This window comes from Helianthus annuus, chromosome 6 (assembly GCF_002127325.2).
Source record: "Helianthus annuus cultivar XRQ/B chromosome 6, HanXRQr2.0-SUNRISE, whole genome shotgun sequence".
Taxonomy (NCBI): Eukaryota; Viridiplantae; Streptophyta; class Magnoliopsida; order Asterales; family Asteraceae; genus Helianthus; species Helianthus annuus.
Window position 1 is genome coordinate 7,830,132 of NC_035438.2, and position 72,089 is coordinate 7,902,220.

Sequence of the window (72,089 nt, forward strand, 5' to 3'; positions counted from 1 at the left end):
CGGTCCAGTCTCTCAAGGACCTCCTGCTGGCGCTCTGGTGGGATAAGCTGCTGCTGCGGCGGTTGGTACAATGGTTGAGGAGGTGGTGGCTGCTGGTACACATATGGAGGGTACCCGGTAGTCCAAGGACCACCATAGGGCCCTTCAGGGTGTCGAGCGTTGTAATCCCAAGCCTCCTGATATGGGTCCACGTTGGCATAGTTAAAGCTGTTGTGGCCCGGCATTTCAAACGGGTTGTATGCCGCGGAACCGGCATAAGCAGGGATTGGGTTGTCAAAACCCGGCGGAGTTGACCTCTGGAATGGGGTTTGATGGACCCCCCCCCCCATTTGTGGTTCTTCCTCTTCCTCCTGAAGTGGCGGATAATGGCTGCCACTTGATGGTTGGGGTGTGCTGATGCGGACACCCCCTCGCACGGACATCCGTGCGTTTGACCTCCTCCGCCTCGGTGGCTCCAGAGGCGGCTGCTGTTCCACTGGTGGTGGTGGTGGCGGAGTGACTGCCACAAATCGTTGATCCTCAGAAGGATCCTGCTGCTGCTGTTGCTGATATGGGAACGAGTGCTCAGAGGGCGTGAAGTACCAGTCCCACTGCTTGAACCTCTCCTGGTAACTGTCCGGACCGCGATATGGTGATCCGTGGAAAGATGACCCATCCGAGATTTCGATGGGGTGGTTCGGCGTTCCTGTAGCAGGCTCCATGGGATCAGTATCCTCGTCCATGTCATTTTCCCCAGAGAAGTGGTCTTCCGGTCCGAGTGGGTTAAAACCCACGGGTTCTGGAAAAATGTTGGCCGGGTTGAATCGGCTTTGGAAAACTGGGGTTGGGTCACCAAAGGAGTGGTGAGAGTTGGATCTCTGCAAAGGTATGAAAGAGGGTGGTTGCTCGTTGGGCTCATTTTCCGATTGGGGCCCAAAGGAGTGCTTGTAAGAAGGTGAAAAGCTGAGGGAGACTGACCGCCTCCCGGGTTCGACATAGAGCCTCCATGGCTCTTGTGGACTAGTGCTCATGGTAATGGATGGGGTACGCCGGTGCGAAGGCCCGGCTTCGTGATCGTGACCCGTGACTGGTCCTTTGCCTCGACCGCGAAGAAATCTTGGTGGCATGTTGACCTGCATACATGTTTTAGATAACAACAATAATATAATATAAATATAATAAATATAATATAAATACAACAATAATATAATATAATAATAATAAGACCCAAAAATAAAACAAAACAGAGTTTGTCCTATGTTCTTTGTCTAGACTCGGAACTCGAAGAATGTGCAATTCGTGCACTGAGACTAAACACAAAAGGCTAGTGTTTAATTCACTCAGTGTTGGCTCTGATACCAACCTGTCACACCCCTAATTTCCACGTGTCACCGGTGGGCCCGGTGGGGGATTAACGTGACGTAGTTGATATCATCATAGTCAAACAATACAAATTATAATGCATAGCGGAAGCAAAGATAGATTTATTTCAACTTAAATTATTGTAATATTCGAGTATCACAAAATGTCGAAATAGAAACCACAGGCAGAATCAAATAAAAAGGAAACTTCATTTCAACAGACTTCATGCATCCTAAGCTTGCGAGACTTCTATGGATGCTTAAGGAGTGACCAGCCTATTACGCGTAGTACCTGCACTTAGTCTTTTTGGAAAATACGTCAGTTTACACTGGTAAATACAATTTAACTGACTCATTTTGAAAATGTTTAAAATTGATTTAAATGCTCGTGGCATAAAACTTTTTATAACTTGGGATAATTATTTTTTTTGCTTAAGAATCTTGTAAAAGAATTACATGTTCGTTCTGCGTTCAGTAGCCCGGGTCGTGCCGGGTTAAAGATTAATAGACACACCACTTAATATAATTCCGCCGCGAGACTTCTCTCGTACCGACGATTATACATGTTGTACAGCACTACGGGTGTACGCCTACACCCGAGTGCTAAGGTCGTGGCCATTCTTTGAATGATGCCAAGGATATCCGGGACATGGTCATTAAGCCCCCAAAGGCGTTAAACAAACAAAACAACATTTTTAAACGGGTTAATTTGACTGCACATAACCAAGACCGGTTAAGGTCAATTCCCCGACCAAGCGGTATTTTATATACCGTACCCCAAGCCCGTATAGGGAAAATAAGTTAAACGTATTTACCTGAGCAAGTATAAACCAAATATAACGAGTGCACGTAGCTTTTACTGGGCTCCTAGATCTGGAAATTAAGGTTTTAATAACCTATTAGAATCCTAACGGGTCTTAAGCTTAGACCGGTTAGTTTTATATGAAGATTACGGTTTTAAACGCACAATAAGGCGAAGACCGTTTTAGAATGTGGTTTTGTCCCAACAAGCTTGCACACTTGTTTTATATGGGTAACAGAATCACATTCTGGATTTTGAGACCAAAAAGATATGGTTTGACCCGTTTCGGCTAATATGGCCAAACTAGTCACATAAGCCGATCCGAACGCGTAGAATGCGTAACGAGTAACCATAAGAGTCAAATACAAGTTTCTGAAGTCAATATGCTTAAAATATGTTGTGATATCAGAATGATACCTTCCATTGTGCCCCAAATGATTTTAAACCAAAACCATGCTTCATAAGGGCGTTTTGGTCATTTTATAAGGTGTAAAAGGGTTAAAATGATAACCTGAGTTACAGGTCTGATTAAATTAGTAAATATACTTAATTTACTAAGTTATAACTGTAGGGTATCAAATTTATGTGAAATTTATTATCTTTAACCTTACTATGCACCGTAGGGGCATTTTGGTAATTTCACATGTGCCTAAAAGGTCAATTCTGGATTTCTGAGTTCAAAACATTTGCCTACTGTTTAAAATATAACAATTCACTAATTACATCAGTAGGTTCAACCCCTTAAGCTTAATAAGGTTCTAGTGCACACTTATGCGTTAAAAATGCCTAAAAAGGCGATTTGGAGCCATTTCCGGGTTTTCTGTAAAAAGCTGATATTTTTAATACTCCAGAAGGCTCAAAATAATTTATTTATCATAACAAATCAGTAGAAATTGGTTTGAGGTCAAAAGGATTTGTAAAACTCATTTTATGGCTAAAAAGGGCAAAACCGGCATAAACCGAATTAATCTAAGAATACTAAGTTATGCTCAGCCTAAAAATAAATAAAAATCACCAAAAATCCCAAAATATTATTTTATAACAGTGGGTAAAAAGTTTGGTATATAAATTTGGGTTTTGATAGGCTATACATAATTTACGCCATTTAATTAGTAAAGAAGCTCTTAATTACGCTATTGAGCATAACTCTTAATCTAGACCTCAAACTGACTTTAAATTTTGGGTGCAAGTTTATAAATCAGTAGCTAAGGTGCCTACCCTTTTACATTTTCAAAAATCACGTTTTAGGGTCAAATGGGCATAATGGTCAACATATAACCGATTAACGGAAACATGCATGTGAATAGGATATCTAATGAACCAAGTTGTATAATCTCAGAGAGTTATACTAACATGTAAATAGGTTCAAAAGAAGCTCTAAGGCAATCCTAACCTTGGCTTAAACGGGTCAGAACTGAAAGTCAAAGCAGAAGTCAAACTTTGCGACTTCCGATTCCAAACCGAGCCTAAACTGAAAATTGTCGAGTTGAACATGTTGGAACATGTTCCTATATTAATTACCAAGTTATTTTAATGATTAAACAGGTTGCGTGCATCCTACATTGCTAATTATGTATTAATTCGCAAATAACCTTTCTGTTGACTTTTTATAAGAAGCTTTGACTCGACAATTAACATAGTTAGAGTGGGAATCTGGAAATACCCTTTTAAGGGTTTGTTACCCACATAATTACCTACTTAAAGGTACTTTTAATTCGTGATTTGACAGAGCACATTTTAATTAATCACGAAGTCAAACCTTAATTACGACGGTTTGACTGTTAGCTAATTAACTAAGCTAAAACGAATTAGGAAGGGTTAGGGACACTTACAAGAGTCCTAATTGAGATTAGAGAGCCTAAGGAAGAGTGCTTGCTGTCAAGAGAGCTCCAGGAGTGCACTTGTGAACTTTTGCAAATGAATGCACAAATGGTTACAACATTAGGCTCCTTATATAACAATTTTGATCTCATAGGATGGTGACAAACAAGTCTACACATGATACAAGATCATTACAGGTGCCCCCTATGCATGAAATACCATTGGGGCAGCCCCTGGTATATAAAACAAGCTCTCAAAGTCGGTTAACAGGCCTGAAATGGCAGCTGTCCACGTTTTCTGTAACTGGCAGCCTGATGCGGCCCGCCTGAGGTTTCAGGGGGTTCTAATGCGGGCCGCCTGACCTGTCTGATCAGTCAACAAGTTTCCAAACTTTGCAATTTCAGTCCCTGGTCCTTTGTAACGTGGTTTTAAGTCCTTAAATTGCATTTCCAGCCTTCTAACTTGATTTTTAAGGGCCTTGGGACTTTTACTAACTTGGTTAAGTCCTTGACTAACCTTGTAACCACTCATAAGGCCATAGAATTCAATGTTGACGCTTTTAACCCCTCGAACACGAATTTGATCATAACTTTCTCATACGATAACGAAACTTTATGAAATTTTAACCACATATTCTAGTGAGTATATTTTATCATTACAAAGCTTCGGGTCTGCCAAAAGGTCACTCAGAGGTATACTTTGCACATGTTGACACTTTTAGCCCCTGTAGTTTGTAATGCCTCACTTTCCTTTATGTTTCGCTTCGTATGATCCATGATTTATTCGTTGGAAGGTATAAACATTATGTAGGGCTATTTTAGAATATATTTATCCATTGTTGACACTTTGGACCCTTATATTCACATAGTTTCCCCGTTTGTCAACTTTAGTCCCTCCAAAGTATTCTTTCTCACGTTCAGAGCTTATGACACGTGTTTATACTTTATTGGACACAAATTTTCAAGGTGTTACAATTAGCCATGCGTCAACAATCAAATATAGGAACTTTCTATCACATCAGAAAGTAAAACAAATTAGAACACATATTCTAATCAATAAAGAACTCATAAATTCTATAACCAAATCAAATTCACCAATCTGATCATACAAGAAGGAACCACAAGACTCCAAGAACACTATCAAAAACATATTTGATAAAACAAAAAAGTCACACAATCTTTTAAACTTTAGAACCATGTTATATGACAATCATACACTATGATATACTAATCACACCCAGAAAACAAGTTTAACGGTATTGAAGCCATGAAGATACCACATAATGCAGAACGATTCCGATAAAAAAGAACCACAAGACTGAGAACTACTCACAAAGAGACAAACATGGCAGCCACAACATACAAGGACAATTTTCTACTCAAAGACACTAGCAAGATAACAAGACAATTTACACACACTGGTACAATTTTTCTGATCAACTCAACCAGAATACAACAGACATGAAGATCTTGTAAACCAGAATCAACTAGCACATACTTGAATCAAATCCTTAATAACCACAGAAAGTTACAATTAAGTTTTTTTCATCAACTTTCAAGACAACTCACAAAATACAATAGAGGACAAGAACTCTCTCAGAACTATTTCTGACAAACTAGAGATTCATAAAAGAAAACATAACTCAGAACAAGGTCTGAAAAGACAACGAATCCCACGATTCATACATATACAAAACAAGTGAGATAACACACAACTAGAAAGCATATTCTAATTGAACAATGAACCACACAGTCCATCAACAATACTACAGTTATATCATTTAAACTAAAAATCACACGATTTTTAAGGATATGAGACCAAGACCGAAAGACAATACTTGTGAAGAACTCAAATTCTAATTTGACTTGATTAGAAAAAAACTTTTCACGAAATACTGAATCACAAGAATCATACCAAGACTGATAAACAAGAAGTACACACTTCTATATTAGACAACAATCTCAGCCTAAACAACCATGAAATACAAAATCACATGATTTAATATCTCACACACAAGACAAAGAATAACAAGACAATAAGACATAGCCAAACAAAGTCACAAAATAACATAATTTGCAACCGAAAACATCTCACACGAGATTACATACAAGGCTGTCACATATACAGAATAATCTTGACAATACCATCGGTTAAACATGAACCATACAACTCAAACTAACCAAACAAACAAGATCATAGACACGTAAACATCAAGACTACGAATACAAGACATTAAACAAAATTCAAGACAATGATTGTAACACCCCAAAAATATTAAACTATATATGTGTATGTATTACATGTATAATTAATAATATTGGTAAAAGCGATAGAATTCGCCGACGAAACCAAACGGGTCAAAATAACCAAAGAAATAAACTTTGGCGAAATAAGGCGATGGATGTCACTAGAAAAATTAAACGATTCAATTCGATCCAAATGGGGATTGTTTGGTATTATAAAGCAACGGATGTCGTTAAGTAAACCAAACCGGTTAAAACGACCAAAGTAATGCAACTTTGGTAACATGAAGCGATGGATTTCGCTAAGAAAGTTTAACAGGTCAATAGGATGTCTTGATGTAAACCGAAGGGTTATAGAAATAAATACGTCGAAATGATACCGGATATTTAATTTATACATATTATAGTAATGAGCCGAGAAAGGGTAATGCTGTATATAAGTCATAAACTCAGGTTTGAGTATGACTAAAATATGCCCAAATCTTCAATATAGGAATTGGGTTAAAGTTGTTTAACTAGTTAGAGTTAAACAGGTCGAATTAACTTATCCATATAATTAAGGGCGAAGAAAATGCATAAATAAAGTCCCGTTGTTTTGGATATGTTATAATTGTTGGTAGTATAAAAGTTTTGAATGCTAAAATCAAGTTATGGTTATTAAAACACAAGCGGGTCAAAATAACATGAAAATTTCTATAAGCCGAAGGCTTAAATTAAAGAAATTTGTTCAGCGAATGTAGGATTTTGATTCTATATTATAGAATATCGAATTACGGTAACGTAGGAAGAAATGGGACCTAATTTGGATCAATAATGGACAAGTTATGATCGTTTTTGTAAAGTTAGTTGAGCTGGGAAATATGCAGGTTTTAGAATAAAGTCGCTGGAAAAACTAACGTGTCGCGCTACGCGACAGAAATAAGACAAACCATCGCATCACGCGAGAGTCGTCGCGGCCCACCACGGCTTAGTCCTTCTGTGTCGCGTCCCGTGAGGGTGTAAAAACTCAGAAATGTTGTTGTTGTCGAATTGTTTTGTATGGTGAACTTATTCTAATAAGTTTTAACTATCATAACTAACAAACTTTTGTATGTTTGGCATATAAGTAACCGAAATCAATTTGCGGATGAAGATCAAGCTTGTTAAAGGACCGAACACGCACACATGATGAAGTTTCCGCTGAATTAATTGTGTCTTTTGGGTCAATAAACTTATGTTTCATAAGTATACCCATCTTTGTGATGTTTAACTTATGTAAATATTGGGCAAATGTCTAAGAAAGTCAAGTATGTGTAGTTATGACAATATGGTTTAAATCTTTAGTAGACGATTCATTGAAGGTGTGAACTTTATATAAATGCCATTTAGTCGATGTTTTATTTAAAATAAAATTTAAAGGCATGGTAAATTGTATGAATTGAAAAGTGAATGTAAGGGTCTTACAATGATCCTCAACATATAGATCTCATAGCTAGGCAGACACAGACACCAAGAACAATTTTTACAGAACACTCAACCCACATGGTTCGAGAAATCATCCTACACAAAAAACAATAAGGCATATGGACTATGTGCAGAAGACACTTTGATAGTTCAGAAATAGAAACAATTCACATGATCCAAGACAAAGATTCACACATACCAACACATTAAGAAACAGATAACATGATACCCTAAAGCAATTAAGACCTTCTAATTTTTCTTACCAATCAAAACCAAGCAAAAAAAAAACTAACATGAAGTTATACTTATTCAAAAAACACTCGTTTATCACTTGATTATGAAAGATTAGAACATCTCCACCGCATAAAGATAAGATTGTTACAAGTCCACTCAATTCTAATCAGAAAATACTCAACTCCACCGCATACTCAACATGTATGATTCAGATCACCAAAAAACCAACAACAGATAATAGATCTCACCAACTTGTTCCTGCACACACTCCAAGAAATAATCAAAAAACAAAAAAAACACACAAAAAAGACAATCAAAGAAACAAATCTAAAAAACTTATATCACAGCGGAAACTCCCAAAGAACAAACACAAGAGCTATTACATAGCTCTGATACCATGTCAAATGGTATGAAAAAAACAACAATACAAGCCGATCAACAACTCAGAACAGATAAAGAAGCGACAAAATGGTGACTGAAATTTTATTATTTAACCCAAACCAAAAAAAACCCCAAACCGATACCCTTGATCTTACTTAAAGTAAGATCTGATGAATCAAATGTTTAGATCGACTGATTATTGAATCAGTAGATCTTTAATACAGCAAATAAAAGACATAAATAAGAAAAAATAAAACCGAAATATTGACGATCTCGCAAACGAGATGAAGAACAAGATGTAACAAAGACTGATCGCCACAGACCGGCAATGCAGAGAACGAATGCAAGTAATAGATGTGCCCATGATCAAAGATACGATGCATATATATCTCTTTTACTCGTTTGTACCAGTTGTGAAGAGAATCGCAAATACTTTCTGTGATCAGAACTTTCTTGACCCAAGAACCCATCTCCTTTGAAACCCTAGTCAGTCACGATCTCATATAAGAACATGCTTTTTGACTTCAGTCCTTTAGCTTTCATAGACTTTCATAATCAGCCCTTCATCTTATTTATTTTTCAACAGTTAGAATAAGAAATATACTAAGGTGGTGTTTGTTTTTTGGCCAGAAGCACATCTGGCCACTTATGTCAGCGCCGCGCAGACGCGCGCAGAGGTTTGGAGTCCGCAGCTTGTTTGTTTTCTCGCAGACATTTCATTAGAAAAGGTCTACGAGACCTCTTCTACGAGACCTCTTCACCACACAGACATTCACCCATGTCTTCTTGACACAGACACAAACCTCTTCTTGGCACAGACCTCTTCTTCCACACCACCACCCCCACATCCCTGCCACCACCTCCACCACCACATCCCTGCCACCGCCGCCACCTGATACATCACCACCACCATCATCATCGGAAAGAGACCGTAGAGAGAGAGGGAAAGACCGTAGAGAGAGAGAGACCGTAGAGAGAGAGAGAGAGAAAGAAGAGAGAGAGATCGGTGAGAGAGATACCGTAGAGAGAGAGAGAGAGTGAGAGAGAGAGAGAGAGAGATCGGAGACCATCATCATCGAACAAAACCCCCAAATCGAACCAAAAACCCCAAATCGAACAAAACCCCCAAATTGGAGACGACGAAGGCAGTGGTGGTGGTTGAACGACGAAGGCGGTGGTGGTGGTTGAACGACGAAGGCGGTGGTGGTGGTTGAACGACGAAGGCGGTGGTGGTGGTTGCGACGGGGTGGGTGGTTGTGGTTGTGGTGGTAGATGAAGGCAGACGGGGGTGGGTGGTTGTGGTTGTTCTTGGCGGTAGATGATGGCGGTGGTGTGATGGCGGAGGTGGTGCGGTAGTGGTGGTGCTATGGGCGGTGGTGGTCCGCAGATTGTAGAGAGAGAGAGAGTTGAGGCTGAGAGAAGTGTGTGTGTTTGTAGAAGAAAAAAAAACAAACCCTCTTCTCCTTGCAGACTGCAGATATTTGGTCCACCTCTTCTCCTGCAGATGCCTGCAGATGTGGTCCGCAAACTGCAGACTTTTTCCCGCAGAAAAAACAAACAGCACCTAAGCAATTATCTTCACTAAACAACTGAACTGAAAGAGAACATAAAACTTAGCTTCTTTTTAACAGTTACAAATAACAAAACTAAGTTTTTTTTTAATTTTTACTTTTGTAATTTTACAATAATTTATGGTGCTAAAATCATATAAATATTTTTATAACTTTTGAAGTGGTTTTGGTATTTAATACAAAATAATTTGTGGTGACAAGCGTTTTCGGTAAAACTAAAACCTTTTCTTTTTTTACAATATTAACGAACGATACCATTTTGATCAGATTCTAACTTGGAAATTTTACAAAAAAGAATAACTTACTGATTTGATATGGATTCATAAAAGTTTTAATAACACCCTGTTTTCAAAACCATTTCGAGTATTACCGAAGTCGAAGTTTTAAAACTTACAAACTTCATCAAATTTTCCAAATCATGACCAATGTTAACATCCTAAAATTATGACTTAATAAACGCATGTTGTTTTAGATAAAACCGACATACTCTGTGTTTTAGACCCGGTTAGTCAAATTAGGGTTGCCCGTAAATCTGTGTTCTATGTGCATCGTATTTCACGAGTAGGATTACCTTGGTTCATACATTTCGAGGATTGGTTCCCTTTGCCTATCACCACGTTCAGGTGAGTTTTCGAGGCCCCATTTCAATTTTACTAAATTCGAGAGGAAAAACATGTCTTTCAAGTTGCACATGTAAGCCTGTAAACGAACCGAACGAACACGAACATAGGCATGTTCGTGTTCGTTTATTTAACTTTAACCGAACACGAACACGAACATATAATCGAATACATTTTTTTTGTTCGTGTTCGTTCATCAAAAAATCGGGCATGTTCGTGTTCGTTTATGTTCGTTCGTTTAAAGCCTAAACGAACACAAACGAACATAAAAAAAATTAACTGAACATATTTGAATAAACATAAATTAACATGATTGAAGAAACAAGTCTAATATATTACATTTCATCCGAAAACACATCTAAATAAGTGTTCATAGATATACTAATTAGTTATATTTATATAAGTAGTTAGAAAACCTAATATTTCTATAAATTTAACTCTTTATGTATTTATTAAAATTTAAACGAACGTTCACGAACATAAAACGAACACAAGGTGTGTTCATGTTCGTTCATTTAATTAAACGAACAAATATTTTTTGTTTGTGTTCGTTCGTTTATTAAATAAACGGACATAAACGAACTTCTCGTCGAACAAATTAATGAACAGTTTATGAACGTTCGATTCGTTTACACGCTTATGCACATGTTCATATAGATGTAGATTAAATGAGCTTATCAAAGTAGTTTATTAAGTTCCCATTAACATAATCAGTTAAATTAGCTAAGTCATTGGATTTGTGGGTAGCACTAGCTACTTGGGTTAACACCATCGTTCATAGTTGGTCGCTCCAACTAGACTTGTAGGGTTAATTGAACCCATGATTATTCATTATTTGATGTTTCGTGCTTTGATATCGGTTGGGGCGTTCTGTCTAGTCAAGGTGTGATTGTGACTCTTTGTTATTACATCTTTGTATGTGCTGGAATAAAAAAAATCAACAACCATATATTTGATTTTGATTTCAAATTAAACTATTTTCACGAGTCTCTAAACTATTTTATAGTTTACCATTTTCAAACATGCTTTTCAGGAAATACGACTTGAGGATCATCGTGCTTACATGCTTTTGAAAGAAATTTTTATGTTCTCTACATTTTGTTTTACGTTCTATTGTTTGTTTTGTTAAGACATTGTGTATTAAGTATTTGCAAGAGACTTGAAGCGTGTACTTTATCGTTCAATGCTATGTACAACTGTTGTCTATGTAAGATTAAATATATTATGTTTAATATTTAATCTATAGCCATCTTAATCATTTACATTATAGAGATCAAAATATATTAGAACCTATTATTTAATTAGTTGGTAATTGTTGATGGACCATATTACCCTTAGTAACTAATTAGGTTTCCTCCTGAGTGCTTATATAAGGAGAGTTATGTGGAGGTTTAAGGGTTACTCAGTTACACAATTCACACACCCCCATAAGCCATAACATCATCACGAAACCTCCTCTCCATAACCGATACCCTTTTCGGTTTCTAAGTCCCCATCATCAGTTAGCACCCTAAGGAGGAACCAGATCAAGATGACAGGCATGTCGAACTCTCTCACTGGATTCTCCTCTGCACTATCTGCTGTGACAAGTATGATTTATATTGTATTCCTTCATGAACAAACAGAACTGAACCAACATGTGGTATCAGAGCATATGTTGATTAGTCAGTTCTGTTTTCGTATCCATAATTCTGGGATTGAAACTTGGAAAACGGAATTTTGAAACCTTTAAAACCTTAACAGCCGGTTTCGAGTCATAAGTATCGACTCGAAATCATGATTTTCGGAAAAAGATCAATGATATGTTCATTCGGAATTAACTTGTTTATGTTTAACCGAAATCTGTTTAGAAAGAACTATTAAAAATTCAGGTTTCGGGTTCCAGAATTTATGTCTTATGTTTTAGGGTTCATCATGTTCTTGAGAAAATTCGAAGTATTCTGTTATGATTTGGAATATGTTTCGGATTATTAAGTGTTTTTTCCTGGTTTTGATCTATTTTTGTCCTCTAAATTTTTAGAAAACTGTTAAAAAGATAAAGAGATTGCAATTTCGAAATCTGTTGATAAAATTAGATCAGCTTATAACAGGAAAGCATATCTCTTAATCCCTTAGATTTCGAATTTTCGGTTATGATATCACAATTAACAGCTGTTAGCGAGGTTGCTACTCGAGACCATGAGGTTGCTACTCGCAACCATGAGGTTGCTACTCGCAACCATAACGTCATCACTCGCAACCATGAGGTTGCTACTCGCAACCATAACGTCATCACTCGCAACCATGAGGTTGCTACTCGCAACCATTACGTCATCACTCGAGACCATGAGGTTGCTACTCGCAACCATAACGTGATTAGTCGAGACCGTAGTTGCGACTCGCAACCATAACGTGATTAGTCGAGACCGTAGTTGCGACTCGCAATCTCATTATTTTAAACGTGATTAGTTCGATCCGCGCTAACGGGTAGTTTGCTATTAAATAAATGGTTTTGTAATTTACTTAGTTAATTAATCAGCATCAGATAATGTAATGTTTTACAAAACCAGAATAGCTTAACTTGAATGAGTTTTTGATATATCATTTCTGGCCAAAGCTGACTTGATACATCTACTTATCATTCAAGTATTACGAAAGCTATGCTAAGTGTGCATCATAAGCATGAATGTTTTAATATCTGGCCAAAGCTGATTTAATTCTTTCATAGATGGCATACTTAGCAAGTGCATAACTAAAGTGATTGTTTCAATTTCTGGCCAAAGCTGATTTGTTACAACCACTTTGCACATATGCTTAAATGATTACACTTCTGGCCAAAGCTGTTTTGTTTTCGTTTAAGTAGAATTTTTTAGTTAAGTCTATTATTTTGATGTTAGTAATAGACATTATCACAGCTTCATTATGTAAAATGGTCATTATTTTGCCTGCCTTAGTTTAACGTGCCCATAGATCACATTAGAATTTCTTCCTTAGTATCATAACTTGCTCATCTTATTTCCACTATCAGCACCCAACTGCGGGATTCCACCTTTGACTGGTGATAACTTTGCTGCATGGAAGGATGCTCTCATGCTTACTCTCGGATTGCTTGATTTTGATTATGCTCTAAGAGAGAAAAAGCCAGCGGACCTTACCACTCAAAGTACTGCTGCTGAGCAGTTAACTCATGAAAAGTGGACTAGGTGTAACCGCATGTCTCTCATGTTTATGAAGCAATCCATAAGCAATGCAATCAGGGGAGCTATTCCTGATTCTGAAGATGCTAAAACCTACTTGGAACATGTGGAGGCTCAGTTCAAAGGGACGTCTAAGGCGCACGCTAGTACTCTTATTCTCAAGCTGGTGACAACTAAGTATGATGGGAGGAGCGGCATTCGCGAGCACATCATGATGATGAATGACATGGCCAATAAGCTGAAGGGGCTGGAAATGGAAATCAGTGATAGTTTCCTTGTTCATTTCATCATTACTTCGCTTCCTTCATCCTTTGAAGCATTTAAGATCAACTACAACACTCAGAAGGAAAAATGGACGATGAGTGAGCTGGTCGCCATGTGCGTACAGGAGGAAGAGCGCATGAGGATGGATCGCACTACTGATGTTGCCAATTTCACTACCTCAAATCCTAAGAAAAGGAAGCACAATTATCAGAGGAAGGATGCTTCAAAAGTCCATAAGTCTAATCCTAACCCTAATACAAGTGCACCTTCCAGCTCTAAGAACTCCTTAGGCAGTATCCGCTGCAAGTTCTGTAAAAAGACAGGACACATGCAGAAGGAATGCCCTGACTTTAAGGAGTGGCTGGCTAAGAAAGGTAACGATTATTTTATGATACTTGAGTCCTATAATTTAAGTGTTCCTGCTAATTCTTGGTGGTTTGATTCTGGTTCTATGGTTCATGTTACCAATTCTACTCAGGGATTCCTTTCAATCCGGAAGCTGGAAAGAAACCAAAGAACGCTTAAGGTTGGGGATGACCGAGAATTAGAAGTGAAGGCCATTGGAACATTACAATTAGTTATGAAAACTGGTTTATGTATTAAACTTTATGATACCTTATATGTTCCTGAGGTAACTCGGAACCTTGTATCAGGACCAAAGTTAGACATGGACGGTTTTATTGTTTCCCATGGTCATCGCAAACTCTCTATCCATTATGATTCTGTTCTTTATGGTACTGGTGTTCTGGATGGAGGTCTCTATAGATTAGAACTAGATGATGGCTTTTCCAAATCTTTGTTGTCATATAACATTAATGAATCACTCACAAAGATGGAAGAGAAACGAGACTTAGAGACTTCATCCATGTTGTGGCATCAGCGTTTAGGCCACATTTCAAAAGAGCGATTAAATCGTCTCGTAAAGGATGAAGTCTTACCTCCTCTCGATTTCTCTGATTTTGGAACATGTGTCAAATGTCTTAAAGGTAAAATGACATTAGCGAATAAGAAAGGTGCCACTAGGAGCTCTAATTTATTAGAACTCATTCATACTGACATTAGTGGTCCCTACCAAATCGCTGGCATAACAGGACATACTTCATTTATCACTTTTATTGATGATTATTCTCGTTACATGTACTTGTATCTTATTAAGGAGAAATCTGAATCTCTAACAACTTTTAAAGATTATAAGGCTGAAGTTGAAAAGCAATTAGATCGTCAGATTAAAGTTGTGAGATCAGATAGAGGCGGTGAGTATTATGGAAGACATACTGATGTGGGTCAAGCTCCTGGTCCATTTTATGAGTTTTGTAAGAGCCAGGGGATTGTGAACCAATACACCATGCCTGGTACACCTCAGCAGAACGGTGTCGCTGAAAGAAGAAATCGTACCCTTATGAACATGGTGCGCAGTATGTTAGCCAACACTAACTTACCATTATTCCTCTGGACTGAAGCGTTAAAAGCAGCTGTTCATATACTCAATAGAGTTCCTTCTAAGTCTGTCCCTAAAACTCCTTATGAACTTTGGACAGGAAGGAAACCGAGTCTTAAATATATGAAAGTATGGGGCTGCATTGCTGAAGCAAAACTTTACAATCCTTTCCTAAGGAAACTTAACCCTAAGACAGTTACCTGTTTCTTTATCGGGTATCCTGAGAACTCTAAGGGTTATCGTTTCTATTGTCCTTCCCATGTCACCCGTATTGTTGAAACCAAGCGTGCTGCGTTCCTGGAGAATTTCAAGGTCAGTGGGAGCAGTACCAACCCTTACGAAGAATTGCAAGAAGTACAAGACGCGGGGGGGAGAGACTCGTCGCTTACCATTACTCCGATTACTCCTCTTTTACCCAATGCAATTATTGCACCTGAAGCTACTGCACCAACTCCAAATTCACCTCTACAATCAGAACCCATTATACCTCATGACGAAGGCACATCAAACGCTCAAAACCAAGACAACGCTGAACCCGATAATCTACTCAGGAGGTCATCCAGGCAAAGAAGGCCTCCTAATTGGGATGATTATGTTACCTACCTGACTGAAATGGATCCCGGAAAGCTTAATGATCCTATCTCTTACAATGAAGCCATTAGCAGTGATCAGTCTTCTGAATGGAATAAAGCAATGATTGATGAGCTTGATTCCATGAAGAAAAATGACGTTTGGGATTTGGTAGAATTACCCAACGGAGTCAAACCCGTAGGATGCAAATGGGTGTTCAAAACAAAACTGGATCCGAATGGGAACGTTGAACGCTACAAAGCGAGATTGGTTGCAAAGGGCTACACTCAGAAAGAGGGAATTGATTATCAAGAGACGTTTTCACCTGTCTCTCGTAAAGATTCATTAAGGATCGTCATGGCCCTAGTAGCTCATTTCGATTTAGAGCTGCATCAGATGGACGTTAAAACCGCTTTCCTTAACGGAGATTTGGACGAAGATGTTTACATGAAGCAACCTGAAGGCTTTGAGCCTGAAGGTTAGGAGCATCTAGTCTGTAAGCTGAAGAAATCCATTTACGGGTTAAAACAAGCATCACGTCAGTGGTACCTCAAGTTTGATGAAGTCATGAAGAAGCAAGGTTTTATGAAGAATCAAGTGGATCAATGCACCTACCTCAAGATGAGTGGGAGCAACTTCACTATACTTGTCCTTTACGTTGACGACATTCTATTGGCAAGTAATAGTTTAGACATGTTGCATGAGTCGAAGCGGTTACTCTCGCATAACTTCGACATGAAGGATCTCGGAGATGCATCTTACGTCATTGGCATCGAAATTCACCGAGATAGAAACAAAGGGATCTTAGGATTGTCCCAAAGGGCCTACATAGATCGTGTCCTTACACGGTATAACATGCAACAGTGCAAACCCTCCGTCGCTCCAGTAGTTAAGGGAGATGTTTTCGGCTCGTTTCAGTGTCCGACAACAGAGGTTGAGAAGGAGCAAATGAGCCAGATACCTTATGCATCAGTAGTCGGGAGCTTGATGTATGCTCAAGTCTGTACTCGTCCAGATATCGCTTATATTGCTGGAATGCTAGGCCGTTATCAGACTAATCCTGGCTTAGATCACTGGAAAGCAGCTAAGAAGGTACTTCGATATCTGCAAGGGACGAAAGACTATAAGCTGACTTATAGAAGAAGTGATCATTTGGAAGTGGTGGGCTATTCTGATTCTGACTTTGCCAAATGCAAAGATGACAAGAAATCCACTTCGGGCTATATCTTTATGTTAGCAGGCGGCCCTATCTCTTGGAAGAGTCATAAACAACAGTTGACCACAACTTCCACAATGATGGCAGAATACATTGCTGTCTATAACGCAACCTGTCATGGAATGTTGATTAGAAACCTGGTCACTGGACTCAAAATCGTTAATTCCATTTCTAGACCATTGAAGCTTTACTGTGATAATTCAGCTGCCGTTAGTTTCTCGAACAGTAACAGTTCGACTGGAGCTGGTTTATATCTCGATACGAAATATCTATTTGTACGTGAACGTGTTGAGGAAAATAATCTTTGTATCGAGTATATTAGTACTAAGGATATGCTTGCGGATCCGATGACTAAAGGTCTCCCTCCTAAGGTTTATGAAGAACATGTTCGGAATATAGGATTATGTAAAGACCTTATTTGAGCATATTGTACTAGCTTATGTTTTATGTTTAATGAAATTTCCTCAAGTTTGATTTTGTATGTCTATTAGAATATGTTCAACCGGTATAATGGCATATAGACAAATAAAAGGTTACAAATCAAACAAAGGGCTTACGCGTATTTTGATCATGACGATTAGGTTTTAAATTAAGGCTATAGTATGATTAATGGGGGTCCTGAGTCGCATAATGATTCAACGGCTGTATTTCTCTGCTATAGTACTTGTTTAAGGCTAAAATGAGTGTTAACTCCTGATCAGGCTTATCTAATACTCATAGTAAATGATTACTCGGCTAAGTGGGAGAATGTAAGATTAAATATATTATGTTTAATATTTAATCTATAGCCATCTTAATCATTTACATTATAGAGATCAAAATATATTAGAACCTATTATTTAATTAGTTGGTAATTGTTGATGGACCATATTACCCTTAGTAACTAATTAGGTTTCCTCCTGAGTGCTTATATAAGGAGAGTTATGTGGAGGTTTAAGGGTTACTCAGTTACACAATTCACACACCCCCATAAGCCATAACATCATCACGAAACCTCCTCTCCATAACCGATACCCTTTTCGGTTTCTAAGTCCCCATCATCAGTTAGCACCCTAAGGAGGAACCAGATCAAGATGACAGGCATGTCAAACTCTCTCACTGGATTCTCCTCTGCACTATCTGCTGTGACAGGTATGATTTATATTGTTTTCCTTCATGAACAAACAGAACTGAACCAACAGTCTATAGTTTCTCTTGTTAACTACGTGTTCAATGTGCCACACTTGTTACATCACGTATGTCCGTCTTGGTTTGGTGTGATAGTTTGACACAACACAACACGACACGAATAAATATATGGTTTGGATTAGGGTTGATAATGTCAACCCGCCAACCCGAAACATATTAACCTGTCAACCCAACACGATTAATATCTCTGGACTGAATTTTTGGGGAATGATTATTCGTTCAATTACTATATAGTTTTAAACTATTATTTTATTATATAGTAAGGTTACAAACATTTTTCTTAGTTTATTTATAAGAGTTTTAATTAGACCTATGTTACAATTAATCAATTTTTGGTTTACATAAAGAATTGTGTTAAATTAATGTAAGTCACACTTTGTGAAACTGGTTTGTGAATCGTACACAAACGTTCTACGTATATGCGAGAGACTGACTTGACCGTCAAAGTATGGCTTCTAAGGTTCGAGACTTGGATCCTCTTCCAATAGTTTCAAATATGATTGCATCATGGTCTAAGAGCATTCATAATCAATTCTTCATATCTATCTCTATAATTACACTAAAAATCACCAATTTTTCTCAAAATATTTTTTATGCTTTTATCATTAACTCTTCTCTCTCATCCAGTTACAACCACTTTAAAAAAATATTAAAAATTTATAGATGATGAAAAGTGTTATACCAAATTTAACGATGAACAGTAACATTTTTCGTTTTCTTCACTTACAACCACTCTATACAAGATAAAGAACTCACTCACATAAATACGGAGGATTGAGTGTGAACTCTCTAAGCACACAAACAAAGGATCTACCCAACTGATCAACAATACATAAGACATACAACCACCAATCACTATTTCTAAAGCTAAATTAAACTTGTAATCTTGTTGCTTCATAGTGTTCTACACATACTTGATTTTCATTTAATGTTAGGTCGAAGGTGGAGGCTATTGAAGAAGGTGGGTCAAAATCCAACTAAATCTATTTTAAAAGATTTTGTGGATCTTATTCTCCAAAATCCGGGTAGCGCGGTGTCGAAAAAGATTGTCTATACCATTGTTTTGGCGACTGTTTGGAGGCTGTGGAGTGCTAGGAATGAAAAGGTGTTCAATAACAATTTCATTGCTATTAGCAAGACGGTGAATCTTATAAAGAAGGATTCGTTTCTGTGGATTTATACGAGATCTAAGCTGAAGGCGACGAATTGGGAGGACTGGAAAATTTTTGATGTTTTAAAAATGTTGTAATTCGTTTTTCTCCGTTTCGTTTTTGTTGTTTTCAGCTTCTTGCTAACTCTTTATATTTATATATAAAGTGGTTTGCTGTTAAAAAAAAAATCTAATTGCATTTTGGATCACAAGTCAAACAAACACGAGATGGTTTATACACTAGCCACCTCTAGGCTCTAGCTCTACTACTTCTAGATCATTTTTGATCCTGTCATAAATTTTGACCTTTAATACTACATCCCTACCAATAAACCCTTTGTTTTTATTAACCATTTATTACGAAATAATCACATATAGTCATATATACTTTTGTTTTATTATTATATCTTCACATTCCACAATTTTTATGTATTCATAGTTCGGACTACAAAATAAAATAGGTAGCAATCGAATTCGGTCAATCTCATACTCACCTCAATAAAGTGATTAGAATTTCGAGCTCAATCTTATATCGCTTAATTTACAAGAGCTTGAACCCATCTTATTTTAACTTTATGTCTATGCTCGTGCTTTATAATAATTTTTAAAAAAATTTGAACTCAACTTATAGTATGTATCTAATTAACTTTTACATACAAATATAATTATTTTTATATATCTTTAGTTATTATTAAATATAAAAAAATATATTATTTAATCGTTTGTATCATAATTTTATAAATCCAATTTAAGCTCGAGTTGTTTAATGTCGACTCATTTTGAGATTTTAACAGGTCAATCTTGAATAACAGTAGCCCACGACGTGAAAAATAATTAACATTAATTAATTTTCACATAACATCCTAAACAATTGTTGAACTAAAATATTTTGCTTGGCCATAAAACAACATACTTATACAATAAACAAACAAAAACTAATATTTGTTTGTATTGTGTTTGAAGATGATGTTTGGCAAAACAGTTGTGGTTGTGTGGTACATCAAATAACTTTTTCGATAAATAATTCATGATCAAAGATGCGCAAAGATTCGATCCAAGAAAACCACGTTACAAAAACTACCTTTTAGCTGCTGTTCACCATTTATTTATCAATTTTCCGATCAATAAAAATATAGTCACAGAAAATATAAAACTCTTGTGAATTTACTATTCATATATGATATACCACAATTAATTAAATGCTAAAAAAAACGTAACATATTATCAAATTCTTTTAAATTTACTATTCATAACTAAATTTACTGTTCATAATTTCATATGCCTTAAATACCAAAATAAAAGTAACCACCCGTAACTGAAGAGGTATGACTCGGATTTAATCCATACACCGTAAGGTCACCCTCTATGCACGGTTAATTGAAAAGGTATGACCCGGATTTAATCCATATACCTTAAGGTCACCCTCTATGCACGGGTGACCGGTCATGTACCTGTAATTTCGACGTCTTCGAATGACGGAACGCCTTCATGGGGCCGGGGAGATGCCATCCCCGACGCTTCGTGGTGAAACTGTCGCCAGCACCAACAGCAACTGATCTGGACCTCATCATCCTTGAATAATCTTCCATTCCTCCACCCGAAACACTACCCTTATTCGATTCATCATCATGCAAATCATACTTTCTAGTTTTACTCCTCTTGAAAACCGACCAGAAGTTAATTTTATTCCAGCTAACACTTGGTGTGTTCTTCTTATCTACTTCTACCAACTCTTTCTTCGATTTTGATCTTATCGGGACCGCGAGAAGAGACCTTGATCTCTGAAAGGGAGGCTCGTGGTCGATTAGAGTCGACATGCGTGTGGCTTGTTCTGTAGCGATAGAAGACGAGGAGGAAGACGAGGTGGAAATGGAATGTTGTGGATAACAGGAGCATGGGCGAGTGTTGGAACATTCTGGACAGAGTTTAAGGAGGCGTTCACGGAGACATGTAGGGCAGATACCGGTGGTTGTTGTTCGCCGCTTTGAAGGATGTTTTTGACATTTCCAGATTTGTTGTTCGTCTGTGTAAAACGCCATGTGCGTGTGTGTGTGTGTGTTGTTTGACGGTTACGGTGAATGTGAATGTGAATGTGAATGTGAAAGATTCTGTTTGTAACGGTTTTTGATTGTTTGTGTTTGGGAATGAGGACACTTGTGGATGGGGATGGTTTAGCGGTTATAAGGAAGATGAAAGGGGGCAAACCATGGTTAGGTTAGGTTAAATAAAACTATGGCTAGAAGATTAGGGTTTTAGTGAGACAAAAATGGTCCCTCGGGTTATAAGTTTTTTCATTTTTTTTTGTTACCTACAACTTTCAGTTTGGTTCTTCAAACATGGGTAGAGCCTTTAGAGAAGGAATAGGTTAATGGATGAATGGACATGATTGGTGGTCGTCGTATCATCATGATTTGACATGATTGGTCCGACTTACGGGTGCTCGAAGTGTTCTCGGGTGGTGATGTCGGGTACCCACCACCAGATTGGAAACACTGTTGCCGGTGTACTGGGTAGTGGGGGCTTTCGGGTAGCTCAAGTGGGTGATAGTTACCGAAGCAAGAAATGGAGAGAGAGAATGCAGAGGGTGAGAGTACCCAATCTAGACCGGAACACTGCCGCTAGTGAAAGGGTTTTTTTGGGTAGTTGAGGTGGCACCATTAGATTGGTTGGTGAGAGGGTATCATCGGTGAGCACCGCTCCCACCCTAATGGGATGTTACCTCTTCAATTCCCATGACCATTCACCTGTGTTATAGAAGTCTTATTTTCAATGGTTAATTTAAGTTGTAAGTTGTTATTAATCCTTCTTTTGATAAGTGGATATAATATAGGATGGTAATGGAAGGTTAAAGGATATTCGGAGGACTGTTTTGTAAATCACTAATTCTTGTTACAAGTCAATTATGGAGTGAATGGAGGTCGTTGGGCGTTACATAGGGGGGTTATGCAAAGGTTTTTTGCTTCCAACTTTATACATTATACAATTATAATTACAAGATATTGTATATGTTTAGTATCTCATTGAACATAACGAGATATTGTACGTATTTGCTAACAAAACAAGAGACATCCGTATTTTGTTTTGTGAGGAGAATAAAGTATTTTACAATTTCTTCTCTCATCTCTACATTTGATGGCCAAGTGAACCAACTCGTTTTTCTGTTTTTCGAAACCTGTCACTATTATTTTGTATAGCAAATTCAAATTTTTTTATGTTGTATAGCTCAAATGAAAACCGTTAGATAATGATTTTTAGTTGTAGTTAAATGATTCATAATACACAATCAAGTTGCTTGATGAGGGTTGAAAAAATTAACATTTCCTTTAATGTCAATTATTACCGTCACACATGGTAAGCTAAGAGCATGCGTAGTGGGCATTAAATTATAGGGGCATGAAGGAGCTTAATAACGCCCCCAACGCTGCCTGTGAAGGGGCATAATAACGTTCCCAACGCTGCCCTCTGAGCATTGTAGGGGCATGAAGAGGGAGAAACGTTTCTAGTATAATGCCAAATGAGAATAACAATTTTAACCTTATTAAAATTTTATTATTGTAGTGAAATTGATCAATCCGCCGCATCGCGCAGTTTCCTCTAGGGGTGAGCAAGAAAACCGAAATAACCGAACCGTAACCGAATAACCGAAATAACCGAACCGAAAAAACCGAACCAAAACAAAAACCGGCAGTTCGGTTTTCGGATTTTTAATAACCGAAAATTTCGGTTCGGTTTTCGGATAAACTTTTTCAATAACCGAAAAAACCGAACCGAACCGATGAGTTACAATCCATATATTTTTATATTTAAGTTTATATTGTTTAGGTGTTTAATCCAATGCTAGTAGAAAATGTTAATTTTATTCTTGAATGTTAAGTGTCTATAATAAAAACATTATAACTGAAATGATTTATTATTACCTATAAGATATAACAAAATTTAATAAAAACTTTGAAAAAACATAAAAAAAGATTAGAAGGTTAGGTTTATGTAAACAATATTAATTAAAGAGGTTAAATATAATAATTTAAATGTAAACATATAAAAAGATTGTTATAATATAAATTATACTTTTTATTTTTTGAATCTTACATAATTTTGTTCCAAAAACCGAAATAACCGAAAAACCGAACCGAACCGACGTAAAAACCGAAAAAAACCGAAACCAAACGGTTTTTAAAACCCGAAAACCGACATTTCGGTTTCGGTTTTGATTTTACCCAAAAACCGAACCGAACCGTGCACACCCATAGTTTCCTCTAGTGGTGCACAAATCGGGTTTTCTAAATACCCGGTTCCGGGTATGGAACCGGGTTCGAGTATGATCGGGTTCTACAAAATCGGGTATTGACAATACCCGGGTCTGGTTCTAGGTCCGAGTTTTATATAAAAAATGTATACCTTATATACCCGGGTTCGGGTCGGATTTTCTAATACCCGGGTACTATAATACCCTATTTTCGGGTTCGGGTATGGATCGGGTTTGGTTCGGGTATGCCTCGGGTATTCATTTTTTTTTGGATAAATCATAGAAATATAAAATGCAAAACCTTTTTATTTAATAAAACATAGAAATACATGACACCTAAATAATCATTGAACCGGATCGAATACGATGATGAACACATATAGCTTCGAATAACTTGATCGTCTTCATTTATTGTTCGTCATCAAAGACCTCTTTTATAGGGTATAGAGATACAATGTAAACCAAACAAATGATCACAATACACTTTCTAACGGCTATATAGCCGTTACCAAGGTACAAAACTCCAAAAAACACAAAAAAAACGAAAAAACCTGAACAGGTTATTGGGAAACCCGGACCGGGTATTGAAAAAACCCGGTTCCGGGTTCGGGTTGAAACCGGGTACTCGTAAAACCCGGGTTTTGAAAACGGGTATAAAAAACCCGGTTCCGGGTTCGGGTTTTATAACAGAAATGCATACCTAACCCCTACCCTATGGGTAGGGTCGGGTTCGGGTATAAAAAACTCGGGTTTTATAATACCCGATTCCGGGTTTTATTTTCGGGTCCGGGTCCGGTTTTTTTGTGCACCACTAGTTTCCTCTAGTATATTATATATTAGTTTGTGTTTAACTAAGACCACTCCTTTCATTTGAACTTAAACATGAGCCGGAACTTTCGTCTTATTAGAAAATTCAAGCCCAACTTTATAAGCCCATAGTCAGAGAAACCATAAAGGAAGCAGCAATATAAGTCCACCTACCCGCTTAAACTGGGTCCAGCTTTTGTATAATAGTCCACTAAGAATAAGCTTAATCCTCCTGAATTTTTCTTGACCTAACTCAATGAGCCCAAACTGGAAAGGGAAGATCCACATATGCGATATGTGCTGCTACATCTTTTCTACAACTTTTAGCATGATTAGTGTACATGATACATCTCACCAATACTAAGTTGATACTCGCGGATAAATGTCTAGTTATACGCTTATACTTACAAGATTGTATAGATGCTAATGACGCGAATAGCATGAAACACTAGTTCAATGTTAGGATGCCACTTAACAGTGGCGGATCTAGGATTTACGTCAAGCCGTAACGTTTTATAAATAAGCCGTAACGAAATCGAAAAAACATCGAATTTTTCCAAAATTTACACTACAAACGTCAAATTTTTCCGAGCCAAGCCGTAGCGGAGGTTACCCCCCGGTTAAGGCTAGGTCCGCCCCTGCCACTTAAAATAACAATTATACTCATGACATTGAGATGGCACACGTCGTCATCATGTAGCATATGCGTATACAAATTCACAAAACCACTTGACTTGCTCGTTTATACTCGACGTCAAGAGGGACACTAACATTGGTAGTTTATGGGAACAAATGACACCTATCCTGATTCTAGTTAGGATGCCACTTATAATAACAATTATACACATGACAAATGACATTTTTTTGCAAATAGGAGTTGACTAAAAAGAGTTTCAAGACAAGAACCGGCCGTTTTGATGTCCACTTGTGCCCAAGTTACCGGATCTCGATAAATGATTTTTGCTTTAACCTATTAGTTGACCAAGCTTGCCTAGTGGATATTTTTCTAAAGGACATAATGGTAATGTATGCCATGGGAACCATAGTTATTGCATATTTAAGACTTTAACATGGCATTAATGTTTCATATTTAAACCAAAACATATAGCTGCCCCTATTTTCTTTAATATAAAGTCTAGAACTCCCTAACTTTAGGTATGTTTGAACAAATAAAATGTGCTACCTAAACAAGTCTCCCTAATTTGGAGAGGCTTTCAACAATCAAACCATTTTAAGATGTTACTTCTATATTACAAAATTAAAATTAAAATGTTAATATAGCCAATCTATTTACAACTTTTTTTGGATGTATATGTTAGTAGTAATATCTTTCACACAAATAAATATACATACCATGTGAAGCTCGTAAATTTTAATACCAACATGCAATAAAATAAAGGTATCATTAGAGTTATAAAAACCCTAGAAATACTTGATTATTTTATAGAGTTTATAGAAATGTACTAAATAAATATTTTAAAGTTAATTCACAATGATTACGAGCTTACAATAATATTTTTCAAGTACGAAAATTATTTAATTTTCTTAGGTTGTAATGAAATACCCTCGACAACAATCTGGCAACAAGGCTTTTTGAAGGGGAATCTTAAAAACACCTCACCCTTTGTAATTAACAAGTCGTTCTAAGAATGATCCAACTCACCATACCTTATTGTTTGATAAACTCTAAAACACATTTTTTCTTTAAAAAAAATAATAATTCATAAAATATGTATAATTATTAGACCATTTTAATATTTGTCACAAGTTATTCTTCATTATCGAAATTCAAATACAATGATGCTATCTAACTAATATTCTATGCCATGATTAAAGTATCATATAGTTTAATAATTTGATGGATACTCTTAACATATGCAAGTTGAAACTTCAAAGAGTGATACAACAATATTGCGTACTTTACTAGAAAACCAATAACTGCAAAACCAAAGCAACATTACATTTTATTGTGAAACTAATGAGAATGTATTTAACTATATGTCTATCTCTTTTTTTTTTTTTGAAAGGATAGCTATATGTCTATCTCTAAATGTTAAGAGAGAAAACAAAAACCGATAAAAAATGTATTAGAAAAACTTCCCAACCTAAATTCTTTTTAACTTTTTAAATTCAAAAAGTTTAAAGAAGTTATATTTGTATTAAGCATTAAATTTCTATTATATTTGAAATCATTTTGTGGGTGGCCAGGGGTAATGGGGTGGGTGTGTTTGAGTCAATACTACATCACTAATAAACATAGTTACATTATGATTTATTACACAAATTAATAATTTCCTTAATTCTTTATTTTCTTTAATGAAAAGAGAGTTTGTTTCTAAGAAAAACTAGTATTAAGCTTACGCGTTGCGACAGTGGCGTAAACCGTGTCAAGTAGCACTAATGCTACACCACTGTCAGTGACCAACAACACTGGAAAAACTCGTAAAACACAATAAATAAAAAGGAAAAAAAACTTCGAACGAAAAGCAGTACGTAAAATCGGTGAACCACGCATGCCCCATGTTAATGTTAAGAAATTAGACTGAACCGTAAAAAAAGAAAAGAATAATCAAGTCGATCTAAGACCACGCGCATGGTGACAAACCTGTCAAACAGGGAAAAATAGACGCGTTGTGACGGACATGTCAAACGGGAAAGAATAGACGAAAAAAAACGTTGAACCCCACACACATCTTGCGGCGTGTTCACTCGCAAAATTTAGAACGAAACACAAAATGAAAAACTAATCTAAATTGAAAATAAAAATATGTTAGGGTTAAATTGTAAAAGATGAAAAGTTTTGTATTAAAAATAAAAAGAGTTAAATGTCATTTTAGTTCATGTGGTTTGGGCCAATTTGCCAGTTTAGTTCAAAGGTTTCATTTTTCGTCTGTGTGTCTAAAATGGTTTCACTGTTGCCATTGTAGTCCACTTAGTTAACTCCATCTTTTTTCTGTTAACGAGAAGGGCAATTCGATCATTTAATATGTAATTCTGTTAACTAGAAGAGCAATTCGCTTCGCCTGAGCTTAACCTGGCTCGACTCAGGAACAACCCTACATTTAAACCATCCTAATCTCTTCACTCTAGGGCTGTTCAAATTGCTCGGCGCTCGACGTTCGTTCGATGATCGCTCGGAAAATGCTCAGAATTTGCTCGTTCGATTTAGCTCGATTAAAAAAATGCTCGGTTCGGATCGGTTCGGTTTGTAAACGAACCGAGCATGAGCAAAGGTCCGCTCAGTTCGGTTTGGATCGGTTGACTCGATTTATCTTTTAATATATATATATATATATATATATATATATATACATATTTGTGTTTGTGTGTGTATCATTTTTAATGAAATGACTAGAGACCAACATTAACAATGTTTGGTTCAAGATCCAAATAGAGCCCATTTAAGTAATTAGAATTGAAATTCAATACCAATTATCCATTATCCAGTACTCAAATGTCCATTTGAGTAATTGGGTCAAAATTTCGAATCCTAAAATGTGAAGCGTCGTCGATCAATAATCAAGTCTCAACCCGCTATTTGATTCAGAAGTGCAATACCCTAATCAAAAGCCCCCATTGGCAATCGTTATTCGATTTCTCCATCGCCACTCGCCAAGACGTCAACTCGTCAGAGTTTTGCTTCAATCGATTCATTCAATTTCGAACTTCCGATAGAACAAGGGTATGTTTCAATCGGTCGACGATTTATCTTCCTGCTTAGTTAATCTCGATAGAACTAGTTGAGTGTTTTTTGTATTCCTTGTTATTTGTTAAATTTTTACTTATGTTCTATTGGACGAAACATCAGGGACGAAAACTGCACTTTATTCTAATAACTAGCACTCTCATCGTCACTTTCCTTGTTTATTCTGCGACGCTCGATACTCGCTCGGCGTCCGTTCGAAAAATGCTCGGATCGAAAGACGCTCGCTCGACTTTGGCTCGGTTGAAAAAACGCTCGGTTCGGTTCGGATCGGTTTTTAAACGAACCGAGCACAAACAAAAGTCTGATCAGTTTGGTTCGGCTCAGCTCGTGAACAACCCTACTTCACTCTAGTGTCTCACACATAGAAGTTAAATATATCTATTCACTCATACATTTCTAGATAATCTCAATAACAACAAATAAAAACAAACATAAAATTAATTAAAACCATTTCATTAAACTAAAACGTGATTTTGATATCAAAATAAAATACACTAAAAATAGTTGTTAATGTTAATGTTAATGTTATTAACCTATTCCTGATATTTCTTTAAAAAAAAAAAAAAAAAAAACGGTTCGCACCCGGTTTTCAATCAGGTTTGGGTTTGGAGTTAGCCTCGTAATTCGTTCATTTACATTAATTGTATGAGCGGATAAGAACGACCACCCACCCACCCACTTTCACAACATTTTCTCCTACAAGTACCCTCTCTGTTCTTCGCCGCCTTCACACTCACCACCCCCACCCCATCTTCACGACTCTTTACAATTTATCAAACTGGCGATCGATCACCCAGAAAACACCACTGTCCGCGAAATCAAACCCAAAAACCGCCGGATTATGGTAACTATCATACAACAAACTAATATTATTTCATCATGTTTTTGTTATTTTTGTTGGTGTGTTGGTTTTCAATTTTGTTTGGTTATTGTGTGATAATAATAATAATAATGATAATAATGTAGGGTGCGGGAGGACCTGATGATGAAGAACAAAAGTGGCCGCTGTGGTTGAAGCCTATGCTTAGAGAAAAGTTCTTTGTTCAATGTAAATTACACGCCGATTCGCACAAGTCGGAATGCAATATGTACTGTTTAGATTGCACCAATGGTGCTCTCTGTTCACTCTGTCTCAATCAACACAAGGATCATCGCGCCATTCAGGTCCCTTGATTCCTCCTTTTTAGTTCATCATTTCGTTTTTTCGATTTTAATAGACGCACGCAATTTGGGTTTATCCAGATTTTGAATTAGTTAATATTCGCTACAAGGTAGGTTGATGAGTCCGAGTACTCTACTTTAGACCGACTACTCCCATGCTCCCAATTCTGACGGTTTTGCGACCATTCTTTTAAACATTGAATGTTCACCATTTTCATATTTAATCGACCATTCCTTATTTTTGGATATCTCTGTTTGCTTTTTTTATATAGAAACTTAAAATTAATGAAATTTACAGATACGGAGGTCATCATATCACGACGTGATTAGAGTATCCGAGATTCAGAAATACTTGGACATCAGTTCGGTTCAAACTTACGTTATCAACAGCGCAAAGGTTGTGTTCTTGAACGAACGCCCGCAGCCCAGGCCTGGCAAAGGGGTTACGAAAACCTGCGAAGTTTGCGACCGAAGCCTTCTTGATTCTTTCCGATTCTGCTCACTTGGTTGTCAGGTATATTCAATAATTCATAATGACCACATAATTTAAATAAAAATATATTCAATACTCCATCGTTTCCTTAGTTGACTTTCATTGATGCGTGTAGTTTCACACTTTCACAAATCGTAGTCACTTGCCATATTTTTTTGGCTATTGGAATCACTCTCTATTTTATTATTATTTTCCATGGGGCATTGGCAGCCTCGTGATCTTTCATGGATTTGAGTCCAGTTCCGAACAAGGTTCTAAAAACCGGTTTAAACCGGCCGGTTGAACTGGAAGCCGAAAGCTTGCCCGGCACGAATTATACCAGTAACAGAGGAAACGGTAAAGAAGTTGTACCGCCGATAAATTGGGTTATACCAGTATAACTATATAACTGTACCGGGACAAGGTTAAATTTTGGACTTATAGTCTTTTACGACACTTTTTTAATTATGGATTAACTTTTAGAATATTTTTTATTATGGAACGATGTAGTTTTGGATTATTTTTTTAGTTGAAGTTATATTTTACGAATTTATAAGGTTAATTAGTCAACCCGGTTGAACCGCCTGGTACAACTCGGACCGGTTGAACCATTTCTGAACCTAACCCGGTACGATTTAAAAACCAGTTTTTAAAACATTGGTTTCGGGCAAAAATGCTATGGGTTGAGCAGAGGTTTTACGACAGTGGATCTAGCATTAATTTTTTTTATATATATTGGCGCAGATCGTTGGGACGTCAAAGAATTTCGAGAAGAAAAAACATTTAACCTTGGCTATCTCCGATTCCGAGGATTCATACAGCAGCAACAGCCGCAACAGTCGGAAAAACAACAACATTCGGGTCAACAGCTTCACTCCGTCAACGCCGCCGCCAACCGCAGGCAGCTTCAGGACGGCGAAGAGGAGAAAGGGGATACCTCATAGAGCCCCAATGGGTGGACTTGTTATAGAATATTGAATCAGTCAGTCAACCCCCTCTTCTTTTACTTAATTACACAAAGGTCCCTCATTATACAACACCAGTGCTTTTTACAAAGGCCTGTGTTTGTACAAAGAAGTTAATACTTTGATAGTACATTAGTAATAGTGTTGAAAATTTAAAATAGAAGGGCCACAAAATGTAAAAAAATAAGACAATGTGGCGAATGTGTACAAGTTTATATAGTTTTGCTTGTAGGAAAGTATAGAAATAAATGGGTTATATTTGTCAAGAATGTAATTATGTTTTGTTTGACAATACAAACAATTATGGTTGTGTTTAAATATTTATAGCATGATTGTATGATTAAGTGTACAACTTTTATTGTGATCTTTATGTGTTGATTAAAGTTGCAGGGGCTAAAAGGGAAAGAAAGAGTGAATGTACTGATGGTGATGCATGAGGTACAAGTGTGCTAAAAAGGGGGTGGGGTCATGTGGTGGGAAGAAAAAAAGGGTAAGAGTGGTGGAGGTATCAAGTGGGGAAGGGGTGTCGGGTTGTGATTGGATGAGAGAAAGTGACGTGTCTTTGTTTGATTGATTTAGCAATAGTGGTGATTTATGGACTTCTCGTATCTTAGTCTGTCATCTTCGTTCTCCGCCGTCTGATCTGATCTAATGATTCTAATCAACGTTTTTAAACCCGGGCCGGCCGGTTAGACCGGTTCGGCCGGGATCCGGAAGGTGCAGCGGGTCGGTTCAGCTAGTTAGGCCGTTTTAACATTGACCCAGGGGTCGGGTGGTAGGGCCGGCGGTTCTTCATAGAAGGTCGAGCCGACTCTTTATTTTTTTAACATTTTCACCTTAAGGTCAGGGATACCGCTCCTAGTCAAATCATCAAAATTAGCGCCCTATTTTTGGTTTGTTTTTTTATATGATTTAAAAGAGGCTTTAAACAATTGCAAGAATGTTAAAGGAGGGGGCTTTAAAGCTCCCATATGAGGTGGCGTCTACGTGACGCTGATGTGGCGTGATAAAGCCCCTAGGGCCTTTATACCACACCCTACAGCCTAAACAACAAAACCTAATGTCTCAAACTCTCAAAATCAAAACTCACAGCCTCCGTCTTCTTTACTAAGTACGCACAGGCTCCATCTTCTTTAAACAACAAAACCTAACAACACCTTTGACCCTGTAAGGCGACCGGGTCGACCTCCGGTCTGGTTATGAAAACATTAATTCTATCCGTGTGTTTTTGTTATGGTTTAAATGTTATTAATTAAAGAGTTAATATTCACACGTCTCTTCTCTCTCTATGTATATATACAGGGCCGGCCCAAAGAGGGTGCAGGGTGGGCCACCACTCAGGGCCCAAACCCTCCGTGGGCCCGATTATTTTTAAAAAAAAAGTTATATGTATTAACTGTGTATATCTACACTTTGTTTCAAGTGAATGAACAGATTGGAAACTTGCTTTGGTGGTCTATGTTCCCAAATTAAAACAGCTGGATGGATGATGTATGCTAAAGTTCGATTCCCCTCCCAGGCATTTTTGCCTAATTTATTTTTTTATCTTTCATTTTCTTTCCCATTTAATTTTTTCCCTTTTTTTTTGTTCCCCCTCAAGGCTTTTCAACCTAATTTATTTCATTTCTTTCCATTTAGTTTTTCCCCTTTTTTTCTTTTCGTTTTTCCATTGTTTTTCTATTTCAATTTCTATTTTAATTCTTAGTTTTGTTTTTCATTTTAAAACTGAAATCTTATATTATTATTTACTTTTTTTTATTCTTTTATTTTTTTAAAATAATTATAACTAAACAACTATTTTCGTTTTTCCATTGTTTTTCTATTTTAATTCTTAGTTTTGTTTTTCATTTTAAAACTGAAATCTTATATTATTATTTACTTTTTTTATTCTTTTATTTTTTTTAAAATAATTATAACTAAACAACTATTTAAATTTTTTCTTTCCTTTTATTTTATAATTTAAAACTAATGAAGCAAAGACGCTTTAAAAATATTATAGATATATTTTTTTAGATTTTTTATTTTAGTTTTCATGGCGAATGTATTAAAACAGACAAAGTTTTCATAAAAAAAAGGTGTATTTTAGCGGCCCATTTTTTTCTTTTATTCTTATGTTCTAATTTAAAAATATTATAGATATATTTTTTTTAGATATGTACTAATTTAAATAAATTTATTTTTTCTTTCTAAAATTAAGTTATTAACTTTATATTGTAGGGGCCCGTTTTCTTCCGCTCGCACAGGGCCAAAGTTTTTTTTAGGATTCTCGGAGACGGCCCTGTATATATATAAAGAGAGATAGAATAAGGATGTAAGAATAAGATTTAAGGATGTGAGAATAATGAAAGCTATTAATTATTATGGCATCTCTAGTCGTTTAATCTGTTGTCTGTGACCCATGTGGCCATCGAGAGGAAGAAATCTGTGGGATGAACGCTCACGAATGATGAGTGAGAGGGAGGGAGTGCATTCGTAGGAAAAAAGAAAAAACTTGACACACGTGTGATATGGCTTCCTCCGTGGGCCATCTTATTGGAGATGCTTTGAATTTTAAAGATAAACTATCGACCACTGATAGTCGAACACCTATTCGTTGATTAGATTTTTAAGCAAAAATAATAATTCACATATTAGGGTTTGTGGGGTCTTGACTCGATGGATTGTTCTCATCGCTGGTTGATGTTTGGAACAATCAAGTTGTTACTGTTAGTGGTGTATATCAATATCACAATCATCCTCCAAGAGTATAAAAGGTACTATCAAAGGTGTAAACCCTTCTTGTATTTTTCTAATAATCACAAAATACTATTCTTTTAGCATGGTATATCCACATGAACAAATGACTTATTTATTCGTAGGTGGTGTCTCTACTTTTACTCACTAATATAACTTTTTTCTAACAATAACGTGTTACACTAATGTGACGCCACAACACTGTATTACCTATATACTCATGGGTTAGAATCAAACTTTTTTCTAACAATAAGGTTTATTTAAGCGGCATTGAAACCGTCTCATCGAACTCAACGATGTGAAAATTTTACATGTTTGTTTTTAGATGAAATATCTTGTAGATATTAGACTTTTTGCTTACATCATTATGCCTTTTTTATTTATCATTGTTTCTTTTTTAGATTTGCGTCATTGTATCTTTTTTCTACGACATTGTGTTATATTTTTCGGTATTGTGTTATATTTTGCTCGACATTGTGTTATATTTTATGATCCATTGTGTCTTTGTACACTTCTTATTTTTAGAAGGCTTTGTAGAATAACTTTAGTCATATACTCATATACAGATTATTATCTACCTATGTATTATTACTCTTATATAGATTAGTGTATTAATTGTTACTTGCCTATAAAATGAAATTTTCTAGGTTTTAAACAAACATGCAATCTTAAATTCACGTATTTTATGAGTATATGCGTGAAATTTTTTTCTCAATGCTTTAGTGATTTTATTTTTTCCTTATTCATTCATAAGATACACAATGAAACATTTTGGGCATGTATATATAACTTTACTATACAAAAGATGACATACATATTTACACATTTTAATTTGGGCATGTATGTATAATTTACTATACAAAAGATGACATACATATTTACACATATTTACATGTTTACTGATTGTGCATGTATACCAAAACAAATCGTACCAAAAATGGAAACCAAAAATGAATACTGATAACGGTATCGATTTGGTTTGGTTACTTCAGTTCGGTATAATACCGACACTTGGTAAAAAAAAAAATTGTGTATCCTTAGTTCATGAATAAAAAAGTCATTATTTTGTATACAACTTTGGTTTCATCAACAAATACAAGTGATATCAATAATTTTAAATAAATTACCTAGCAATTTTTTTTAAATAAACATAAACGTAAAATACCAAAAAAAAAGTGAAATAAATATCTAGTCTATGGTGTTGCTAGACAGTCGAAGTGCGTAACTATATTTCGTCGATTGAAAAAAGTTTACTTGATGTGAATACAACTCCACTTTCAGTAACATTTTTTTTATTATTTTTAAATTACCAATAATATTAATAATTTTCTAACAAAAGATATTTAGTAAATATAAATGTAAAATACAAAAACATATATATATATATATATATATTTAGTTTTTATCCTCATAATCACTAAATTATTAAAAATAAACTTAATTATGGTGTAACATTAGACTAAATATTAATGAATAAGTGTCATTTTCAAGCAACGAAACGTGATCATCTCTTTATTAATGTTCAAAAAACTAAATTGTTTTCTTTGATCTTATTAATTGAATGATGATCATTTGAATCCTCAATCAAGTGGTTTGGTACGCTCGTTCAACCAGTTTCACTATTAACTGATCAGTTTAAAAGAAGATGGGTTAAAATACATATAACCGGACATGTTATATAGCAAGCTTTTCATCTGAAAGAATAGGCCAATTAGGTTATGAAAACGGTTCGTTTTAAAAATTATTTAAAATTTTTAAGAATCTTTATTTTTTCATTAGATCAATATCAAAACCTAACATGATAGTAATGACAAGGCATGGTACTCTAGAATTTCATTGTTTTTTTTTAAATTTTATTATGCTAAAGAAATATCCTAATGACCCCCAAAAAATGACAACTAATTCTATGCAACATATCATAAAAATGATAGTGTTTCACCATTAAAGATAAAAGGCAGAAAAAAGGATGTCCATCAATGGAATATATAAATGTGAGTGATTAAAGTTATAAAAATAAAATCACTGTTATTAATTAGAAATATGTGAGCCAAGGAATACGACACTGACGTTACACAAAATTAAGAAAAAAGTCTACATCTATCCAACTCATCTACTATTCTATTATTATTTTTTAGTATTAAGTTCACCCTCATCTACTATTCTATTATTATTTTTTAGTGTTTAATTAAGTTCACCAACGCTCAATGATTATACAATTACCAAAATTAATATGTGGATTAGGATTTTAACTTTATGAATTTCTATTTTATTATGTGGATTAGGATTTTAACAACTTTATAACTTTCTGTTTTATTTAATGACGAGATCATAGATGTTTAACCAATGGTCGTATTATTTATTTTTATATTATATTCATTTAATCTTAAAAAAACAACTTAAAAAATAAAGTCGGATAAAGTGATAGACGTCTATATCAAATCGTATATGTGAGTAAAATCAGGACGCAAAAGTTATAAAAAAAAAAAAAAAAAAAAAGAAACCAAGTATGATAAGCAACACCCAACAAATACGTAGTCTAACATGTTTTAGGGATTTTATGTATTATAAGTGTAACATCATAAGTTCTACACTATCTATATCTATCTATACATATAATAAGCTTCTCGGATAGCACACTGAGAGGAATCACGAACAATTGGTGGATCCTCGATCCTCCTTTCCTTAGCCTCAACCTCAGTAACGGTTGCTAACGTAGCGGGGTGATCCCTCCATAGACACTTCTGGGCCTTCATAGCTGATATGGCGCTAACCTTTGCATCACTCTGTTGCTTTAGAACAAATAACGATTCTCCACACAAAATTTTCTCCTCACAAGGCATGTCTGCGCGATTTCTGAATAACCAATCCACACTAACTACTGCATTGTAACCATCAGGGGTAGTAGAAGGAAGGTCGATGTCGAATACCTGTCCCCCAAGGTCAAGTTTGCATCCTAGCGAACATATAAGGCTTCAATTGACTTGCATCAGCCGACTCCACAACAGGTTCGGTTTCAAGAAGCATCAGGGTTAAACAGAAAAGAGACGAAGACACTAACTACTGCATTGTAACCATCAGGGGTAGTAGAAGGAAGGTCGATGTCGAATACCTGTCCCCCAAGGTCAAGTTTGCATCCTAGCGAACATATAAGGCTTCAATTGACTTGCATCAGCCGACTCCACAACAGGTTCGGTTTCAAGAAGCATCAGGGTTAAACAGAAAAGAGACGAAGCGAATAGCTACCCATCCAAGCTATCGTGTTGCTATTACGCCTGGTATAGCCTATGCCAATGCTAAATGTCCTTCCATGAGCTTCATTTCCAGTGTTGTTTTCGTCACGAGAATTTCCAGTACTGTCGTCGTTCCCTTGGTTGTCGTCACCTTGACTTAACAATGTCAATCCTTGTCGAGGTCACCTTCGTTTCCATACTATAAGCTACGATCACGAGTACCTTGATGTTGCCGCGACTGTTGCCTCTAATATTGTTGCCTGTAACGGCGTCCTGCGTCCTTTCACCAACAAGGTCCATCTTTTCACATTCCGTGCCACGTCCTAAGGCACTACTCATGGTGCGGGCGGTTACACAGTCCGCTCTACAGTCAATCGTCATCGATTTTGTCCCGATTGGTTCGTAAGAGTCGACTCCCATGAGTCGCTGGCTGGGGTTAAGGATTCGATTTGGAGTCAAGTCGCTGTTGTTTGTTGCCGGTAACTAGGGTCGTTCAAATGCTGAAGTCGGTAAGGTACTACGTTTACCCTCTTGTCCATCGTTCTTGCAAGTTGACTGAGTAATACACGGTATGTCGCGAGAGTGTTGCAGAAGTGATCGCACTTCGGGATCTAAGGCGTTAACACGCTAAGTTCCAGCAAACAAAGATAAGTGAGGGAAGTATAGTCCAATCATTTGACGCTGAGCCATCCAACCCAGGGATGTTCGTACTAGCACCTAACATTCTACACTGTTGGCTAGGCGTTCAGATGTGTGATAAGGTGATACTCGATAGCATCGAGATTCGTAAAGATTCAGAAAGGGGTGAAAAGATCATGTTCGAGTAGGAGACAATCACTGCTATGACTCCTATAGACTGCTGAGTTCTAACATAACATCAATTAACAGAGCGGAACCCCTCTCACACTCGTTAAGCCTCACTGGGACTCACATGCACCCCACATCATTATTATGTGTGCACTCATAATAATAAGGAAATTTGCATGCTTATCTCAGTGCCTCTTAACTCGCGCTAAAAGGTTCCCCGAATTCGAGCAATAAGACAGATGACACCACAACATAGACCATGAAAGTTCAAGAAGCGTCGCACTCTTAAAACACGTAACATGGGTTGGTAACATAGAAGTTCATACTGCAGTGCTAAGTGTGCATTCACGTGTGATGCTATTCATAAGCAAACAGTAGATATACTATGCAATAGTAAACGAGGAAACGAACCTTGCAGTCTGGAGCTAACTGTCATGGTCGTATTCACGTATTCAGAACTGTTCGGTTATAGTCTGGTTTTACAAAAACGTTTTAAAACCAAGTTCACTATAACCAGTGGCTCTGATACCAAACTGTCACACCCCCAAATACCACCCATGGAAACCCCGCTAGGCGTGTGACAAACCAATAATGAGCCACTAATCACATTGAACTCATAACAAGATTTCAAATAAAAAGCTTTCGTTCATTTCAAATAAGTGTTACAAAATCATAATTTATAACTCGTTATGTTCAGCGGAAGCATAATATAAAGTTTAACCAAAATCCAAGTGTACGTAATCAACTAGTCTCGTTTCAGGTTTCCATGTATCTCGACCCATGACCACTCCAGCATCCCAGACAGCAAGTTCCCCATCCATACATATCAAATAACCTGCGAGCATGCACACACGTGTATCAGACAACGCTGGTGAGTTCATAGTTTTACGAAAACGTTGGTTACCAAGTATTTAGTTAATCCATTGTATTTAGTTCCGAAAGTAATGTTGATAATACCCCGAATACAAGACGGCTTCTGATTATTTTGCCCTTTCTCCAATGCTCCTATCAAAGCATTGGTCATAACCAGGTCATTAGTTCAACACCCGTCCTACCAGGTACGGGGGGAGGTTGCCAAACCTAAGTAGCGCTACTAACTAATACCATGTTACCTCCCCGGTAACCAAACAACACGGAGGGACTTTAAAGGTGATAGGAAGAGTATATTATCCAACATTCCCGTTTTTACCCAAAAGACTTATCCCTCCCTGGGATACCCACTGACTGTCCCAACCACCGGGACGCATGCTCAAGAGATGAACTCACATATGGTTTGCTCGGTAAGACTAATTACTTGTTTATCTCTATGGATTTCCCAACCCTAGTATAATTCCAAAAGCAGTCAGTTTCGTTTACACGGGAATCACTTAGTCTCACATACAATCCACAAATGGTAAGCACATACAACACATATCATCTCACAATTTATAACAAGTGTTCGGCCCTAGGTACTTCCATATTACACGTACATATAACACATCAACAATTCACATCTCATGAATTTGCATTTAACCATAATTCATATCATTCCGTATTCACTTAATCATTTTACGACAACTTTGATATTCATACGCAAACATGACTCCTAGCCCAAACAAAGCCAGCCCGCGGCCCAGTTACCGTCTAAACCCACCCGGTTGCGCGGCCTGTTTCAATTCAGTGGCCCAATTGTATATCAGGCCCAAACTAAGCTGTGAATGGGCCGTTGATTTAGGCGATTTGGGGCCTAATATAATTTTGTTTAGTGAACCGTCCGTTTGATTCCAAGCCCAATCCCAAAATATGTTTTTAAATAAAGTTGCCCGATGTACCCTACTGACTTTTGTTTTGCAATTGGGTCAAGGCCCAGGTTATATGTTTACATAATTCATAACCTACACTTCTTAGTTTTAATCCGTTTCCAATACCAAATCAATTAGGTTCATTAATGAAACAATATCATCCTATGCCTACTCGAAATCATGCAATGTTTTATTCTTCTAAGATTGAGTAACCGGTTGCCATTTGATTCACTAGACTATCAACTGAGAAACTGATCGAACTCATAATCCTTTGACTTAGCCATTTAATAGCACCCAATTTCTCATCATAAGACCACTTTCATCACATTCAAGTAACCTTAATTATTTAACAACACATGAATGCAATCCCCACAATCATTCGGCACATAAGTTTATACACATATTCCAACCCCACAAACAAGACATCATCACATCCACTATTCACATAACATTAATATCACTGACAACACTTTTAGGATGTGCACATGGTTGATTAGATCAAGACTACCAACAAACACATGGGCCGCCAATTACCAATTTCAAAGTTATTAACTATGACAACCCACTTTCCATCAAATGTATTGGACCCCGAACAAGCTACTGATATGACATAATCGACTACATGGACTTTGTAAATTTAGTGAACACTTCAAGATGCATAAACCTATGTATTATAATATTGTAACACCCCGAAAATGGGTTTGGTGATCAAACCACATTAGCACTAAAAGACGGGTAAAATACCGTTAGTGGTAAAACTTACCCGGTAAATATTAGGATTTAAATAATTAATCCTAATATTAAATAAAAAGTGAATAAAAGCTTTTAAGGAATAAAATGGATAAAAGGCCCGAGTTAACGGGACCTAAAATAAACTTAGTCATAAATATCCGGGAACCCGCTAAGTTAACTAGGAATATTAAACCTAGTTAATAAGTGGGAATATTATTGAAAATAATTAGGTTGTGACCTAATTAATAACTAACCAAACACGAGGGACCAAAGCCGGGTAACTTGAAAATGGAATTATAAACTTAAAAATAAAACACAACACACACACAAGAGTGTGTGTGCGTGCGTGAGATGGAGCAGGAGACAAGCTCCATGGAAGCTAACCCTAGAATCAACAAATTCACCAAATTGAAACTCGAATCAAGATCCAAATCAATGCATGAACGCGTAGAAACGATCACCAAGTCAAGGGGATCGTGAGGTATGTTGAATTTCTAACATTCGTGAAGTTGTAAAAATTTGATAATCATCCTAATCGCGAATTAGGCATGAATTAGAGAAGCTATGGCTAGATTAGTGATGAATACTTGCTTAGGAACGAAACCCTAAGTGAAAGTCATACATATGATGCTATGACTTGAATGATTTGGTGATTACCTACATGTGTGTTAAATGGGTTTATTGACAATATGAAGAACACTTGGATTAGAGTGTTAATTTGACGAATATTGATTGTTTTGAAATAAGTTTTTGATGTAGTCCATGAACACTAGACATAGAGGTTTGATTTTGATGTAAGTCTTGGTAAAGATAACTAGTTATGGACTAGTTAGTAAATAAGTAATATTATGCACATTAGGTGTTTGTTAAAATGCCTGAATGAATGTTGACATAATGTAATTATGAAAGAAACGCGTAATTGGCTAACTCGACTAACTACGTGTAATACGGGATAATATGGGTTCTAAACGTAATGTTGATTGAACTTATTGTGTGTATAATATGATTGAAGTTAGTTGACTATCGAAAGTCAAATAAACCAACATTGAAGTCGAAAAGTAGTTTCGACATACAATTCGTAGGACGAAATAGCCATACTAATGATGACTAATCTAACCGTCTTACGAATCATGATGATAGTTTGACTCTTGACAAGCTAGAAGGAGACTTGGACAAGGAACGGGTCAAACGGTTCGTGTATGGGAAAAAGAGCATAACCGGAGGCAAGGTAAGCGACGCTTACATCCTTTTTGTAGAATATGCATTATTTTGTAAATTACTAATGCAATTAGTGTAATATCCGAATTAAGGGTTCCGACGCTATTGACATGAGTCGGAACAAACAAAAATGATAAAAACCATGTATCATGGTAAAAGAGGCGAAACGGTAGTTTAGTCATGTAATGACTAATAACTAAGAAGTTTTCGTTAAGATTATTTTAAATGCAACTAATAACGAGAAAATGAGTAAGAATGGAAATTTAGTCAAGTATTGGCTAAAGAAAATTAGAGTTAAAAAGGGGCACCCGTGGCGTAAGCCGAATGGGTGAAAACATAAGAAAGGAGTTTAAGAGAAAAAGGGATCTAGTAGCAAAAATCCGAAATGGGTCGGATGAACAAATTGGCAATTAATAACCATGTTTTGCTACTTATGAAAATGCCTAGTCTTATAGGCCAAACGGGTCAAATGGTGTGATAACACCATTTGACAACATAGACTAATATGGTTGTCAAGTCTTATGCTAACAGGACCGATTAGCAAATTGGATAATTCCGTCACTATTGATTGTGTGATAATGAAAACAAGGTATAAAACGGGTCTACTTGTTGATCCGGGCCAGGTACGCATATTCATGTTGTAGTTTAAATTGCTATTTTGGTCGAATAAATGGGAAAGAGAGTCTTTCGTAGTAAAAAGAACAAAATCGACCAAAACGCCCTTGTTGGCTAATTCGAACAAACAACCTTTAAAAGTTGTTTGGAAACGAGTTCTATGATTAGGTAAATACTTAGAATAAGTATAGAAGCTGAAAGATGTATTATTTTTTTAGTCAAATGGCACTATTAGAGTTTTGCCGTAAAATATGGATTCTAGAGGTAAAATTTGGGTTATATAAGATCACCACAAGAAACCCACCTTAATACAGTCGAGGTGGGATATTATAGGGTAAGAAATGTGGTGATGGAATACTAGAAGCAATCGAAAGCGTTTTTAGGCTCGAAAGTGCTTAAATACCCTTAACGGGTCAAAATAAACATTTGGGTAATAACAGGTCCAAGAATGTATGTAAACCGGGATTTCGAACCTTTTATGATAAATAACAATGAATTTATGGAATTTATAAGAAATCGGAGTCAAATAAATATGATTGTTTGACAAATACAAGAATGGGTCAAAATTGGGTAAAAGGGCGATAAGCCGAAGACTTAAAAGTCTGAAATTTTGTTAAACCGAATATGGGATTTTAGCCTCTTAAGGTGAGGAATCAAATTACAATCACGTAGGAAGAAACGGTAGGTCAAACGGACAAGCGGTTTGAAAGATACGAAAGTTTTCGTGTCAAAAAGCGGCAAAATGGAAAGGATGGATGCAGGGGCCACCGTAACTTACGGTGCCACCGTAAGTTACGGTGGAGCTAAAAATGCTACGGTAGGATACCCCTGATTTACGGTAGGGGAAATGAACATTCAGGGGCCACCGTAACTTACGGTGCCACCGTAAGTTACGGTGGAGGCCAGAAATCAATTGTTTGTTGTGTGAATCAAGATTTAAATGTTGGATTTTCTGATTTCCTTGTTATATTGGTTATTTAACTATCAAAACTGACATTTAAGTTAGTTTTGATCACAGGTGAATGTCGAGAGTCCTGGATGACGATCAAGCATCGAGCAAGAACCGAACACACGTTAAACAAAGCTTCCGCAACGTTGTTTTGTCGTTATTCTAAACGGCAAATTAAATCACATTATGTATATCACTTAAATTGTAAAAGTTTTGACAAACCCGTATTTCCGATGTATATGTAATCATTAATTACACTATCATCTTCGCAAATTATGCGTTAAACCTTGATTTATAAGAATGGGTGTTACAAATATTATGTCATCTTACTACTCATGCAACACATAACAATCACATGTTTAATATATATATCGATGCACAACAAAAACAAACAATCAAGAAATAATATAAATCCAAAACTATGAAGAAATAACATACATACCAACTGTTAATCAAGATGATGTTGATTCGATGGGGGGTCTACTGCCGCACACACTTGGAAGGGGGGTGGGGTTTCCGGTCTTGTCGACTTCAAGGGGAAGGCACTAGGGTTCTTTGTTTATTTATTGTGTTAATATGAAAAGAGTACATGGAATCATAAACCATATCTCCAATTTGAAACAAGTGGGTTGCCGATTGAAACAAGTGGGCTGCCACTAATTTTCTAGTTACTTGGGCTTCTAGGTAGCCGAGGTACAGACAACTCAAAAGGGTGGGCCGGATTAGTTTGGAATTGCAATGACCATAAAGTGAAGTGTGTGTGAGCGACCCAACATACGTGCGGCCCAAACGTAATCGTTAGGCCCAAAGAATTGTTGCGGTCCAAATATGGCCCAAGCGAGAGACTACACGACACTACATTATTTACTCTGCTACGTGCGTACCAATACGCCAATGCGACATAAGTAATTAAACACATATATAACACGATTAATACATATAACACGTTTAATACATATAACACGTTTAACGATTTCGTGTACCGTTAATATGCACACATAAATATCTAGTGATGTACACGTGTAATCCAACGCCAAAGATTGTGGAGTTTAAGTAACGCTAACCCTAGAGATTCGGGTTGTCACAGTTTTGCTTTAAGTTTAGCCTTTAGGGTTTATAGTTTAGATTTTACGGTTTAGCTTAGGTTTTAGTCTTATTTTTTAACTTTAGGGTTTAGAGTTTAGGAGTTAGGATTTAGGGTTTAGGGTTAAGAGATCCTAGTTAGGGTTCGACGAGCCTGTTCCAACAGCGCTGGAATGAGTCCAATCGGAGTTCGTTTGAGTCAGTTCTCCGTTGTTCCCTACTTTTTTAGTGTTCCCCAATGAGCATTCCCCTAATAAATCAAACCAATTTGAGACATATGACAATCATTGAGACTATCTAGAATTCTATTTTCCCGTCTAAAACATAATTCTTTAGTTTCATAGTTAATCCTAAATTAAAAAAAAAATTAATCACTAAATCTTGGTAATAGTTAATCGACATTGTCTTCCTTAGTCGAGATTGAGGGGCCTTCGATATAGAGAATGAAATGAGAGAAACTGGAAAGAAAATTGACCGATTTATGTGCTTCTCTTTTCTTCTTTCACTTTCGAAATAGAATCTAAAAAAAAAACACATGCAAAGAAAAACATGATGTGCAATATGCTTTAGGTGCGGGTACAATGTCACTGGCCTGCATCTTTTATAAAGAGTTTAATTTAACTAAAATACATGCAGATTGAGAGATATGTGATCAAGCAACAAAAATCATTTATTAGTCATGTATATGCCTTTTTTATATTTCTAAACTTAATTAATTTATCAAAAAATATTTATTAGTATTACTATTTACCTTATATAAAATGTAGTTACTACAAAAGTAGAAATCGAAATTGAATCAAAATCGCTGGCTCGTCTCCTTCTTTCTGGATACAAGGTAGTTATGTCATTTTATGTTCCAATTCGATTGATAATTATACCAACCAAACACATTATGGGGTTTTAAAGGAAGCCTTTAGTTCCAATTTATTACATTCTACGAAACGAACACCAGCTAACTGTTATTGTGTATCAAGAAGTTTTCCTGCTCCTCTCTATAGTAGATGGAGAAAGATATGCTCTCCATATCAACTTTTGCATTAAGATATCCATGTCATATTTATCCAAGATTTTCTTATGTGTAATTGGGAATGGTTAGGCAAGATCCATTGTTGGGTTCTAGAATTATATATGTATTAGTTGGGTTGAGGTTGTTAAAATACATGTACAATTCCAGTATAAATGTGCCCCTTATTTATAAAAGCTTTATATAAGCTGTTTTGTTCATTAACCATTTCTTTTATTTTGTTTGTGAGGTTGGGCTCCCTGTGTCTCAGTCTCGTTCCTGCTGGGCTTCCGTTCCTTGGGCTTGTAGCCGTTGAGGACAGCTGGTGTCACGCTGGTGTGTTTAGGGTTTTAGCCCATATAATGGGCAGATGGTTCCTGTTTTCAATCATTGGAGCATTTCATCCTTTCCTGCTCATCGTTCACTACTCTCTCAAGAAACCCTATCCTCACAAGTTAATTCGTGAGTCTAGGGTTGTTTACCTTCTCTTGTATTAGATCATCCTGGTGGAGATCTTTTGTTCATTGTTTGGTTGTGAATCTGTGCCGACTGATTCATTCTGTTTCTTGTATTTGATTCATCATAATAAAAGTATTTTATTATCAAGTTGTGACATGGTATCAGAGCCCCAAGGTTGATTTAGGGCTCTGGTTCTTCTTCCGCTGCGGTACAAAGCTCCGGTTGACCTTCTCCTGTCCGTCTAGGGTTTTTTACGGCGTTCTGTACTCGGATCCCTGTTTCCGGAGTGATTCTGCTCAGAGGAGGCGGTGTAGATCTGGGAGTGTGAAACCCTAATTTCTAGGTTTGATACTTGTGGTTTGTTGCTGTGACGGTGCTTCTTCAGAAACCCTAATTTGTGGCTCTCATCTGTTTGGTAAAGAAGAACCTCGATGGTCTCTTTTAAGAGCAAACCAACAGGCTTTGTGTTTTCTTTTAGGGGCTCTCTGGTCAGTGTGTGCAACCCTAAGTGAAGGTTGCAGACCTGATCTCATTGCCGTGCACCCACTGTGAGACCGTTCCTTCTCTTTCTCTTTACTTTCTGTTGCATCATTGTGTTTTGTGTCTAGGCATTCTTGATACCGGGCTAGGCTTTAACCGGTTTGATTTTTTGGGACACAGAGAGGGTTCACTCTGTTGCATTTGTGTCTGGTTTGGTCTGTTGTGGTGTGGCTCCCTGGTCATTGTCTGCGGAGGCACCTTTTGAGTGATGAACCTCTGATCGGACCTCTGTCCAGGTTTCGCCTTGAGTCTGTTTGTCTTTCTTGCCTATCCTGGTTGCTTAATCTGTACTGGTTGGTTATTTTGTGTTCTTGTCTTGTCTGACCTGTTCTGTGCTTACTATCTGTTCTATTATCTGCATTACTGATCTGTCATTATGCCTGATAAAACTGAATCTTCTGTAACGCTGGTTAGCAAGTTAGATGCTAGTGACCCCTTATATCTTCATGCTAGTGATTCAAGTGGTCTCACAATTGTTAGCATAAAACTGAAAGGGACTGAGAACTATGTTGTGTGGTCTAATGCTATGAAACTTGCTCTAATGGCTAAAAACAAACTAGGCTTTATTGATGGAACTTGTAGTAAGTCTAAAGATGATGATGTTCTTGCTAGTCAGTGGGATCGATGTAACTCTATTGTGCTTACTTGGATTTTGAACTCTGTGTCTGATGAACTATATGTTGGGCAAGTCTATTCTAAACTTGCCTCAGAAGTGTGGGATGATTTAAAAGACACATATGATAAAGTTGATGGGTCAGTTGTGTTTAGCTTATATCAAAAAATCAACTCTGTTAGTCAAAATGGGTCCAGTGTGTCTGAGTATTACCATAAAATTAACACTATGTGGAAACAATTTGATGCTATGCTTCAACTGCCTTCCTGTACCTGCAATGCTTCTGTTAAATTCAATGAGTTCAGTCAACTAATCAAACTTATGCAATTTTTAATGGGGTTAGATGACATTTATCAACCTGTTAGAACCAATTTGTTGACAAGGGATCCTTTACCAACTATCAAAACTGCTTTTTCTATCATCTATAGAGAGGAATCTCATAGAGGGTCCAACAATGTTTCAAAGGTTCCCAATGTAGGATTTGCAGCTAAATCTAACAATTTCAATGATAACAAGAAAAAATTCAATAAAGGTCCCAACCCAAATCTAAAATGTTCTCATTCCAACAAGATTGGACACACAGTTGATAAACGTTTTGAACTAAATGGTTATCCTCCAAACTATAGATTAAAACCTACTCAAAGCAGCACTCAGTGGGGTAGGTCAAACAATGCTGCTAGTAGTGGTTCTGGTCCTTCTTTGAACAATACTGTGAATGATAAAAATTCTAGCTCTTTGAACTCCCTAACTGCTGATCAATTTTCTAAGCTGCTAGGTTTGCTAAATGAGAATAAAACTGCTGACCCAAATAAGTCAAATGTTGGAGGTAAATGCTTTAATTCCTTCTCTGAATATAAAAATATTTTCTGTTTTAACTCGAAACTTTTCTCTTCTCAAAAACAAAACTGGATTATTGATTCTGGTGCAAACCAGCACATGGTTATGTCCAGTGATAATATGTTTAATCTGGTTGATGTGTCTGAATATAACATTACTGTTAAACATCCCAACGGTACCGATGCAAAAGTTACTCAGATTGGGTGTTTTAGACTTTCTGACTCTGTCATTTTAAAAGATGTGTTTGTTGTTCCTGAATATTGTGTGAACCTTATTTCTGTGTATAAGCTAGCTAAAGACAATAAGCTTAAGGTTGTGTTTGATGAAAACTCTTGCTATATTCAGGATTCATGCTTAAAGAAAACCCTGGTGACTGGTAGGCAAACTGAGGGTTTATATTTCTGTGGTAACTCTCTAAGTTCTAGTTTTTCTTGTCTAAGTATGGCTGAAAAAGCAAAGCTCTGGCATTCCAGGCTGGGTCACCCAGCTGAACAAGTGCTAAAGGTCCTTCAGCTTAAAACTGAGTCCATGTCAAATCCTTGTGATATATGTCACAAGGCCAAACAGCATAGGTCACCCTTCCCTCTCAGTGACCATCAATCGACTAAGGTTGGGGACCTTATTCACTTAGATGTTTGGGGTCCCTACAAGGTCACTAGTGTGGAAGGATACAAATACTTTCTTACTATTGTGGATGATTTCAGCAGATCTGTTTGGGTCTATCTGATGAAATCTAAGTCAGAAGTTTTTGAAAATATAGAGAGTTTTTACAACCTTGTTAAAACTCAGTTTGAAGTCAATATAAAAATGTTTAGGAGTGATAATGGATCTGAGTTCACCAATTCTCAAATGACTGCTTTTGTTAAACTAAAGGGTATCATTCATCAAACCTCCTGCACCTATACTCCACAACAAAATGGTATTGTGGATAGAAAACACAGACACCTGTTGAATATTGCTAGAGCTTTGCTATTTCAATCCAATGTTCCTCTTAGGTTCTGGTCTGAATGTGTTCGGACAGCATCTTACTTAATTAACAGGCTTCCTTCTTCTGTGTTACATGGCTGTTCTCCTTATGAAAAATTGTTTGGTTTCAAACCTTCTCTTGATCACTTGAAAACCTTTGGTTGTCTTTGCTACTTCACTGTTTTAAACAATCCTGATAAACTTGAAGAAAGAGCTGAAAAATGTGTTTTTATGGGATACTCCAATCTTAAAAAGGGATATAAGGTGTGGAGTCTAGAACAGAAAAAATTCTTTTTATCCAGAGATGTTAGTTTCCATGAAACCACATTTCCTTTCAAAAATGAATCTCATGCTATTCTAGACGGTCCAAATAACTTAAACCAATTAAACTTTTTTGACAACTACGAATTTTCAAGTGACCTAAATCCCAATGATGAAGAGAAGGTCATCACTGACTCACCTACCATGACACAGCAACACAGTGATGAGGTTGAATCACCTATGGATAGTGATACTCAGCAATCATCAGGGACTAATGGTTCATCTGAGAGTAATGAGTCCCTAAGGAATGAAACTGGTCCTGTGAGGGCTGAGTCTAGTAGTGTTAATGACGAGTCAAACCTTCCTGAGGGTACCATCCCTACTAGAAGGTCCTCTAGATCCTCAACTGCCCCAAAAAGATTTGAGGACTTTATTGTTGGAAACGCTAGATATAACTATGATAAGTATGTTGATTATACTAGTCTGCCAAAAGAAAATGTGTGCTTTGCTGCTAATATTAATAAACTTGTTGAGCCTTATACTTATAAAGATGCTATTAAAGATAAACGGTGGGTAGACGCTATGAATGATGAATTATCTGCCTTGTATAGGAATAACACGTGGGATATCGTTGACCTAATGGAAAAAAACCTATTGGGTGTAAATGGGTTTATAAAGTAAAATACAAATCAACAGGTGAAATTGATAGGTTTAAGGCTAGACTTGTTGCGAAGGGATTTAATCAACGGGAGGGAATAGATTTTGAGGAAACCTTTTCTCCCGTTGTCAAAATGGTCACTGTAAGGTGTGTCATTAGTATGTCTGTTCAGAATAACTGGCCCTTATATCAACTTGACGTAAACAATGCTTTTTTATATGGCAACCTCAGAGAAGAAGTCTATATGTCGTTACCTGATGGTCTAAGTGTTGAAAAGCAAGGTAAAGTGTGTAAGTTAAACAAGTCTTTATACGGTCTAAAACAAGCTCCACGTATGTGGAATGAAAGACTGGTTCAGGTGCTGATTAAAATTGGCTTTAATCAGTCCAAATGTGATCATTCCCTGTTTATTAAATCTGTTAATTCTGTGCTTATCGTTCTCCTTGTTTATGTTGACGATATTGTGTTAACCGGAAACAATGAAGATGAAATAAATAAAGTTAAACATCTTTTGAAAACTGAATTTTTAATAAAGGATCTCGGTTTATTAAAATTTTTTCTGGGAATTGAAGTGATAAAAACTGTTGATGGTGGTGTCTTACTCAAAGAAAATATTGTATGGATCTCTTAAATGAATATGGGATGAGTGGAAGCAAACCTTCTAGCTGTCCCATAGAGCAAAATCATGTTTTGACTAACCTAACGAAGAAAGTGTCACAGATTGTTGACGTAACTCAATACCAAAAACTAATAGGTAAACTCATTTACCTATCTCACACCAGGCCCGGTATTTCCTACTCTGTGCAGTATCTATCCCAATTCATGCATAAGCCTACAGAAGCTCACACTCAAATTGCTTTCAAGGTTCTACGATACCTTAAAGGTGCTCCTGGTACTGGGATTATGTTTAAAAGGAGCCGTGTTTTTCAGCTAACCGCCTTTGCAGACTCAGACTGGGCTAAATGTGTGGACAGCCGAAGATCTGTTACAGGTTTCTGCATATTCCTTGGTGAATCCTTGATATCATGGAAAAGTAAAAAACAAAGTGTTGTTTCAAGGTCCTCTGCCGAGGCAGAATACAGATCCATGTGCTGTGCCACATGCGAAGTGTTGTGGCTTCTAAATGTTTTGAGAGAACTCCAAGTTGACGTGAATATTCCAGTTCAGCTAAAATGTGATAACACTGCAGCCCTGTCCATTGCTGCCAATCCTGTCTTTCACGACAGAACCAAACATTTCGAAGTTGACTTGTTCTTTTTAAGGGAGAAAATTGCTTCAGGGTTGATAAAAACACATGGAGTTAAAACTGAACATCAGCTGGCTGATATATTCACCAAAGGCTTGCTGCCAAAGGCCCATTCCGACATGTGTAAGTCATTAGGCCTCTCCAATTTTTTTGCACATTTACACTGAGGGGGGATGTTAAAATACATGTATAATTCCAGTATAAATGTGCCCCTTATTTATAAAAGCTTTATATAAGCTGTTTTGTTCATTAACCATTTCTTTTATTTTGTTTGTGAGGTTGGGCTCCCTGTGTCTCGGTCTCGTTCCTGCTGGGCTTCCGTTCCTTGGGCTTGTAGCCGTTGAGGACAGCTGGTGTCACGCTGGTGTGTTTAGGGTTTTAGCCCATATAATGGGCAGATGGTTCCTGTTTTCAATCATTGGAGCATTTCATCCTTTCCTGCTCATCGTTCACTACTCTCTCAAGAAACCCTATCCTCACAAGTTAATTCGTGAGTCTAGGGTTGTTTACCTTCTCTTGTATTAGATCATCCTGGTGGAGATCTTTTGTTCATTGTTTGGTTGTGAATCTGTGCCGACTGATTCATTCTGTTTCTTGTATTTGATTCATCATAATAAAAGTATTTTATTATCAAGTTGTGACAGAGGTCAGATGCGAGAGCGCGCATAATCGTGTATCACATGGCTACCTACAATGGTATGACATATATCCTTTAACCATAAAAGAAAAATTTACAAATTAATAGTAAGCATGTAAAATGTTTTTAAAGTTATTGTGATTTAAAAGTACTTAAGAACATCACATTATCATAACTTTTTTTTCTTTTTCAAAACATTACAATCTCCACACCATATCATATAAAAATCTTATTGATACTTAGATTCTTCACCATATCTTTACAGATCTCTTTTCTTTTTTCCGAATATACTCCAATAACACTAAAAATATTACAAAAATATCTATAGTAAAACATGAATTGGCTTGAAAACGAGAAATAGTGTTGGATTTTTACACTTCAAATATGTAGAACCCAATATCTATACCTTATAATAAAACAAAACAAACTTATGCCATTTGTCCTATTCTTACAAACTTTATTGCCACGTGTCATTTGATTGTATGTGTGTCATTTGATTGTATGTATGAATATTCATTTGAGCGGCAAATTGAATTCCCCCTCTATCCCTTCATTATCAATCATCCGCCCTTCTCTCCTCAATCAAAATCCTATTCACAAACCCTAATTCTCTATACTGCATCTATGGCGTCAAAAAATTTCTATTATTTATCGGCATGTGATCTGGATAAAAGGTTTTCTTTTTACATCGATCAAAAAACCCTAGACTTCTACCTTTCTTCTTCATCTCTCTATTCCATCTCCCTCATGCCTTAGTCCCTTGCCATCCACGTTTTATCTTCTTTCCATCGGTCATCAAAGTGTAAGTCGTAGGTGTTTTGATTCATCTGAACTTCAATAAAAGGTTTCTTTGTTGAACGACAAGCCGATTTCGCCGGTGATTAGTTACAGGTATGAGTTATCTATTTCTTAGGTTCTAAGTATTGTCGTCAGAAATTTGGGGTTTTTTAATGCAGCGATTAGGGTTCCGGTGAGTAGAGTATGGTCGATGATGAGTTGAATGGAATAGTTGAGCATCGATGTCCAAGGTCGCTCATATCAGTATAATAAGAGGTTACTGGGTGTCGGAAAAATCATGGAGCTCTTCAACAATGGCTGGACAGGTTAGTGTACCCGAACTTTTATGCCTTTTTTCCATACTAATGGATCATCCTTTGTTGACACATGATGGTATTCTTTACTAGAATGAATTTATACATGGTATTTAGTTTTGTTTGTTTGTATTGCAATTATCATTTAGTGGTCTTTGGGGGAACTAAGGGTCAAGTTATCATAGAAAGTCTAACTAATCAAATCAATCTATAAACATATTTGTAAGTCGAACATTTCATTTAAAAAAGTTTAAAGATTTCTATTTTTTTTTTCAGCAGAGTGGCATTTGGTGAATCGTTCATTTCGTTGGACATGGGTAAGAAAACTCACATTCATGTGGGACAGTATTTTAGTTATTATTGCCATGAGTATGCTGACATGAACAAATTTCACGTATCCAATTTACGTTTGCAGACTATCATAAGCGTTTTGGATTAGTGCGTTATACCATGTTTCATTTGTAGGTGTAGTAAAACCATAGTTTGACCTGTTACTACATCTTATAGATAAAAACACATTCATATGAACTAACTACTTTTTTGTTTATTGGAGACTTGGAGTAGGTTGCTTCACAACACAAGGTTTTGGAAGAAAACCAACAACATTACAATCAAGTTCAAATTCAAAAAGGTCAGTATTTTGGTTCTTATCCAGCATTAGAGGTTGCAACCTCGACCCATATGAGCAGGTCAATTTACTTTCCACTATTGTTTACTTTCTGTTCCAATAAGAAGATCACCTGTAGATTGATTTAGAGTTGTGTGATTTGTTACATCTTAGTTAAATCCAATATCATCAGGTTCATTGAATAGATGAGGTGCATTGGATTCACCGATATACGGGTATGAGTTTATCACACGGAATGGATCTTGTGCAGACCCAAGAAAGCAGGTTCCTGGAATTATTGCGGGTAAGTACATTAGGTTACAGATCAACAGTTAAAAAGGTAATTTATTATTGAAAAAGGGCTTCAATTAGATTCATCAAATGGGGAGGGTTCAGGGTCAACTAAATTTGGTGTGTGTGAATGTTTGGGGTACTGGGCTTGGCATGAGAAGTAGTGCCACAACTTGTGTGCATTTGTGTGAGTTGGTTGTGGGATTCTAAGAATGGTAGGTCAAAAAGTGAGCTTTCTTCTTGTGGCCTTGACCGGGTTTTCATTCGTAGGTATGCATTTCAGTTCATGAGCTTTCTATTAAAGAACAGTTCGTAGAAAAAAAGGGTTGGGGACTGGGTTGTAAGAATATATTGAGGTGTGTATCACACCAATTCCAGGTTCCAGCTGGGTGCTCTAAATGGGTCACCTGGGAAAGAAGACATATGTCGCTTCATGCGCGACCGGTTGAGGATATCAAGATGATGACCATATGAGTGATGAGAAGAAACATTATGGTCCATCTGTTCAGTTTACTAATGAAACCCACAATATGAACTAACGAATGTACACTTTGTTGAATTTATATTGGTGGCATGAAACAGTTTGAGCAGAAATGGCGTGAGGTAACCAGAAAAGGATGCGACATCAGCGGTTAGTTCGCCACCATCTACACCCAGAAGTGTTGCAACATCCATACCCATATGTACACCCCTTATTTAATATTGATATAGACATTTGACCGTAAAGCAGCATTGCTATTGCTATGTTTGTAGGTGTGAATAAATTAAATGTTTTTTTTTCTATATTATCTGTAGGATGGTAATGAACAATCATCGTGACAAGGCCAGGTTAAAGGAAATGCAGAGGTTAGAAAGACAATGGATGAAAACATACAAGATATTGTGGATCAACAAAATGCTTCTGATGATATGGTGTGTCATTCAGAAATTTATACGTTTGTTGCTTTTTATATTCAAGTTAACTGACATAGATGTGATTGTTACTGGTAATACACTATGACATAATAACAAGGGAAATTGAACTTTGAAACTTCTTAGTGAAAGAGATTAAGAGATTTATGTTGAAAAACTTGGTGAACTTTGAAACTTCGTAGTGAAGTTTTATTTTTTTAATTATTTTTATTTTTCTGAAGCATCAAATATAAGAGATTAAGAGATTTATGTAAATGAGTTGGGGGTGTTAGTGTTATGTTTGTTTTGACCCTATGAAGATTTATAAGTAACTAATTTTATCCTGCAATCTCTTTTGCAGGTTTTTTGAAGACGTCTCAAAATTTTTATTGGCTCTTTAATGATATATAAAGCTAACATGTTGATATTTTATTGTTATCATTATCTTTTTGTAGGGGTGTGCATTTCTAACATAACCTGAAAACACGATACGAATTGAACACGAATTTCTTGGATTTGGGTTTACTCTAAACGGGTTTGGGTCAGTTTTAGGTCGAACCCGCGAACCTGTTTAGCTTAATAGGTCATGCTCGGGTCAAACCCGTCTGGTTCGCGGGTTGGCCCGTTTAGTTTATAAATGTAACAATATGATGGATTATGTGAATGTATGTATATTTGAGGGATTTAAAATAAATTAAATATATCCTTTCTTAAATATGAGCAAATTACTTCAAAATTTGGGTGGTTAATAAGACTATGGGGTATGGCGGGGCTTGGGTTGGGGTATTTGTTGACACGTGGAATGGGAGCTCCCCCACCACTCAAACCCACGCCCATAGGGTATGGTGGGGCTTGGGTTGGGGGCTTGGGTTTAGGGGCATGATTTTGGTTTGGCCATTGAGAGCCTGTCATGTCATTTACTACCCCGCCCCACGCCCGGCTTCAAACCCACGCCAATAGGGTCACGCCCCAACCCAAGCCCCCAGGGTGGTGGCTTGGGTGTTTTCAGCCAACTCACGCCCCAACCTAAGCCCCATACCGCATGGCCTAATGTGAACTTAATAATGTGATTAGCATGTTTGTTTAGTTCGAAGCAAGAAATGAAACATCAAAAGTCTTTTGGCGTCAATTTTGTATTCCTTTTTTAGTTTTTGTTTTTGTTGAAATTTCCTTTTTAGACAATTTATTAATTTATTGTCTTTTGGTACTACTTTAAAAAGAATTATTGGACAATGTATTTTGTGAAGATTTATAATTTTTGAAGTTATATTATACTTTAAGTATGGTTTTGGAACTTTAGAGCAGATTACTCATTACTTCAAAATAATTAAATGTTTGTCGTTACGAGAACAATACCATGATATTTAATCATGAAAATACTATTTTTCATACATTTATGTTATTTAACTGTATATTGTATATTGTTTGTCGTTACGAGAACAACACCATGATATATAGTTTAGACATGTATTTTCTTTCCTTGAATTTTACTGTTTTCAAGGATATCATCCCTGAGTATATTAATATGAATTTAAATAAGAATTTAGATATTGAAGTTTATATAAACTTGATGTCAATCAAAAGATGAAAATCATGACCTTTCGTTTATCTATTAAAGGTTCGTTGGGATTTAACAAGTTTTTGGAGAGGGGAAGTGATCACTTTGTTCGGTTTTGGGTTTGTACCGGTTAGGGTTGTGTATTGTCTGTTTGGGACCTGTTTTAACCCTTAGACATGAAGCCTTAGCTTGGAAAGGCCTAGAACAAAAATGATGATCTACATGGGCTTCAATGCCAGTAGATATTATATGTTTTTGTTAAGCCACCCGCAAAACTCGCGAGATCTTAGACTAGTTTAGATATATATATATATGAGATGCCCACAAATAAAGTGAAGAAGGTAATTAATATATTATGATTTCGTGACAACAATCCACTCCACTTCTACTTTTTTTTTATTAAAAACAAAAATAAAAATACATGTTTCATCTACCTTTCTTTTTTCCAATTACTAGGGCTGGCAAATCGTGTCTTAGCAGGTTTAACAGGTATCTGATAACGCGAACAACAAAAATTTTAAATATGAATACGACTCGTTTAACTACTTTATATCCAATGTCTATAAGACATATGTATATTTTATGCACCTAGAAGGAGAAATAATGGATCCTAACTTTCAAATTTTGATTATTTTTAAAAACGTAAAAAATCACATGGTGTACTTTTCTGTTATCGTGTCTTAGTAGGTTACCTACAGGTTACCTATTGGACCAATACCATGGGTGGTTTTGAAGAAACTTGGTTGATCTTTTTTGAACAGTTGTAAAGCCTCCAGTTTGATCTTTTGCTACATTTATACTATGTCTATTTGTCTTTGTGAAGACCTATAATTTGCTGTAGTTTGGTATGTAACTGATGATTGATGAAATCAATAGGAAATAAAACTTGTATACATTTTTTATAATATATATTAATATTTTTAACCATTTTGGGCTCGCGTGAGGAGCGGGCCCTGTCGGTCACCACCCCACGCCTCCTCCGGGCCGACATGCCTATAATTTGTTATAGCTTGGTATGCTATAAAGCATCTTGATCCAACATAGAGATAAGTGTGGCTTGGTAGGGGCTAGAGGTGAGAGGCGAGAGGTCAAATTCTTGAAGTTACGGCGTTTATGTATTCAAGAATTATGTTTTTTAACGACTAATTTTACTCCTTTACATCAATAATCCTAAATAACTTGCTCTTGCCCAGGTTTGAACTTGAAACATCCTCTCTAAAAGACACATTTCTTTACCAAGTGGGGCTAGCCCTACATTAGCAGTTATTTAAAATAAGAATTACAGGGAAATCAATGATTTCAAGGTAGAGGGGCAAATGACTTATGAGAGTATACATATTTGGGTGCGAGCTAGTCATTCTAAACAAAGAGGTGGCATTTGATGTAATTTTATCTGAACGTGCCAACTCTAATTTCAACCTGACTTAAATCTACTTAAGTCATCTGGGATCGACTTGAAATGATTTTGTGCTAGTCCTTTTAAGTGATTTTTACGTGAGTTCTTAAAAAGATTCAAGTCATCAAGTATTACGTGAGATAGTCTTAAATGAAAGTTGATACGTTCTCGTTAGTTAAGAAAATAATGTGGATAACGTTGTATAGGAGTTGAAAACTTTCGCGTAAATAAAGGGAGAAACTTAATTAATCTATTTTGTTTATAAACTTTATTTTTCAAGGGAAATAAAATTTTAAAATTTTATTTATTAACTTCTATAATGCAACTCAACTATATAAGCATAAATGAAATACATGGGACGTGCTCACTTAAATTATAAGGGGACTAGGGGTGGTTCACTAGTGATGGAATTCCATCACTCCCACTATCCAATCAAGTAATGCCATGTCATCAATCCAATTTCCATCACTAGTGATAGAAATGTAGGAGGGGTGGAATCACTAGTGATGGAATTCTATCACTCCCTCCCAATTTTTTTAATTTTTTATTTTAAATTAGAAATTAACAATAAAACACTAAAATTAAAATTTTCATTAATTTTAAAACATACTACTTCAATTTCACATACTAGAAACATACAATTTGTAAAAAAAAAAAAAAAAAAAAAACCCTACTCGAATTTAACATACTAGGAACATACAATTTAAAAAAAAAAACCTACTCCTCGTCCGAATCCGGAAACTCCAAACCTAGAGAACCTACTAGTTCGATTAAATCGTATCTCAACCGAAAGTGAGTTTCTTCGTTACGCAATTGTAAATTGATATCTTGTGGAACTTGAACTTGTGTAGGAGGATCCGGTACCCAATCCGGGGATATTGCACGTCCGTCGTGTTTGATCAACATATTGTGCAATATGATACACACATACACTATGCTATATATTGCTTTCTTGGTCATGGAACGAACCGGTCGGTGTAGTATACCCCATCTACCCTTTAAAACACCAAATGCCCTCTCAACATCTTTTCTTGCCGATTCTTGCAATTTTTTGAACGCCTTTTCTTTAGCATCGACGGGAAATGAGGGAGCTTTCACAAAAACAGACCAAGACGGGTAGATACCATCCACAAGATAAAAGCCTCGTCTGTAATGTCGACCGTTAACATAGAAAGGAGAGGAAGGTGCGGTACCATCCGTTACGCTTTGTAACAACGGCGACGTGTGCAACACATTGATGTCGTTGTTTGAACCTGGGACACCGAAATACGAATTCCAAATCCATAAATCATTCGACGCCACCGCTTCTAGTATGATGGTTGGTCTTTTGATGTCTCCCCTCACATACGCCCCTCGCAACTCTCTTGGACAATTTTTCCACTCGATATGTGTACAATCGATGCTACCGAGCATCCCGGGAAAATGCCATCTAGCCTCGTGTGCGGCATAAATACGTGAGATGTCGTGGCTCGTCGGTTTACGTAAAAACTCGTTAGAATACAACTTAATGACCGCATTGCAAAAAAATTGCAAACACTCACGTGAAGTTCTTTCAGACATAGCTAGGTATTCATCATATTGATCGGGTGGGTTACCTGTCGCTAGTTGGCGAATGGCGGACGTGCATTTTTGAATCGGCGTGAAACTTGGTTTGCCCCTCGCATCGTAACCTTCTTGAAACCATCCCTCGCTTGCCTCGATGTCTCCAACAATCTTTAAAAATAATTCTTTGGGTAAACGAAAACGATCTCTAAACGTTTCGGCATTGTATAGCGGGTTTTCCACAAAATAATCGTTCATCAAAATTTCGTTGGCACGTATACGATCACGGCCGACCATCTTCTTCTTTGGGCGGGACGACTCGACATCAAGCTCGTTATACACCGACACAAAATAGTTTAGCGTGTCGTTGTCGGAAGACGACTCGGTATCGGTATCGCTAGACATCGGAAACGTCGAATCGGTAGGGAATTCCATTTGAGAAAGATATAAAAAATTGTGTGAAATGGGTTTAAAATGGTTTAAAAGATATAGTTTGGTGTGTGAAAAAATGGTTAAAATGTGGATATATATATAGATAAAATGGATTATTTTTTTTTTTATTAAAAGTTACCGTTTTAAAACGGTCAAGTTCCCCAACGTTCGGATTTTTCAAAACTTTAACGCGTAATGGGTGTAACGCGTTATGATTACAACGCGTGGAAGTTTAGGCGGCGGCGGTGTAGCGTTGATGTTCAACGCGTGATAAACCTCCATCACGCTACCGCCCCGAGTCCCCTAACAGCCTTCAAACATCATCATACACGTCTTATTCAATCAACAAACAATATCATAAATATATGTTCAACTAGTGCTAAAAAAAACACATGTCAGTTTCTTATCGCTGTAGCCAATTGGACTTTAACATTAACTAGTAGATTGGTCTAAACCGTACACATCACTTCAAAGGAGATGCATATCCCTATCCCATGTGATAGCTAATTAGTGGTGAAGCTTGAAATTTTCGACAGGTAGGTCGAAAACGTATATACCCAATAAATTCTATAGAATCAGAGGGTCGAAAACGTATATACTAAAAAAATTTCTTTATGAAAACCACATATATTACACTACTGAGCGAAAAGTTCGAAGGATTAGGCGCCCCCGACCCCTTCTAACCTGCGCCAATGGATAAGAACCAAAACGAAAAAGCGATAAATGCAAAACACAACCCCTTGAGAATGCAAGTAATTAAATGATTTATGCATTATTATTGTTTTTTTATGTCAGGACAAAAAGCAACACTTTTAACATAATATTTCTGAAAAAATAAACAAACAATACACACTTAATGTATCGATAATATTATAAGAAATAATAGTGGGATAATAAAAACAAAAATAACATTTCAAAACCTGTAATGGACAAACGTGTGCATTGAGAAAACTTGAGCCATGTGACAAGTTTGGTTTAATTAAGCACATACACAAGTTCGAAGTCCGTCGCTTTTAACCATTCGTTTTAGATATCATGAATAATTGTAAAGCTTTAAAAAAACATGCAGAGCAAGACGGCGAGTATAAGCATGACAATACGATGAGTATATGCACGACAATGCTATAGAAGTATAGAACACGAGGAACCACATGACTCGTCAAAACCCCCCGATGGAACCCTTTTATGGCTATGTCCAACAATGTTCTTATAAGTTACAATTGGATAGGTTATCAAACCGATCGTCATACTGATCTACTGGTCACACCGGTCTTAAGAACTAGTTAATTTATGCATTAGTTAAAAACTAAGATATAACTTTAAAAAAAACTACTTTTAGTTTTTGTGTGGATTTGCAATTTTAATAACATATGAAGACTTACATAAATAAAATAAAGAGGTTAAGGTAGTCAATGAACCAATAAAAAATAAAAAAAAAATTAATTTAGAGTGTAGGACAAATTACTTGGTGTGTAGGATAAATTACGAGTTGTGTAGGATAAATTTAAATATGTGTATGATAAATTTCGAAATGTGTAGGATAACTTTTTATGTGTGTAGGAAAAAAAATTAGTGTAGAGAATGATAATCTTTATGAGTAATTAATTACTTAAAGATAGTAATAAATGAGATGAATGAAAAACTACTTAACAATTTACAATTGTACCCTTTGTTCTTTTTCTTCTCAATTAAATTTTCTTCTCAAATGAACCTCCCTATATCACGAAACAAAATGCTGGTGTCCTCTCACAAAACTACTATTTATAGATTCACATAAAAGGTTACAAGTGCTTGAAACACTTAGGGGCTGTTTGTTTACCTCTTAATGAGTCTCTTATTGGTTCAGACCTCTTACTGGTTCAGCACTTAATAGTTCAGACTGTTTGTTTCGTAAGCAGATGTCTGAATGGTTCAGACATTTGCCTCTGAATGGTTAAGTTTATACAGAGTCTGAATGGTTCAAACCTCTAATCTGAATTGGTCAGACATTCGCCTCTGAAGGGTTAAACATTATATTGCATCTTAATGGTTCAGACATCTTACTGGTACAACACTTAATGGTTCAGACTTCTTACTGATTCAGCACTTAAACATTCAGAAGTTAGCAAACAGCCCCTTAGCTTAAGTGATTTCAACCTAATTTTTTTAAGTGATTTCAACCTAATTTTTTTACTGCAAATTGAATATAGAATTCATGTTACAACATGGCCCCTCAGCTTTAATTAAATTTTATCATTTGCACCCTAAGGCTAGGTTCATTAGTGAACAACTCCTTGATTGTGAACACTAGTGAACTAATCCTAGCCCTTGATTATCAATACACAAGTGTAAATCAATTGCCAGGATTTGATGATGAAAACACACTAGTGTATTTTACGATTTGATGAAATAAATCAATGGCCAGGAATTATTCACCCAGTTCACAAATACACTAGTGTTCACTTTAGAACCTCACCCTTACACCTTATACTATTCCTTTGTTTTTCTTTTATTTTTGTCCAGCTAGGTTATGACACGTAACATACTCACATTTCTTATTTATTTTTTTTTCCTTTATAACTTTTTTAAATATGTTGTTTATTAAAATTGAACATAACGTTGCGACATGCTTATATTTATCTACGTTTTAATGTAAACTTCATTCAAAATTGAGCTTTCATGATAATGTACAAGTAACCAAAGGTCAAATTATTTTTATTTTTTTCTTCTTAAATACTTTAGAACATGATGTTTTACAAATTTCATGATTTGCCGTTCCTACGCGCTTATTTTATCAACGTTCCAAGGTGAGTTTTTTTGCAAGGAAAATCCTATTGTAAAAATAGTCAAAACCAAGCTCTACAAGTTTTAACATCTCATCACAACGCGCGGTTCACCCAATGATCAATGACCAATATCAAAATCTCAATAAAACTATCATCGGACCATCGTTGGACTTGAAAATAAATTGTTTTGAGTACCTTAGATTAGAAGCCCAATCTAGATAATTGGGCCACATCCTACCCAACATAAAAAAAAAAAAAAAACAAAAAACAAAAAGATCAAGCATTTTGTGTTGTGTTGATAGTTCTCCTTTATCCTGTCTAAGCTTGAAAAAGGATAAACAAACATGGCGGCACTTGAATCATCACTAAACCTCTCATACTTCCACATCTCATCTTCTCCAAACCCACAATTACAATTCCCCACGAAATCAAATCTTGCAATCCGACTTCCCATTTCTACCCCCAAAATCATCTTTAAAACGCCCCTTCCAATATCAGCCATCCAACAAGAACTTTCAGTAGCAGAAGAACATGAAGAAGAAGAACAGCAACCCCAGAAAGAAGATAACAAAAGGAAGCTTTTTGTTCTCAATCTTCCATGGTCTTTCACTGTTGTTGATGTCAAGAATTTCTTTGGTGAATGTGGAAATGTAGCAGATGTTGAGGTATTATTATTCACATTAACCATATATATATGTTAGTATTTATTTGGGAACAGTTGTTTTGTATAATGGTTTTGGATGATTTTTTTTCTTTTTTTTTTTTTTTTTTTTTTTTTGAGTGGCAGATAATAAAAAGGGAGGATGGGAAGAGAGGATTTGCGTTTGTTACCATGTCATCTGGAGATGAGGCTCTGGCTGTAATCAAGAAGTTCGATTCCCATGTAAGTTCACTTTTTTCTGTTGTATATTTTTTTGGAGTTTTTAAGGTAGATCAAAAGTAAACTGAATTTGAATTCAGTATGCTGATGCTAGAGCATGATATCGTTGACGATAGTACCTCCGAATGAGTCGTTGATAGTCAAATGGTAGCCTTGTAAAAGAACCGAACGTGGCTTGTTCGTGTTTGTTTGTTTAACTCTAACCAAACAAATGGACGAACACAAACGTATTTTCTTGTTCATGTTTATTCGTTGAGAAAATGAACATATTCGTGTTTGTTTACCTTCACGTTCATTCTTTGGTATCTAAGGGAATATAAACGAACGGCCAAACATGAAGAAATGAATGTGTTCTTTTTCGCTTGTTAGGGCATGTGTAGTCATAAAGCCCCCAAAGGGGCGTTATGCGCCATGTGGCATGCCACGTCACCCCGGGGCTTTATGGGGCTTGAGGCCGTAGTCATAAAGCCCTACCTCATCATAACCAAAGTGTAAAATGCAGGGACCAAAGTGTAAAATGCAGGGACCAAAGTGTTTTAATGCAGGGACCAAATTGTAAAATGCAGGGACCAAAGTGGAAAATGGAGAACAAATCCCCACCTTCTCGCGCCGCGATTTTTTTCACGCCTTTTCTTTTTTTTTTTGATCATGGCGCTGGGGGGGGCGGTGTGGGGGGCTCCATACCGGCGCTATGGCCATGGTCGCGCCCCATTACATACGACCTTAGTTAAATACCCGAGGCTTGGTTATAAACTTTGATTGGGTTAATGGGCCAATAGTATTACTTAAAAAATAAATTTAAATGAATACGTAAACGAACATAATCAAACATATGAACACATAAACGCACGTAAATTCACGAACGTAAATGCACGAATGGGATGTGTGTTAATGTTCGTTTAATAAATAAACGAAGAAAAACAAACATCTCGTCGAACAGGTCACTGCACGTTCGGTTCGTTTACAGGCCTAAAAATAGGCCTTTATATGGTTACTCGACGCTCATTCAGCCAAATTTCCGTTTTTGCTGAATCATATGAAACATAATTTTTGATGAATGTGATTATTAAGATTCAGGTTTATGTACTAATGCTAAATGGGCTACTTCTTTTTTTTTTTTTTTTTAAACGACCAACTAAATCACCGGATAAGCATTCTGGGATACACTCAATCGAGCAAATGCATCCCCTCCTCCATAACGGTCAGAGTTGGATGCATACCCGAGCTACCAAGCCACCAGTTCCGGGGAAAACCCACCCGCCCGAAGGCCCACTTCGAATGGGCTACTTCAGAACTGAGTTATGTGGAAATCTTGATTTGACTTCCAAAGTCAAACTAGAACATTGATTTTAGGAGCACAATCTGTTATGTATGAATATCACTTATTACAAAGTCACATTTCTTTCAGGAACTGTTGGGTAGGATTATCAAGATTGAATATGCAAAGCAGTTCAAGAAACCTACGCCTCGATCTCCCGGTTCGCCACACTCGAGCGAGACATGCCATAAGTTGTTTGTGTCAAATCTTGCATGGAAAGTTAGGGCTTCAAATCTTAAACAATTCTTTGTCGATTTCAACCCTGTTTCCACCAGGGTAGTTTTTGGCCCATCAGGAAGCTCTGCTGGATATGGGTTTGTCTCATTCGCGTCAAAAGAAACAGCCGAATCCGCTGTATCAACCTTGAACGGGAAGGTAGTTAACCGTTCGGTTTCAAAAGAATCTTGTTGATTACAAAAGGGTTCTTGTTCATGATGGATTGTTTCTTTCTGCAGGAATTGCTTGGGAGGCCTATTATTTTAAAATTTAGCGAAAAGTCTAGTGATAATTCTGGAATTAATGCGGAAATCAAAACCCCCTTTGACGAACAACATGGCGAATTGTAGATTATCCGGTTGAGTGTAACTAGTATAAGAAGCAGTGAAGGTTTTGTATTCTATTAGTGATGTCGATTTTTAAGATTTTTGGTTTGGATATCGGGCTCAAGTGAGATTAATCATATGAATTAAGTGTTGTTTAGAATTGTAAACCCACCAAATAAACCCTTTCACCAACTTATTTAGAATGGTATCGTTTTCAGAATTTCCCTATCCGAGGGGTGGAATGTATAGCCGACACAACTTTTCTCCAAAGGCGATTAGGTTACACCTTGAATCTCCAAAACCATTTTGTTAAAAGACTTTGATTGACGTCTTTTAACTCCCCTATACCCAACCCGCCTTTTTTCCAAAGGTGCCACGACTTTCTCCCAATGTACCCAACTCATCTTTGCCTTGTCTTCCGAGCCAACAAAAAGAAGACCCATCGCATTTTTCCAAGCATTTGATAACCTTTTTCGGAGCCGTATACGGGGTAAAAAAAAATGGGAAGGATATCTAAAACGGCCTTTATAAGTGTCACTCACCCACCAACTATTGCAAATGTTCATGTTAGCTCCGGTATATGAAGGGAAGTGTTCCAACATATCATTTAAGGCTAGTCGGTATGGGGTTCGGCCCCGGTTCGTCGCGGTCCGGCGACGGTCCAAACACCGTGCCGCCCCCATCCCGTCCCGGCCTCTCCGTCCCTTCTCTGCCGTTGGAGACGGTCCAAAAAAGTGGGGCCCCGGGTAACTTTTGACCGTTAAAATAAAAAAAAAAACAATATTTCCATAATTTGAAAAATGCCAAACGGTCATATTTTTAAAATATATAAATTTAACTTCCATTTTCACTTTCAATCACCAAATTAACCCCAAAATTTCACCTCTTTCTCACATAATTTTTATACACCTTCTTCCACTATTCTATAAACCTTCTTCCACATAATTTTCATGGATCCGTTCAACAACCCGGAGAACCCGAACACTTCGAACAACCCGAATACTCCCAACAATCCGACCCAACCTAATGTTTTTTCGGTTCCGGGATATTATCCAACGCTAGAACCGAACCAATTCTCGCAATATTCATCGAAGGAGCGGGGCATCGAAGAAAAAAGTCGTGCATTGGAAGAAAAGTTAAAAGAGAAGGTCCGATTGGCGAATGAGAAAATCCGAATTTCCGATGAAAAAATTCGGCTCAAGGAATGGGAAATAATGACGATGAATGTCGAGGACGAACCCGAGCCGAAACGTTCGATGTTGAAAAAATTACAACACGGCATCATGAAAAAACATCAAATTATTTAACTCTATGTTTATTTTTATTAAGTCTTTGTTTTTTTTTTTAAGTTTATGTTTTTTTTATATTTATGTAATGTGGGTTTAATATTAATGAAAATATTTTGTTAGTATATTTGTTAAATGTTAAAAAATAGAATACTAAAAAAAATAAAAAAACATAAAAAGTGGTAGAGGACTATGACTAGGACCATTCTACCATGCCCTCTAGTTTTGAAGGATGGACCATCTTAGAGAGGAATGTGACATGACGCCTACGTGGTGGATCATCCTCCAAGGATAGTCCATCACCATACCTTGTAGTCTAAGGGTACCATTTGCCACCACTTTAACCTCATTTATTGGGTTAACTAGACTTCAAATTTAGTCAACTTTGACTAATAAAGTTGATTTCTACATTTAATATAGCTCAGTTTTTTTTTTTAAAGGTAAAAAAAAAAACACATTTCTAACACATAATTTATACAATTTACTTTATAGTTTATACACATTTTCAACACCTTCAACACTTTGATATCATTAGACTACGAGCCCTTTAATATTTAATCTATAGCCATTCTCTTTAGTTATGCTTGGATAAAAATATAAAACCTAATGTAAACTATAAAAAAAAAATTCTCTTTATGCATGCTTGGATAAAAAACAAAACCTAATGTAAATTATAAAAATAAACGATTTAAATAATGTATCTAAAATAAATCTTAGATTGAAAGATAATGTATTATGTCCACAATAAATCTAAAATTGAAATATTTTGTCTTATGTCAATTTTTTTTGCGCATAGTTTCGTTTATACCTCCTGGTGTTTAATAAGTTTAATAGTTAGTCTCTTAACTTCAATAAAGTTAATTTTTAAGTGATTTATATTAAACTCCTTAAACTTTAATAAAATTATCGTAATAAGTTTTTAATGGATTTCCTATTATGTGATTTTTATGGGTTTTGTTTTACTTATCAACGCTTCACACGAGTTATTTTTATTTATGTTTGGCCTTGAATTATTGTAATGTTGTTTTTAAACTGATCGGTTGCTTTAAATTGTTTAGTTTTTTAAACCTTCTGACGTTCATATCTAAATACACCATAGCGACGTGTTTTTTAATAGAATATCCTTAACTTTGTTTTTAAACTGACCGGAGGTTTTAAAGGTTTCTTTTAAACCATTTGGTTTTTTTTTTTAACCGCTCGACGCTCATCTCTAAATACACTATTGTGACATGTTTTATATCTATGTTTAAACCGATTCCATGTAATTCACGGTTGCCGGGGTTTTCATTATATACGTTTTGGTGTTACTTTTGTTCGAATAACTTGGATTTCGTATACAACGACCTAACTTTTATGTGATTTTCGAATATACCATCGCGACATGGTTTTTTATGATTACGTTCACGATTTGCTTATTTTTATCTACGTTTCGAACCCGTCGCAAAACGCGGGTGGTAACTTACTATAGTTCTTAACAAAACATGTAACACTATTTTAAAACAAAATATTTTATGTTACCTTAACAGTTAGTCTCTTAACTTAAATAAAGTTAATTTTTAAGTGATTTACATTAATATCCTTAAACTTTAATAAAGTCATCGTAATAAGTTTTTAATGGATTTCCTATTATATGATTTTTTTATGGGTTTTGTTTTACTTATCAACGCTTCACGCGAGTTATTTTTATTTATGTTTGGACCTGAATTATTGTGATGTTGTTTTTAAACTGATCGGTTGCTTTAAGTTGTTTGGTTTTTTAAACCTTCTGACGTTCATATCTAAATACACCATAGCGACATGTTTTTTTTATAGAATATCCTTAACTTTGTTGTTAAACTGACCGGAAGTTTTAAAGGTTTCTTTTAAACCGTTTGGTTTTTTAAACCGCTCGACGCTCATCTCTAAATACACTATTGCGACATGTTTTATGTCTATGTTTAACCGATTCCCTGTAATTCACGGTTGTCGTGTTTTTCTTTATATATCTTTTGGTGATAATTTTGTTCGAATAACTTTGATTTCGTATACAACGACCTAATTTTTATGTGATTTTCGAATATACCATCGCGACATGGTTTTTTATGATTACGTTCACGATTTACTTATTTTTATCTACGTTTCGAACCTGTCGCAAAGCGCGGGTGGTAACTTACTATAGTTCTTAACAAACATGTAACACTATTTTCAAACAAAATATTTTATGTTACCTTAATTAGTCTAATTCTAGATTGTACTAGAGTAATAAAAGTTATGCTACATTTTATGCTACATGTATATTATAGCATAGTTACTATTACTCTAGTATAATTTTGTTATAAAATTATGAAAATGTCACCGTATGAATTATCCTTCACTACGAATTATCTTTCACTACTTGTATTTCAAAAGTTAAAACTTATTTGTATTTAATTTAAACACTAGATTAGTTTTGTAGCTAAATAGCTTTTTTGTCGTTTTTTTAATTTTGAATTATAAAACTAGATTATATAACAATATAAAGCTTATAGCTAAATAGCTTTTTTATCTTTTTTTTATTTATTTTATATTATAAAATTTACATTACATGCATACGTGAAGTTAGGGCGGAAACTAATTCAAGTTTTTAAACAATAAGAAGTTGTATGTTGTAAACATGCGAATAATTTTAGTAGGGACATATTTCTTTTAGAGGAAATGCATATAGTTAAAGGAGTAAGATAAACATGCGAATAATTTTAGTAGGGACATATTTCTTTTAGAGGAAATATATATAGTTGAAGGATTAAGATCAAATACAAATCATATTTCGTATACAAACTACAAAAATCATTAAAAAATATTATGTAGCATCAATTATAGAAAAATGGTAAAATGATAAACCTTAGTCATATCAATTATCTTGAATTCCTTATAATTATGTTAACAAACAATTAATTTTTTATTTGGATCTTTCTTTTGTTTTCAATCTATACTATATAATAAAAGAAACCTGTTTTGGGACACTTGGCGTTCTCTCATTTAATTGATTAAAATTATTAATAATACTAAAAATAATAATATTTAATCTAAATTAATATAAATTCTTATTATTAATAATACTTAATCAAATCTAAAATCTAATCTAATACAAATTTTTATTATCAATAATATTTAATCAAATCTAATAAGAATTCATACGAATTCCAAAATTGATATTAACTTTCAAATATTTATATCTACTTAATTTTTAAAATTTAAATAGGTATGATAAATATCTCTCATTCATCTATACTTAATTTTTAAAAATTAAATAAATGTGATAAGTATCTATTTTAAAATTTTGATTATTTTAAAATAAAATGTATTTTTCCTATCTTTGATTTAAAGCTTTGTTGCCACGCATATTAATTTTTGGATAAAATGTGTTTTTTTTTTCAAATATTGTTTATTTTTTTTAAACATATCTTAACGATACACGGGTTTATTTAACCCATGCAATGCATTATTAATTTTGTGATTAAAATAGGATTCTAATACATCTTAATCCTCTCATATTTTAGTAAATAAACAGTACATCAAAGTTTATTTTTTTAAACATATCTTAACGAAACACGGGTTTATTTAACCCATGCAATGCATTATTAATTTTGTGATTAAAATAGGATTCCAATAGGTCTTAATCCTCTCATATTTTAGTAAATAAATAGTACATCAAAGTTTATTTTTTTTAAACATATCTTAACGATACACAGGTTTATTTAACCCATGTAATGCAATACACGAGGTTTTTAAAAATATAACTTTTTGTTATTATTCCGTGTATAAAACAATATTTATTCAACCCCGTGTATTACACGGGGTTCTAACCTAGTGTGCTAATAAAGAAAAGTGATGATATCATTTCACATGTGTGCTAAAATCAATTATCGTGATTAATTTGCATGTGCTAATATAATTCAAAAGTGATACTATCATGTATGTATTGTTTTAGTATGTGCTAATTTAACTTTTTTAAGTGTTAGGATCTGTTCTTACGGTTTGTATGATAAATATAGTTTGTACTGGAACCAACCCCGTCAAATTGGGCAAAAGAGAATAATTTAGTATTATAGATGTAATAAAGTATAAATAAGCTTTAGTTTTCAAAATATTGACATGGACAAAGAAGAATAATTTAATATTATGGATGTAATAGAGTATAAGCAAACTTTACAATTAAAAATAATTAATAACCTATAGGCAAGGTTTGAGAACTTGCTAGTCGCTAGTCCGCCGGTGAGGTGAGGACTAGCAACTACTCGGGATTAATTGGGATTAATCGGATCAGGTTTTTTATATGTAATATTCAGTTTTATGTATACATATACACATTTTTATAGGTAACTATTTTAAGTAGCTAGGTTTTAACTTTTACTCAACTCATTTTTTTAAGTATACGAGATTAATTGTTGGAATTCACATGGACTGGTTGCAGCGGAGGATCTAAAAACTTTTTTCATTGGGTTCCTTTTGGTAGATTCTCACTAATTTCACTATTTTTTTTTTCCAAATCATACGAGGTTCTTACTAATTTTTTTCATTTTTTCTAAACCGAATGAGTTCATGGGAACCCACAAAAGTGGCCTAGATCCGCCCCTGACTGATTGAAAACTGGCCGGAATTTAAAGGTTTTGACCGGAATATACAGTTTTTTTGCCAGAATCAGGCCGGAATCACCGATTTTTGGCCGGCCGACTAGGCCGACTAGCGATTAATTGACTGATTAACGAAAAATTACTTAGTTACTGGCCGACTAGTCGCGATTTTTACAACACTGCCTATAGGTAATCCACTCATTTATGCACTACTCAGCGAAAAGTTCGGGAGGTCAGGCACCCCTCCCCGCCCCTTCTATACTTCGCCACTGATTTTATGGACCCAAAATATCGACTTTTATCGACCAAGTCAACTTCCACCGAACATTCCCTTTAGCTTTAACCTTTTGACTCCGTGTTTCCTACTTTCCTTCGACATTAAACTACACCACATGTATTTTATATCTTTTTTTTTCTTTCACGATTTATACACGCAAAATTACTTCTATATACATAATATACATCATATAGCTATGATACAATTTACCTAACATGCACTTCATATGTATGTGATAAATTTCTTATGTATTCAAATCAACTCCCTTTTTATGATTAACACATATTGTATGCGTAGTTTTCTTTCCCCATTTTCAATAAGACATATACAATAATGAGAAAAATGCCCGGATAGTTCCTGTGGTTTCGTATTTTTTCACCTATAGTCCCCAACTTTCTAAAACTACCTGAATAGTCCCCAACTTTTCATTTTTTGTTCCCGGATAGTCCCTGGGTCTAACTTCAGTTTGTTTTCTCTGTTAAGTGGGTGTGAAATGACCAATTTACCCTTTCCTTTAAAAGGCCAAACCACAGGGACTATTCAGGCATCTTCTTCATTTTTAGAGAAAAATCCCACCACCACACTTCATCTTCAACCTCAACCCACCATCACCCTCCTCCACCCTCCACCATCACCACCACAGTCACCTGAACTGCCATAATCCTACCATCAACAATATCGCATGAAACATCACATCGGCTGAAACATCATCATGTCCGGGGAACCAAGACCTGCTGTCCCGTAGCTTGGCGCCGCTATCATCGTCGGTCACCAAAACCACCATCGTCTTCATCATCATACTGCCTGAACAAGCTCAACCCGGAAACCAAATCTGAGTCATCGGAGTTGACTTGTGTCCATGAAACAAACGAAAATCGGACCTGCACTGAGCTAGAGCCCGAATCAAAACTGGAACCTGAACCGCACCGGAATCGGGTCGAACCAAACTGAAATGAGGCGGCCACCACTGCCGTCGCTGCCGTCCGTGCGACCACCGTCGTTGCCGCCGCCGTGATTCCTTCTCACTTCGCCATGTGTCTCTCTCTGCCTCATGGTGCCGCCGCCGCCGCCACCGGACAGTGGTGGTGGTCGGCCGTCCACCAAATTCGAGGGAAAAAGGGGTGTGGCTGCGGGTGGTGAGGTCGTCGGAGTAACAGGGGTGTTTCGTCGGAGAATCCACCTGCATCGTCTCCGATTCCACCAGAGAGGGGAGGGGATTGTCGGAGAAACTCGAGGGGAGCAGGTGTGTTTGGCTGAGTTGTGGTGTGTCTGTGGATGTATGTGTGTATTTAGATTAGGGTTAGAGAACTAAGGCCATTTAAAGAAGATGCCCGGATAGTCCCTGTGGTTTGGTCTTTTAAAGGAAAGGGTAAATTGGTCATTTCACACCCACTTAACAGAGAAAACAAACTGAAGTTAGACCCGAGGACTATCCGGGA

General features: G+C 36.2%; 3 protein-coding genes and 1 long non-coding RNA gene across 22 annotated transcripts; 3 read left to right on the forward strand and 1 right to left on the reverse strand.

Moving 5' to 3' along the window:
- Positions 1–20,875: 20,875 nt before the first annotated feature.
- On the reverse strand, positions 20,876–21,496 carry LOC110863713. The gene has a single exon (XM_022113054.2). The coding sequence runs from the start codon at positions 21,494–21,496 to the stop codon at positions 20,876–20,878; it is 621 nt and encodes a 206-aa protein (XP_021968746.1).
- A 7,368-nt stretch (positions 21,497–28,864) lies between these two features.
- On the forward strand, positions 28,865–31,163 carry LOC110944329. Its single transcript, XM_022185988.2, has 4 exons — positions 28,865–29,060; positions 29,183–29,380; positions 29,676–29,891; positions 30,594–31,163. Exons 1-4 carry the CDS (start codon positions 29,058–29,060, stop codon positions 30,825–30,827), a joined length of 651 nt encoding a protein of 216 aa, XP_022041680.2. The 5' UTR covers positions 28,865–29,057; the 3' UTR covers positions 30,828–31,163.
- Positions 31,164–51,699: 20,536 nt separating this feature from the next.
- On the forward strand, positions 51,700–54,579 carry LOC110864560. Of its 19 annotated transcripts, XR_004860016.1 has the most exons (7): positions 51,701–52,285; positions 52,550–52,590; positions 52,689–52,734; positions 52,827–52,904; positions 53,074–53,854; positions 53,967–54,083; positions 54,424–54,579. It is a non-coding gene; the product is annotated as an uncharacterized LOC110864560 (long non-coding RNA). The 19 variants fall into 19 exon arrangements; XR_002549915.2 differs by having other exon boundaries at positions 51,700–52,285; positions 52,827–53,854; XR_002549919.2 differs by having other exon boundaries at positions 51,700–52,285; positions 52,553–52,590; positions 52,827–53,854.
- A 7,455-nt stretch (positions 54,580–62,034) lies between these two features.
- On the forward strand, positions 62,035–64,698 carry LOC110864562 (33 kDa ribonucleoprotein, chloroplastic). The gene is made up of 4 exons (XM_022113662.2): positions 62,035–62,420; positions 62,543–62,638; positions 64,044–64,328; positions 64,409–64,698. The coding sequence occupies exons 1-4, from the start codon at positions 62,100–62,102 to the stop codon at positions 64,517–64,519; spliced, it is 813 nt and encodes a 270-aa protein (XP_021969354.1). The 5' UTR covers positions 62,035–62,099; the 3' UTR covers positions 64,520–64,698.
- The last annotated feature ends 7,391 nt before the right edge of the window (positions 64,699–72,089 follow it).

What these genes read in the sequence shown, in the direction of transcription:
- LOC110864562 (XM_022113662.2), top strand. Translation starts at nt 62,100, where the DNA reads ATGGCGGCACTTGAATCATCACTAAACCTCTCATACTTCCACATCTCA. An exon ending in TCAAGAAGTTCGATTCCCAT is followed by an intron (nt 62,639 to 64,043) that starts GTAAGTTCACTT and finishes CATTTCTTTCAG; the next exon opens with GAACTGTTGGGTAGGATTAT. An exon ending in TATCAACCTTGAACGGGAAG is followed by an intron (nt 64,329 to 64,408) that starts GTAGTTAACCGT and finishes TTCTTTCTGCAG; the next exon opens with GAATTGCTTGGGAGGCCTAT.
- LOC110944329 (XM_022185988.2), top strand. An exon ending in AGGATCATCGCGCCATTCAG is followed by an intron (nt 29,381 to 29,675) that starts GTCCCTTGATTC and finishes TGAAATTTACAG; the next exon opens with ATACGGAGGTCATCATATCA. An exon ending in TCTGCTCACTTGGTTGTCAG is followed by an intron (nt 29,892 to 30,593) that starts GTATATTCAATA and finishes ATATTGGCGCAG; the next exon opens with ATCGTTGGGACGTCAAAGAA.
- LOC110863713 (XM_022113054.2), bottom strand. Translation starts at nt 21,496, where the DNA reads ATGGCGTTTTACACAGACGAACAACAAATCTGGAAATGTCAAAAACAT.